Genomic DNA, 72,089 nt, shown 5'->3' with positions numbered 1-72,089 from the left:
CATGCGCCTCGCGGCTCAACCACAGAAGAAGACGAAGAGGGCGGCAGCGGGGGCATGCGCGTGAGCACGCAATAAAGAAAAGAGAACCAGGAGGAGGTGTTCGAATTGGTAACGCGGGTGTCGGTCTCTTCGCTGTCGCAACATTTCTGGTGCCGTAAAACCCGGGAGACGGCCAGCATCCATCGCACCGATACGTTACCGAGCATGGAGAAGCTGCGCAGGCAGCGAGGCATCCTTCGTGGTTCTACCACCCGACTTCTGACCGTGGCCAGCGATATTTTGCGGGAAGACACTCAACCGTCATTGGGCGACCTCCAGGAAATTATCGACGGGCTTCGCTCTAAAGAGTCCGCGCTCGCTGAGATGGACAGCCAGATCGCCGACTCCCTTGACGGTGAGGCGTTTGATGAAGAAGTCGCGGGTGCTATAGATTACCGTGAGAAGATCATCAACGCGATGAGCAGGCTTCGTTTCGCCATGAACGCGCGCGCTACGGCTGGTGCTCCTATCAGTGAAGGCCAGCTACAGAGGCTTGCGGGGACTAGCAACGAGTCCAGCAACGCCATCGGAGCTGCTCACACGGAGCTCATCAGCGAAAATACCGCTGCTCACGCTATACCACGAGCACAGGGTCTGCGCGTGAATTTGCCAAAGCTTCAAATACCCGTCTTTGCCGGTGAGACCCGTGAATGCCCCGCACGGGGCACCTTGAGCAATCTTGGTGACGGTACTGGCGATACCGCGGATCCCGAGCCCCCAATATAAACTGTAACCTACCGTGGTGATGTGTTTAAAGGTGAAGGGTAGAAGCCTCAAACGGTGGCCGTTGGAGCCCAGGTCAAGCTCCGGCGGATGGGCTCCCTGTCTGTTTACCAGGCAGGGAGCTCCGGGACCTCTCAGGCTATCAGGGTAAGGTTTGAGAAGAAAGTACCCCCGTCCCCTGCTTCTTTTACATGCCATATGGTAAATCGTAAATCCCCCCCCCCCCCGAACATGATCGGCCCCTGAAAAGGGGCCGCACCGAAGGTTCATTTCCGCCACTCCCAACCCACAGTCTTCCAAAGCCCGATAACTACCCCCGTTTTTTGGTGTTGGAATCCAGTGACCAAGAAAAGCCTCTTGCATCACAGTCCGTGTTCCTAATATCGAAATTTCTGGAGGGCATCATTGGTGACAAATATAAGGCCAAAAAACAAAGAACTGGAGAAATCCTGGTTGAAGTACACAACCAACAGCATGCAAAGATCCTCCTTGAACAAACTCACATAGCCAATCTTGAAATCAGGGTGACACCCCACCGGAGCCTGAACAGTACTCAAGGTGTCATCTCTGAAGTAGACCTGATGAATGAGACATGCTGACCTGCTGGAGGGCCTGAGAAATCAGGGCGTGACAGCTGTGAGGCGCATAACTATGAGGAGGGATGACAAAGTAGTTTCGACCAAGCACATTATCCTTACTTTTGACCGGTCCGCACTCCCAGAGTACGTCAATGCAGGTTTTGTACATTGTAATGTCCGGCCCTACATTCCAAACCCGCGCCGCTGCTTTAAGTGCCAGCGGTTCGGGCACGGAACCAACTCCTGCCGTGGTCGTCTGACCTGCGCAAAATGCGCTCAGCATGATCATCCATGTGATAATTGTCCATCGTCAACCCTCACCTGCGCCAACTGCCAGGGACCCCATGCCGCCTACTCTCGAACGTGCGAGAAGTTTAAGCAGAAGGCGATTATTAATGTGAAGGTAACTGAGAACATCACCTTCCCAGAGGCGCGAAAGAGGTTCGCCTCTTTCCCCCTGGGGAGGTACGCCGACGCGGCTCGCCGGGGGGCGGAGCGGCGTCTGGTTTCGGCGGGGACCCAGTACCGCGAGTCGGACTTGGTCCCGCCCCCGCCCCCCCCCCAGGGTTGCCCCAGGCAGCCCAACCAGCCTCTGCACCGCTCGCTCACCCAGCAGCGGCTGTGGTGGCAACATCTGTTGGGGATGCCGCTGCATCCACTGCTTCCTCTCCACCGGCCCAAAGCACATGCAAGGGCACGGAGATGGAGACGGAGGCAGTCGCAGCGACCCCCTCCGCCGCCTCACTGCCTTTGCCGTCTGTCGTGCTCCCCACGCCTTCGGCACTGGCAGCGCAGGCAAAGAACACCCGAAAGGGTACCACGCCAAGGGGGCCCAGTCCGCTGGGCACCCCCTTGCCTTCAGATGACGACATGGACGTCGAGCCCTTCCGGCTTTCATCGCAGCGGAAGGAACGGGCTGCGACGTCCAGGTCAGTAGAGGTCAGAAAACCCCTCCCAAGAGTCCAAGCCCCGAAAGACCCTACATAAACAGTCACACTCCAGTAGCTCTGAAAACATAATAATGGGAAGAGAAAACATAGTTCAATGGAACTGCAGAGGCCTTCTGAATAATCTTGACGACGTTTATGAGATTCTGCATGCCAATCAGCCAAGTATAATGTGTGTCCAGGAAACACATCTGAATTCCAAACACACAAATTTCTTGAATAGTTACATGGTATACAGGAAAGACAGGGATGGCTGCACACACTCTTCTGGCGGTGTTGCCATAATTACCCACTAATCCTTAGCATGCCTCCCTGTCACCTTGAACACTGTCCTCGAGGCTGTAGCCGTCCGCACAATAATATTTAATAGATTGATAACGGTATGCTCCATATACATTCCTCCTGATGTTGCACTTACGAGCACCGACTTCGAGGCGCTGGTTGACCAGCTGCCCGAACCATACATACTTACAGGCGACCTTAATGCTCACAACTCTCTTTGGGGCTCTTCCAGAACGGATGCCCGAGGTCGCCTGATAGAGAAATTCCTTACATCTTCTGGAGCATGCCTTTTCAACAATAAACAGCCTACATACCATAACATAGACACAATACATATTCAAATCTTGACTTGGCTATTGGTTCGGCAATTCTCTTTCCATTTCTTGAGTGGGGAGTGGGCACTGACCCATATGGCAGTGACCACTTCCCCACTTCACTAACATATAGGTAACGGCCCAAGCAGTTCTTCCCATAATAGGTTCAATGAAGCACGAGCTAACTGGAACACATTTACAGAGACATCGAAACTACACCACACATCCATAGGACACCTACACGTTGAAGAAGCCACCCAACTCCTCACGGCGCACATCCTCGACGCCGCCGAAAAGTCCATTCCCCACGCCTCTGGTGCCCCGCGTAACCAGCGGAGGCCGTGGTGGAATGAGGACTGCAGGCGGGCGCGAGAGGCCCAGAACAAGGCGTGGGGTATCCTTCGTCGGTACCCCACGTCGGGTAACCTCATTTTGTTCAAACGGGCTAAGGCGTTAGGAAAACGTGTGCGCCGTGAGGCGAAACGAGAGAGTTGGCACACCTTCTTGACATCCATTAATTCATACACAGACACACACAGTCTGGACACGTATACGCAAGCTCAAAGGACAACAGACACACAGCCTGCCCCTGGTTAGCATAACAGGGGACACACTTGAAGACCAGGCTAACACGCTTGCACAACACTTCGAACACGTGTCCAGTTCAGCACACTACACGAACACTTTCATGAAACACAAAACATCTGCAGAAAAAAAGCCCTTACACGACAAAGACAGATTAAAAACTTCTTACAACTCTGAATTCACTCTCTATGATTTGAGGGCTGCCCTGAGCTCGTGCAAACCTTCAGCTCCAGGCGCAGATAAGATTACATACACCATGATACAGCACCTACACCCAGACACTCTTGAAACACTCTTACACCTATACAATAAAATATGGCTTTCGGGGCACATTCCACGCTCTTGGAGGGAGGCCATAGTAGTGGCTTTCCTAAAGGAAGGGAAGGCCCCTTCCTCTCCCGCCAGTTATCGTCCCATTGCCCTGACAAGCTGCCTGTGTAAGCTCTTCGAGAAGATGATAAACATGAGACTTGTGTACTTGTTAGAGTACAATGGCCTTCTCGAGAGCTGCCAGGCGGGCTTCAGGGCGGGGCGATCTACCAACGATCAACTCGTTGCATTAGAGTCTTATATCAAAGATGCTTTCCTCCACAAGCAGTACTGTATGACAGTCTTCTTTGATCTTGAAAAGGCGTACGATACTGCTTGGCGGTACGGCATCCTTAGCGACTTGAAGTCCTTTGGCATGTCGGGTAACATGATAAACACGCTTTCCAGTTACATGTCCGAAAGGACGTTTCGCGTGCGACTTGGAACTGCACTCTCTAGGGTGCATGTGCAGGAAAATGGAGTGCCACAAGGTGGAGTTTTAAGTTGCACGCTTTTTATTGTGAAAATGAATTCCCTGAGGAAGGCATTGCCACCGTCGATTTCCTGCTCAATTTATGTAGACGACGTACAATTATCCTTTAAGTCTTGTAACCTGTCTGTCTGCGAGCGCCAAGTCCAGCTTGGTGTTAACAAGCTAGCTGGTTGGGCAGACAGCAACGGTTTTAAATTTAATCCAGGAAAGTGCACTTGTGTCTTGTTTTCCAAGAGGCGTGGCATCCGGCCGGATCCAGACATTCAACTCCACGGTGTCTCGATTCCTGTCAAAAAGGAACACAAGTTTTTAGGTATTATCTTTGACGAAAAGCTCACATTCATCCCACACATAAAACAACTAAAACATAAATGCTTAAAAACAATGAATATCCTGAAGGTTCTCTCGCACATCTCTTTTGGTGCTGACAAACAGCTTCTGTTGCGTGTTTTTACCAGCTTGATAGGCTCACGATTGGACTATGGCAGCGTTGTCTATGGGTCAGCCACTAAAACATCCCTCAGAATGCTGGACCCTGTGCTTCATCTAGGGCTCCGCTTGTCCTGTGGTGCCTTTCGGACTAGTCCAGTCGAAAGCCTGTATGTAGAGTGCAACAAATGGAACCTACAGTGTCAGCGAGCATACACAGACCTTCTTTATGGGTTTAAAATTTCATCCATGCCTCACCATCCTTTTAAATCAGTTTTTCATGGTACCTCCATGACTGAACTCCTTTTAAATCGACCATCTTTCTCTGCGCCCTTCTCTTACAGAGTTAGAGAGGAAGCGTCAGAGGCACCCGCCGCGGTGGCTCAGTGGCTAAGGCGTTGCGCTGCTGAGCACGAGGTCGCGGGTTCGATTCCCGGCCGCGGCGGCCGCTTTTCTGATGGAGGCGAAAAGCAAAAACGCCCGTGTGTACGAGATTTCGGCGCACGATAAAGATCCCCAGGTGGTCAAAATTAATCCGGAGCCCTCCACTCCGGCGCGCCTCATCGCCTGCGTTGCGTCGGCGCGTTAAACCCCAGAATCAATCAATCAATCAATCAGGAAGCGTCAGAGCTTGTTGTCTCCTTTTTAGATACCATCCAAAGTTCTGTAACAGATCTCATAGCACCATGGCATCTCCGCCCTGTCTCATGCGACACATCATTCACACATTTAGATAAAAACCGAGCTCCCAGATGTGCAATTCTGCAGCATTTCTTGTATTTGCAGCAGAAGTATGAGTGCTCTGAATTTTATACGGATGCCTCTAAGACTTCCACCTCTGTGTCCTGCGCGGCGCATGGGCCCGGCCTTCGTGTCACCAAAACTCTGAATAGTCATACTAGTATATTTACGGCAGAGGCTTACGGTGTACTTCTTGTTGTCAATCATATACTTCAAAGTCACATCCCACAATCAATTATATATACAGACTCCCTCAGTGTCGTGCGGGCGTTGTCGTCAACAAAGTCTTCGAAAAATCACGTTGTAAATCTAATAGTCAAGGGTATTATGTCGGTGTATGTACGCAAGTTTGAACTGGTTCTTTGCTGGGTCCCTGGCCACAGTGGTATAGCCGGGAACGAAGCAGCGGACCGAATGGCTGCTGCTGCTACACTCTCGAATACAGTAGACATAACCACATTACCCTATACCGACGTGAAACCACACATCAGACAACAACTTCGCAAAACATGGCAAACGCACTGGAGTGAACAAACAGACAACAAGTTACACGTAATAAAACCACACTTGGGACCATACACCACCGACACACGTAATAGATACACTGAAGTCGCCTTGGCTAGATTACGGATAGGGCACACTCATGCAACGCACTCGCACCTTCTCACGGGGTCTCCAAGACCTCTGTGCAGCAGGTGCGGAGAGGCCCTATCCGTGATCCACATCCTCATACAATGTAAGGCACTCGACATTACACGACGAAAACACTTCCCACAACTACACACACGACATATTCCACCACACCCGTCATACTTCTTAGGAGATGAAGCCATGTTCTCTGTTCAGCGAACCTTAAGGTTCCTATCTGAAGTTCATTTCTTACAACTCATCTCTTATCACCCATAGTTTTACCCCTGGTCCTATACACCAGCCACCGTATTTATCTTTTAACCACTCACGTTCTTCACCCTGGCCCTTTACACCAGCCGTGCTCATTGTTTTCAACTGATTTTATTTCGTGTTCTCTCCTATCAAATCACTTTGTGTTTGGCTTTCTTTGCCCATGTCGGCCTTGCGCCAATAAAATCAATCCATCATCATCGAGACCCGTGAATGGCAGGGCTTTTGGGAGCACTATGAGGCCACCATACACGCTCACCCCGATCTCGCCGACATTGAGAAGTTCCAGTATTTGAAGTCTTACCTGACCGGCGCTGCAAAGCGGGCAATCGAAGGTATACGCCTGACTGGTGCAAATTATAAGATTGCCGTCAAGGTGCTCACTGAACGCTATGGCCGAAAGGATGTCCTCATCGATAACCACATAGACAGCCTGCTTTCCATCGAGCCAATCGAGTCATCGTCTCAAGTTTCACGTCTGCGAGACCTCTATGAGCAGATCCAATTCCGGACCGGCTGTTTGGATAGCCTTGGCATGCCGTCTGCAGAGTACGCGGTTGTTCTACACCGGGTGCTGATGCGCTCATTGCCAGAGGATCTGGCAATCCTGTACCGCAAGCGCACGAAGACCGACATGGCCGGAGCGGACGCTGCAGCGGAATCACGAGAACAGCAAATCAAGGCCATCCTGAAGTTCCTGCAAGTGGAGGTTGAAAGCAGAGAGGAGAGTCGAGTGTCACGTGAGAAACCCACTTCAAGGAGGTTGTCAGCTAACCGCAACGTGACACCACCTCGAATACCATCCGCCCTAGCACTGGCAGCACGGTCCGCATCGCCAGGTGCCTATCCGTCCATGGCTTCGCAGACTAAGTGCTCCCTTTGCGACGTTCCAGAACACGCGACACATAGGTGCCAGGCCACACTGTCAGCGGAGGAAAAGTGCCGACGGCTGTCCAGGAAGCATTGCTGTTTCAAGTGTGGGAAAAGGGGCCACACTGCCCGTAATTGCCGAGCCGCAGCAGGGCTCAGGTGCGACCACTGCTCAGGGCGACATATTTCTACACTATGCGGCATTTGGGGAAGAGCAGCAACGGGCACTCCATGACCACCTACTCCTATCGGAGCTGAAAACCGAGAGGTGGAAACACAACGAGGAAGGAAGGTGACAACAGCTCCTGCAAGCAGCACGTCCTCGTCACACGTATTGCTCCAAACCGCTACGGTGTGGGCGTCCGGAAACCGCGACCGCGTGCCGGTACGGATACTGCTTGATACCGGAAGCCAACGGTCCTTCGTCCGTCAAGACGTGTCGCAGTGACTATCTCTACCCAGCACTGGAACTGAGGATCTGGCAGTGTTCACATTCGGCAAGTGCAACCGCCCACGCCACTACAAATGCCGAAGAGTGAACATAACTCTCTGTGGCCGCTTTGAATCAAATGAGCTGACCCTCCAAGCTCTGGAAGTGCCAGAGGTCTGTACAGTGCGGGGCCCGGCCATAGAGAGCACCGTTATTGCAATGCTGCGTGACCGGAATTTACCCTTAGCCGACGATCCCCAAGACGATAAACCTCAGGACTCCGTGATAAGCGTGTTGATCGGCTCTGACAATTACTGGAGGGTTGTAACCGGACGTGTCGAGCGCTTCACCGACACCCTGTGCGCCGTGGAAACAATATTCGGTTGGGTCGTTCAAGGAACCTACACTGACGTCTGCCATCGTCTGACACCACGTACCACCAGTGCAACTGCATTATTCCTGGCTTGTATTGACGATTGGCGCATGGAGTTCCGACCGGGAGACCCGTCGGAGATGTGGCGGTTGGACGCCATCGGTATAAGCGATGCAGGTGAGGAGCACGACGTCAACAAACACTCGGCGCTCCTACAGTTTAGTAGCGCAGTACACAACAGCGATGGTCGCTACGTAGTACCGCTCATGATTAAGACACCTGGGCTCACGTCATCTACGAACCGAAGTGTAGCCGAATGCAGGCTGAAAAGGCAACTTCAGTGGTTTGAACATCAGCCAGGGCAGCTGCAGAAAGAGGAAGAGGAAAAGGAGAAGCGCAAGTCGCTGGAAGGGGAGGATTCCCAGGCCCAGACGGCTAGGAAGCTCAAAGCCAGATGCATTTATTCGGATGACGAAGATTATGACACTTCCGACCGAGATGACGAAGAGGACAAGGCTGGTGGCGACGCGTCAGAACGGCGCCATTCTTCCTCATCTTCGTCCTCATCATTGGAAGATGAGGAGGAGGCCAAGCCACAAATTGTCGCCACGAAGGAAGAAGTCAGCAAGATCCAAGAAGTCAGCAAGGCCAAAGTGTACACCCTGGGACGGTCCCGAACCAACAAGGGCCTGAGGCTGAAGCATGGCAACCAGGAGGAGGTGTTCGAACTGGTAACGCGGGTGTCGGTCTCTTCGCTGTCGCAACATTTCTGGGAGGATGTTGAGTTTCCCGCGGGAAGCAGTGGCTGGAAGCGCCATGCGCCTCGCGGCTCAACCACAGAAGAAGACGAAGAGGGCGGCAGCGGGGGCATGCGCGTGAGCACGCAATAAAGAAAGAAGAGAACCAGGAGGAGGTGTTCGAATTGGTAACGCGGATGTCGGTCTCTTCGCTGTCGCAACAATATGGCATTCTGCGGTTGGTAACACCAACGCACTACGGAAGTTAATTTTTCTAATTTGACTGAGCACTTTAGGCACTAAGTGGCTCTGAGTTGTAAGGTCCACTTTAGTGGAAGAATTGCAACATTAATTCACAGCACGCACCATTTCTAATATTTACCGAAATCTCCACAAACGGGCGTTTACCGTAATTATAAATTGGGTACGAGAAGGGTAAGGCAGGGGTAAAAGTAAAGGGTAAGGCTGTAAGAGAAGTGAATGTAAAGCAATCAGTACTTGTTTGACTTCAAGAGGTAGCTTTTGAAAGCTTTTCTCTAGTCTGTTCGTAGTAGAGTACAGACTGCTGAAAAACTGGCCATGTTTGGGTTCATTACACCTGAGGGCACTTTGTATGAAGTGGTATAAATGTTATGAGCATGAATGGTTTCGATGAAATAAGGGCAGGTTACGTATGAAATCAGTTTGGCCTACACAGTAGGTAAAGGCAAAATGTTCGGAGGCTTGGCTGAGCTGGCATGCCATGACGAGAAAACAGTGCTAACTGACAAATACATGACAATTATAGACGCGAACAATGTGCTGTTTATAACGCCCACACAGTGGGTATATTGCATGCAAGTTTCCTGTGGTGGAAAAATATATTTCTAAAGCTCTGAACTGTGGAGATACCACTGACGGTTCGCAAGTCTCAAAAAACCTTCCCCCGGAAAAGAGTGTCCAATTCTGGGTGACTTGAAAAATAAATGAACTATAGAAGTCCCTGAGTTAGTTTCATACCTTGGCAGGCATGAACTGCATGGTCCTTATTACCCCAAAAATAACTTGGCTACTAAAACTTCTAAAAAGGCTGTGTAGCTGGAAACTATATAACTACTGGCCTAACTCAGGGATCAGCAGCAATTTTTGTGAGAAATTGAGACTATAGCTATGAACCCCACCATGTAATCTTCTCTACTCTGGGCCATATTTTGGATCAATGAACAGGAAATACTGAATAATGAAGGATTTTTTCAGTATAGGTACTATAACACAAAAACGTCACAGAAAGTATGCAATGCATAGGATGTTTACAACGTAGTCCAACAGTTCATGGAGCAACCGACGTGTTTCCCGACTAGACAAGTCACATGACAATGCAATAGCTGGATGCACACAAGCAAAGACAAAATAACACTTCAAAACAGATGAGGTACAAACCAAGAACAAGGGCCAGGATGTTTTTCTGATCACTGAGAGCCTCCTTTGCTCCTTTGGAGCCTGCCCAGCTGCTCCTTTTGGCCAGGCCATTACTAATGAGGGTAGATAACACTGCCCTTGTAGCCGCCTTCTCACCAGCACCTCCAATCTGGCGTAGGTAGTCCGCCTGGAAATGAAAAAAGAAGCACTTGTATATTTCAAAGGCAATACTGATCATCTTGTGATGAAAAACATGGATAGATACAATTTGAAAGCTTTTAATGTCTGCACATGTGACTTTATTAAAAGCAGCAGAAACTATCTTATTGTTACCCATGCACAAGTCAGCTATGACGTGTAAGTTAAATGTCCTTGTATATAATATTACCTTCATACACTACAATATTATGCCTCAATCCCAACAATATGTCCCCCGCACGGGGCACCTTGAGTATTCATGGTGACGGTGTTGGCGACACTGCGGACACCGAGCCCCCAACATAAACTGTAACCTACCGTGGTGATGTGTTTAAAGGTGAAGGGTAGAAGCCTCAAACGGTGGCCGTAGGAGCCCAGGTCAAGCTCCGGTGGATGGGCTCCCTGTCTGTTTACCAGGCAGGGAGCTCCGGGACCTCTCAGGCTATCAGGGTAAGGTTTGAGAAGAAAGTACCCCCGTCCCCTGCTTTTTTCTATGCTGTATGGAAAATTCAAAACCCCCCTCCAAACGTGATCGGTCCCTGAAAAGGGGCCGCACCGAAGTATCTTTCCCTCCACTTCCAAGCATGAGCTTCCCAAAGCCAGACAAATGCTCTCGTTTCCTTGTTATCGAATCTCTTGACTCAGCTCGCCCTCTTGCTTCACAATCAGTATTTTTAATTACAAAATACCTTGATGGAATAATTGGGAAAACCTACAATGCCAAAAAACAACGCACAGGTGAAGTCCTTGTTGAAGTAAAAAACCAGCAGCAGGCAACCACACTTCTTGGTCAGACGAAAATGGTCGATCTGGACATCAGGGTCACACCCCACCGCAGCCTGAATAGCTCGCAGGGTGTGATCTCTGAGGCAGATCTTCTTAATGAGACAGATGCCGACATTCTTGAAGGTCTAAAGGATCAGGGTGTCACAGCCGTGCGCCGCATCACGATGCGTAGAGATGATAAGGTAATCCCCACGAAACACATTATCCTGACCTTTGTGGTAATCCGGCAATAGTGGCGGGGGACAGTCCCACGGGATGGACATGTGCCGGCTGAGGATGAAGAGGTGGCGCGGGACGAGCTAAGGCGGGACATGGCGGACTGGGCTGGGCGACGTGTGTGCAGCCGGATCGGCTGAGCGGTGTACCTTGGCGTAGCGGGACTCCAAGTAAAGGTGTGCTCGAGGGGGCTCAGTGTCTTCCTGGGGAACCGCGGCCGGGTGCAAGAACCCCGGTACCACATTTGGCGCCCTGAACGTGGGGCCGGCCGTGGTTCCTGGGAAGGGCATTGTGGTCTTCCTCGTTTTGGTGTTCCGCGGCAAATGTGACCGACAGCTTGCTGAAGATGCGGTAAGACACGATCGACCTGGCGGACCAGTCTCTGGTGGTGGACATCTCGGATGCCCTCAGCGAGAGGGACAAGGTCAAGTTCACTGTCCACACCAAGACGACGCTGTCGGACTTCCAGAAGCCGGAGTTCTCTGTGCTTCGGCAGCACGAGGAGTTCATCTGGCTCCATGACGCCCTGGAGGAGAGCGAGGACTACGCCGGGATGATCATTCCCCCGGCCCCTCCGCGGCCGGACTTCGACGCCTCGCGGGAGAAGCTCCAGAAGCTCGGCGAGGGCGATGGCTCCATGACCAAGGAGGAGTTCGCCAAGATGAAGCGGGAGCTCGAGGCGGACAGCTGCTGACGACTGCGTCGGACACCACCCCCGCGGAGCAAGGCCCGCGGACAGGACCTTGCCACATTTGGACCTTCTGCAAGGACCCCCGGGTCTTAGGAGGCCACCTGTGGCACCGGTCTACTGCCATCCGGGCTGAGCCGTGGGAGTCCCTCGAGAGTGCCGACGCGACCCGCGGAGCAAGGCCCGCGGACAGGACCTTGCCACGTTTGGACCTTCTGCAAGGACCCCCGGGTCTTAGGAGGCCACCTGTGGCACCGGTCTACTGCCATCCGGGCTGAGCTGTGGGAGTCCCTCGAGAGTGCCGACGACTGCAGCCGAGGGCAGCCAGCGTCGGCCTTTTCTTCGGAGGGGGGGAGAGTGTGGTAATCCGGCAATAGTGGCGGGGGACAATCCCACGGGATGGACATGTGCCGGCTGAGGATGAAGAGGTGGCGCGGGACGAGCTAAGGCGGGACATGGCGGACTGGGCTGGCGGCGACGTGTGTGCAGCCGGATCGGCTGAGCGGTGTACCTTGGCGTAGCGGGACTCCAAGTAAAGGTGTGCTCGAGGGGGCTCAGTGTCTTCCTGGGGAACCGCGGCCGGGTGCAAGAACCCCGGTACCACACCTTCAACTGCTCCTCACTTCCTGACCATATAAACGCAGGGTTCATCCGATGCTCCATTCGTCCTTACATTCCAAACCCGCGCCGCTGCTTTAAGTGCCAGCGGTTCGGGCACGGAACCAACTCCTGCCGTGGTCGTCTGACCTGCGCAAAGTGCGCTCAGCATGATCATCCTTCCGATAATTGTCCATCGTCAACCCTCACCTGCGCCAACTGCCAGGGACCCCATGCCGCCTACTCTCGAACGTGCCAGAAGTTTAAGCAGGAGAAGGCGATCATTAATGTGAAGGTAACTGAGAACATCACCTTCCCAGAGGCGCGAAAGAGGTTCGCCTCTTTCCCCCTGGGGAGGTACGCCGACGCGGCTCGCCGGGGGGCGGAGTGGCGTCTGGTCTCCACAGGGACCCAGTTCAGCGAGTCTGACCTGGTCCCTCCTCCACCCCCCCCCCTGGGGTGCCTCAGGCAGCCCAATCCGTTGCCACGCCGCTTGCTGAGGCAGCAGCGGTTGTGGTGACAACCTCTTCTGTGGGGACCGGTGCCGCTCCCGTCTCTGCCTCCCCGTCCTCCAGTGCGTTGGAGGTTGCCGACCGGATGGACACCGGGGGCCCCACATCGGCTCCCGCCGCCACCGCCCCTCCCGTGCCACCTCTGGTGCCCCGGACGCCCTCGGCGGTGGCGGCTCAAACGAAGGGATTCCGAAAGGGGGCCAAGTCCGGGGGGCCTGGTCCGCCGGGCACCCCTGGCATCCGACGAGGAGATGGATGTCATGCCGTTCCTGCCTGCTACGCAGCGCAAGGAGCGGCCTCCGATGTCCAAGCAGGCAGAAAAGCCTAAAAATCCTAGAATAACAGCCCCGAAAGACGACACATGAACAAACACACACACACACTCCAGTTATTCTTAAACTTAAATAATGGGAACAGAAAACATCATCCAATGGAACTGCCGAGGCCTCCCTTAAAAATCTTGACGATGTGTATGAGATTCTGCATGCCAGTCAGCCAAGTATCATGTGTCTCCAGGAAACCCACCTCAATTCTAAACAAACAAATTTCTTAAATAGGTACATGGTATTCAGAAAGGACAGGGTTGGCTGCACACACTCTTCAGGAGGTGTGGCAATTGTGGCCCGGAAATCCTTAGCCTGCCACCCTGTCACTCTGAACACTGTCCTTGAGGCTGTAGCAATCCGTACGATAATATTTAATTGGTTAATAACGGTATGCTCCATTTACATCTCTCCTGATTTTGCACTTCTGAGCTCTGACTTCGAAGCGCTGGTCGACCAGCTGCCCGAACCATACATCATAACAGGCGACCTTAACGCGCACAACTCTCTTTGGGGCTCCTCTAGAACGGATGCCCGAGGTCGCCTGATAGAGAAGTTTCTTACATCCTCCGGAGCATGCCTTTTCAACAAAAAACAGCCTACATACCATAACTTAGGACACAATACATACTCGCATCTTGACTTGACTATTGGTTCCGCAGTTCTCTTGCCATGTCTGGAGTGGGGTGTGGGCACGGACCCATATGGTAGTGACCATTTCCCCACTTCATCAACGTATATAGGTATAGGCCCGAGCAGTCCATCTTCCCATGAAAGGTTTAATGAATCAAAAGCAAACTGGAGCACATTCACACAAACATCTCAACTACACCACACATCCATAAAACACCTACACGTGGAGGAAGCCGCCCAACTCGTCACGGCGCACATCCTCGACGCTGCCGAAAAGTCCATTCCCCAGGCCTCCAGTGGGTCCCGCACCCCGAGGAGGCCCTGGTGGAACGAGGACTGCAGGCGGGCGCGAGAGGCCCAGAACAAGGCCGGTACCCCACGTCACATAACCTCATTTCTTTTAAACGGGCAACGGCTTTTGGGAAGCGAGTGCGTCGTGAGGCGAAAAGGGAGAGTTGGCGCACCTTCCTCACTTCCATCAACTCATACACTGACACACACAAAGTCTGGACACGAATACGAAAACTAAAAGGACAACAGACACACAGCCTGCCCCTGGTTAGTACAACAGGGGACACACTGGAAGACCAGGCTAACACACGTTCACAACACTTCGAACACGTGTCCAGTTCAGCACACTACACCAACACTTTCATTAAACACAAAGCATCATGTGAGAAGAAGTCCTTGCGAGACACTAATAAGTCGAACTCATCCTATAACACCCCCTTTTCACTTCATGAGCTGAAGGTCGCACTCGGTACTTGTAAACCTTCAGCTCCAGGTGCAGACAGGATTTCATACACAATGATACAACACTTACATGCAGACACACTTGAAACACTTCTTCACCTCTGCAATAAAATATTTCTTTCGGGGCACTTCCCACGCTCTTGGAGGGAGGCCATAGTAGTGGCTTTCCTAAAGGAAGGGAAGGACCCTTCCTCTCCCGCCAGTTATCGCCCCATTGCCCTGACAAGCTGCCTGTGTAAGCTCTTCGAGAAGATGATAAACAGGAGACTCGTGTACTTCTTAGAGTACAACGGTCTTCTCGAGAGCTGTCAGGCAGGCTTTAGGGCGGGGCGATCTACGAATGATCAACTCGTTGCGTTAGAGTCATATATTAAAGATGCTTACCTCCATAAGCAGTACTGTATGACAGTATTCTTTGATCTTGAAAAGGCGCACGACACTGCTTGGCGGTACGGCATCCTCAGCGATTTGAAGTCCTTTGGTATGTCGGGTAACATGTGGAACACGCTTTCCAGTTACCTCTCTGAAAGAACGTTTCGCGTGCGAGTTGGAACTGCACTCTCTAGAGTTCATGTGCAGGAAAACGGTGTTCCGCAAGGTGGAGTTTTGAGTTGCACGTTGTTTATTGTAAAAATGAACTCTCTTCGGAAGGCTCTGCCACCAACCATTTCCTGCTCAATCTATGTAGACGACGTGCAATTATCCTTTAAGTCTTGTAACCTGTCTATCTGCGAGCGCCAAGTCCAGCTTGGTGTTAACAAGCTAGCTGGCTGGGCAGATAGCAATGGTTTTAAATTTAATCCAGTGAAGTGTACTTGTGTTTTGTTTTCGAAAAGGCGCGGCATTCGGCCGGATCCAGACATCAAACTCAATGGTGTCTCAATTCCAGTCAGAAATGAACACAAGTTTTTAGGTGTAGTCCTTGACGAAAAGCTCTCGTTCATTCCACACATAAAACAACTTAAACATAAATGCTTAAAGGCCATGAATATACTCAAGGTTCTCTCCCACTCTTCATATGGGGCTGACAAACAACTTCTTTTACGTGTTTTTACCAGCCTGATAGGTTCACGATTAGACTATGGAAGCGTTGTTTATGGGTCAGCAAGTAAGACATCCCTCAAAATGCTGGACCCAGTGCTTCATCTGGGACTCCGGTTGGCATGTGGCGCCTTCCGGACTAGCCCGGTCGAAAGCCTCTATGTGGAGTGTAATAAGTGGAACCTACAACGTCAGCGAGCATACACAGATCTTCTTTTTGCTTTTAAAATTTCATCTATGCCACACCATCCTTTTAAATCGCCTTTTTATGATACGTCTCAGACTGCACTACTCCTAAACCGACCATCGTTCTCTGCGCCCTTCTCTTACAGAGTTAGAGAGGAAGCGTCAGAGCTTTCTGTCTCCTTTTTAGACACCATACAAAGTTCTCAAACAGATTTTATAGCACCATGGCATCTCCGCCCTGTATCATGCGACACATCATCACACATGTAGATAAAAACCGATCTCCCACATGTGCAATTCTGCAGCACTTCTTGTATTTGCAGCAGAAGTATCAATTTTCTGAATTTTATACGGACGCCTCTAAAACTGCCACCTCTGTGTCCTGCGCGGCGTATGGGCCCGGCCTTAATGTCACTAGAACTCTTTACAGTAATACCAGTATCTTTACGGCAGAGGCTTATGGTGTACTTCTTGTTGTTAATCATATCCTTCAAAGTCACATCCCACAATCCATTATATATACAGACTCCCTCAGTGTCGTGCGGGCGTTGTCGTCAACAAAGTCTTCAAAAAATCACGTTGTAAATCTAATAGTGAAGGCTATTATGTCGGTGTATGTACGCAAATTTGAACTGGTTCTTTGCTGGGTCCCTGGCCACAGTGGTATAGCCGGGAACGAAGCAGCGGACCGAATGGCTGCTGCTGCTACACTCTCGAATACAGTAGACATAACCACATTACCCTACACCGACGTGAAACCACACATCAGACAACAACTTCGCAAAACATGGCAAACACTGGAGTGAACAAACAGACAACAAGTTATACGTAATAAAACCACACTTGGGACCATACACCACCGACACACGTAATAGATACACTGAAGTCGCCTTGGCTAGATTACGGATAGGGCACACTCATACAACGCACTCGCACCTTCTCACGGGGTCTCCAAGACCTCTGTGCAGCAGGTGCGGAGAGGCCCTATCCGTGATCCACATCCTCATACAATGTAAGGCACTCGACATTACACGACGAAAACACTTCCCACAACTACACACACGACATATTCCACCACACCCGTCATACTTCTTAGGAGATGAAGCCATGTTCTCTGTTCAGCGAACCTTAAGGTTCCTATCTGAAGTTCATTTCTTACAACTCATCTCTTATCACCCATAGTTTTACCCCTGGTCCTATACACCAGCCACCGTATTTATCTCTTAACCACTCACGTTCTTCACCCTGGCCCTTTACACCAGACGTGCTCATAGTATTTAACTGACTTTATCCGATTTCCCTCCTTATCAAATAACTTTGTATTTGGCGCTCTTTGCCCATGTCGGCCTTGCGCCATTAAACTTAAACCATCATCATCATCATCATCAACCAACATGTCCTTGTATATCATATTACCTTCATACACTACAATATTATGCATCAATACCAACAATAATCTGAAATTTTAGGTTGCGGTAGCCACTTTTCTGATGGAGGCAAAAAGCAAAAAAAGCTTGTGTCGAAATTTCGGGGTGTGCAAGAGATCCCCAGGTGGTTAAAATTAATGTTGAGCCTTCCATTATGGCACGCCGAAGCCCAGGTGTAGCCCTACAACCAGTCAACAATTCAATCAGTCGATTCAAAATTTCCATTGCCCACATGCCCTTGAAGGGTTTTGAGTTTTGGAAGCAACCTCTAAAATACCACCAACGTAACAAAATATCTGTATTTGAAGTTTTTTAAATGGACCCTCTGCAAAGCAATCCACTTTATTCATACCCCGCACGGGGCACCTTGAGCAATCTTGGTGACGGTACTGGCGATACCGCGGACCCCTAGCCCCCAAACATAAGCTGGATCCAACCGTGGCGATGTGTTTATAGGTGGAGGGTTAGAAACCACGAACGGTGGCCGTCGGAGCCCAGGTCAAGCTCCGGCGGATGGGCTCCCTGTCTGTTTATCAGGCAGGGAGCTCCGGGACCTCCTCAGCTATCAGGGTAAGGTTGTGGAAGAAAGTACCCCCGTCCCCTGCTTCTATACATACTGTATGGCATTTTCAAAACCCCCCCCAAACGTGATCGGTCCCTGAAAAGGGGCCGCACCGAAGTATCTTTTCCTTCATTGCCATCTTTGACATTTCCTGAACCAGATCATTACTCTCGATTTCTTGTCATGGAGTCCCTCAATCCAACCCACCCTCTTGCATCTCAGTCAGTCTTCTTGATCGCAAAATATCTTGAAGCCATAATAGGAAAATCATTTAAGTGCAAAAAACAAAGGTCTGGCGAACTCCTAATCGAAATAAATGACAAGCAGCAGTCCTCGAAGCTTCTAGCTCAGACTAGACTGGCTGATCTAGACATCCGGGTCACACCCCATCAGAGCCTCAACAGCTCGCAGGGTGTGATATCCGAGACGGATCTCTTGAACGAAACGGATGCGGATCTCCTTGCCGGCTTGAAGGATCAGGGCGTCACTGCCGTGAGACGCATCACCATCCGCAGAGACGACAAGGAGATTCCCACCAAACACATTATCTTGACTTTCGACCGCGCGATTCTTCCACAATACATAAATGCAGGTTTTATCCGTTGCTCCATCCGTCCGTACATCCCGAACCCGCGGCGCTGTTTTAAGTGCCAGCGGTTCGGGCATGGTACGAACTCTTGCCGTGGCCGAACGACGTGTGCAAAGTGCGCGGCGCACGATCATCCGAGCGAGAACTGCTCAGCCGAAACTCTCACTTGTGTAAACTGCGGGGGGCCGCATGCGGCATACTCCCGCAAGTGCGAAAAATTTCAACTAGAAAAGAAAATCATCAACATCAAAGTCACTGAAAACATCACCTTCCCAGAGGCGCGAAAGAGGTTCGCCTCTTTCCCCCTGGGGAGGTACGCCGACGCGGCTCGCCGGGGGGCGGAGCGGCGTCTCGTTTCCACAGGGACCCAGTTCAGCGAGTCTGACCTGGTCCCTCGCCCGCCCCCCCCCCCCTGGGTTGCCTCTGGCAGCCCAACCCGTCACCACGCCGCTTGCTGAGGCAGCAGCGGTTGTGGTGGCAACCTCTTCCGTCGGAACCGGTGCCGCTCCCGCCTCTGTCTCCCCGCCCTCCAGTGCGTTGGAGGGTACAGAGGTGATGGACACCACGGGCCCCGCACCGGTTCCCACCGCCACCGCACCGCCTGTGCCACCTCTGGCGCCCCGGACGCCCTCGGCGGTGGCGGCTCAAGCGAAGGGCTCCCGAGGGGGGGCCAAGTCCAGGGGGCCCGGTCCGTCGGGCACCCCTCGGACATCCGACGACGAGATGGATGTCGGGCCGTTCCTGCCTGCAACGCAGCGCAAGGAACGCGTCCCGACGCCAAAGTCTCCCGACAAGCCAAAAAAGGCGAGAGTCACAGCCCCGAAAGACGACACATAAACAAACACACACACTCCAGTAGCTCTCACACTAAATAATGGGAAGAGAAAACATAATTCAATAGAATTGTAGAGGCCTTCTTAAAAATCTTGACGATGTATACGAAATACTGCATGCTAATCAGCCAAGTGTGATGTGTCTTCAGGAGACGCATTTGAATTCCAAGCACACAAATTTCTTAAATAGGTACATGGTCTTCAGAAAGGACAGGGATGGCTGCACACACTCTTCGGGCGGTGTAGCCATAATAGCCCGGAAATCCCTAGCATGCCACCCTGTCGCTCTCAACCCCGCACGGGGCACCTTGAGCAATCTTGGTGACGGTACTGGCGATACCGCGGACCCCGAGCCCCCAAACATACGCTGGATCCAACCGTGGCAATGTGTTTATAGGTAGAGGGTTAGAAACCACGAACGGTGGCCGTCGGAGCCCAGGTCAAGCTCCGGCGGATGGGCTCCCTGTCTGTTCACCATGAAGGGAGCTCCGGGACCTCTTTGGCTACCAGGGTAAGGTCAAAGAAGAAAGTACCCCAGTCTCCCTGCTTTTATACTATGCTATATGGCATTTTCAAAACCCCCCCCCCAAACGTGATCGGTCCCTGAAAAGGGGCCGCATCGAAGTATCTTTTCCCCAATTGCCATCTTTAACATTTCCTGAACCGGATAATTTTTCTCGATTTCTTGTGATGGAATCGCTCAATCCAACCCACCCTCTAGCATCTCAGTCAGTCTTCTTGATCGCCAAGTATCTTGAAGCCATAGTAGGAAAATCATATAAGTGCAAAAAACAAAGGTCCGGTGAACTCCTCATCGAAATAAATGACAAGCAGCAGTCCACGAAGCTTCTAGCTCAGACTAGACTGGCTGATCTAGACATCAGGGTCACACCCCATCGGAGCCTCAACAGCTCCCAGGGTGTGATATCCGAGACAGATCTTTTGAACGAAACGGATGCGGATCTCCTTGCCGGCTTGAAGGATCAGGGCGTCACTGCTGTGAGACGCATCACTATCCGCAGAGACGACAAGGAGATTCCCACCAAGCACATTATCTTGACTTTCGACCGCGCAGTTCTTCCACAACACATCAATGCATGCTTTATCCGTTGCTCCATCCGTCCGTACATCCCGAATCCGCGGCGCTGTTTTAAGTGCCAGCGGTTCGGGCACGGTACAACCTCTTGCCGTGGCCGAACGACGTGTGCGAAATGCGCGGCGCACGATCATCCGACTGACAACTGTCCATCCGAAACCCTCACGTGTGTGAACTGCGGTGGTCCGCATGCAGCGTACTCCTGCAAGTGCGAAAAATTTCAAATGGAAAAAAAGATAATTAACATCAAGGTCACGGAGAACATCACCTTCCCAGAGGCGCGAAAGAGGTTCGCCTCTTTCCCCCTGGGGAGGTAGGCCGACTCGGCTCGCCGGGGGGCGGAGCGGCGTCTGGTGTCCACAGGGACCCAGTTCAGCGAGTCTGACCTGGTCCCTGCCCCGCCCCCCCCCCCCCTGGATTGCCTCTGGCAACCCAACCCGCCACCACGCCGCTTGCTGAGGCAGCAGCGGTTGTGGTGCAAACTTCTTCCGTCGGGACCGGTGCCGCTCCCGCCTCTGTCTCCCCGTCCTCCAGTGCGTTGGAGGGTACCGAGGTGATGGACACCACGGGCCCCGCACCGGTTCCCACCGCCACCGCACCGCCCGTGCCACCTCTGGCGCCCCGGACGCCCTCGGCGGTGGCGGCTCAAACGAAGGGCTCCCGAGGGGGGGCCAAGTCCGGGGGGCCCGGTCCGTCAGGCACCCCTCGGACATCCGACGACGACATGGATGTCGGGCCGTTCCTGCTTGCAACGCAGCGCAAGGAACGCGTCCCGACGCCAAAGCCTCCCGACAAGCCAAAAAAGGCGAGAGTCACAGCCCCGAAAGACGACACATAAACAAACACACACACTCCAGTAGCTCTCACACTAAACAATCTCCTGTTTAGTGCATGTGAATGATGTACAAATATATTTCAATCTTGGATCTGACGTTAACATAGGACGTTAACAAACATTTGACTTTAACGTCTGACGTTAACAAACCTTCTCAATTGGCAGACCAAAATGGTTTCAACCTTAATCGTGCAAAATTACCTGTGTGGTATTCTCAAAGAGACGTGAAATAAGGCCCGATGTTGACATAAAACTTAATGGCGACCCAATTCCTGTAAAAAAGTAACAGAAGTTTTTGGGGGTGGCGCTGGATGAAAGACTTACTTTCATCTCTCACATTAACCAAATAAAAATTGTCAAAACACTGAATATTCTCAACGTCCTATCTCACAAATCGTACGGTGCAGACAAACAACTACTGCTGCGGCTTTTAGGCTATGGAAGTGTTGGCTCTGGGTAAGTCACAAAAACATCAGTAAAAATGCTCCACCCAGTGAAGCACTTGGGGCTTCGTCTTTCATGTAGTGCTTCCCGTACAAGTCCAGTACAAAGCCTGTATATAGACTGCGACAAACGGTGCCTAGAGTACCAGGGAACTTGTCTTGATTAGGTTGCTATTATCTCGTCAATCGATAACCATCCATGTAAACCTGTTTTTATAGGTAGATCCTAATCACAGCCAATTTTAAAGAGCCCATCTATTTCTCTTGCCTTCTCACAAAGAGCAAGAGTGGAGGAAGCTATACACTATGTCTCTTTTTTAAACATCGTAAAATCATCTCCAATGGATTTGATAGCAGCTTGGCACTTTCGTACTGTTTCGTGTGACTTGTCTTTCTTCGAGCTCCACCTAAATAGGGTACCAATGAATGCGATTATGCAGAAATTCATGGCACCGCAGAAGAAGTACCAGCACGGGGCACCTTGAGCAATCTTGGTGACGGTACTGGCGATACCGCGGACCCCGAGCCCCCAAACATACGCTGGATCCAACCGTGGCAATGTGTTTATAGGTGAAGGGTTAGAAACCATGAACGGTGGCCGTCGGAGCCCAGGTCAAGCTCCGGCGGATGGGCTCCCTGTCTGTTCACCAGGCAGGGAGCTCCGGGACCTCTTTGGCTACCAGGGTAAGGTCAAAGGAGAAAGTACCCCCGTCTCCCTGCTTTCCAATGTGTCATATGGCATTTTCCAAACCCCCCCCCCAAACGTGATCGGCCCCCGAAAAGGGGCCGCACCGAAGTTTCCTTTCCTCCGTTGCCGTCGTTAACCTTTCCTGAACCGAACCATTTTTCTCGATTTCTTGTGATGGAATCCCTCAATTCAACCCATCCTCTTGCATCTCAGTCAGTCTTCTTGATCGCCAAGTATCTTGAAGCCATAGTAGGAAAATCGTATAAATGCAAAAAACAAAGGTCTGGTGAACTCCTCATTGAAATAAATGACAAGCAGCAGTCTGCAAAGCTTCTAGCTCAGACTAGACTGGCTGATCTTGACATCCGGGTCACACCCCATCGGAGCCTCAACAGCTCGCAGGGTGTGATATCCGAGACAGACCTCCTGAACGAAACCGATGCGGATCTCCTTGCCGGCTTGAAGGATCAGGGCGTCACTGCCGTGAGACGCATCACTATCCGTAGAGACGACAAGGAGATTCCCACCAAGCACATCATCTTGACCTTTGACCGCGCAGTTCTCCCACAACATATATATGCAGGTTTTATCCGGTGCTCAATACGTCCGTACATCCCGAACCCGCGGCGCTGTTTTAAGTGCCAGCGGTTCGGGCACGGTACGAACTCTTGCCGTGGCCGAACGACGTGTGCGAAATGCGCGGCGCACGACCATCCTAGTGACAACTGCCAATCCGATACCCTCACTTGTGTAAACTGCGGGGGACCGCATGCAGCGTACTCCCGCAAGTGCGAAAAGTTCCAACTCGAGAAAAAGATAATTAACATCAAGGTAACCGAGAACATCACCTTCCCGGAGGCGAGAAAGAGGTTCGCCTCTTTCCCTCTGGGGAGGTACGCTGACGCGGCTCGCCGGGGGGCGGAGCGGCGTCTGGTGTCCACAGGGACCCAGTTCAGCGAGTCTGACCTGGTCCCGCCCCCGCCCCCCGCTGGGTTGCCTCACGCAGCCCAACCCGGCACCACGCCGCTTGCTGAGGCAGCAGCGGTTGTGGTGCAAACCACTCCTGTCGGGACCGGTGCCGCTCCCGCCTCTGTCTCCCCGTCCTCCAGTGCGTTGGAGGGTACCGAGGTGATGGACACTACGGGCCCCGCACCGGCTCCCACCGCCACCGCACCGCCCGTGCCACCTCTGGCGCCCCCGACGGTGGCGGCTCAAACGAAGGGCTCCCGAAGGGGGGCCAAGTCCGGGGGGCCCGGTCCGTCGGGCACCCCTCGGACATCCGACGACGAGATGGATGTGGGGCCGTTCCTGCCTGCAACGCAGCGCAAGGAGCGGCCACCGACTTCCAAGCCTGCAGAAAGGCCCAAAAAGCCCAATCCAAGAGTAACAGCCCCGAAAGACGACACATGAACAAACACACACACACACTCCAGTTATTCTTAAACTTAAATAATGGGAACAGAAAACATCATCCAATGGAACTGCAGAGGCCTCCTTAAAAATCTTGACGATGTGTATGAAATTCTGCATGCCAGTCAGCCAAGTGTCATGTGTCTCCAGGAAACCCACCTCAATTCTAAACAAACAAATTTCTTAAATAGGTACATGGTTTTCAGAAAGGACAGGGTTGGCTGCACACACTCTTCAGGAGGTGTGGCAATTGTCGCCCGGAAATCCTTAGCCTGCCACCCTGTCACTCTGAACACTGTCCTTGAGGCTGTAGCAATCCGTACGATAATATTTAATAGGTTAATAACGGTATGCTCCATTTACATTTGTCCTGATTTTGCACTTCTGAGCTCTGATTTCGAGGCGCTGGTTGACCAGCTGCCCGAACCATACGTACTAACAGGCGACCTTAATGCGCACAACTCTCTTTGGGGCTCCTCCAGAACGGATGCCCGAGGTCGCCTGATAGAGAAGTTTCTTACATCTTCCGGAGCATGCCTTTTCAACAAAAAACAGCCCACATACCATAACTTAGGACACAATACATACTCTCATCTTGACTTGGCTATTGGTTCCGCAGTTCTCTTTCCATGTCTTGAGTGGGGTGTGGGCACGGACCCATATGGTAGTGACCATTTCCCCACTTCATTAACGTATATAGGTATAGGCCCGAGCAGTCCATCTTCCCATAACAGGTTTAATGAATCCAAAGCAAACTGGAGTACATTCACAGAAACATCTAAACTACACCACACAACCATAAAACACCTACACGTGGAGGAAGCCGCCCAACTCGTCACGGCACACATCCTCGACGCCGCCGAAAAGTCCATTCCCCAGGCCTCCAGTGGGTCCCGCAGCCCAAGGAGGCCCTGGTGGAACGAGGACTGCAGGCGGGCGCGAGAGGCCCAGAACAAGGCGTGGGGTGTCCTTCGCCGGTACCCCACGTCAGATAACCTCATTTCTTTTAAACGGGCAAAGGCTTTAGGGAAGCGAGTGCGTCGTGAGGCGAAAAGGGAGAGTTGGCGCACCTTCCTCACCTCCATCAACTCATACACTGATACACACATAGTCTGGACACGAATACGCAAGCTGAAAGGACAACAAAAAAACAGCCTGCCCCTGGTTAGCACAACAGGGGACACACTCGAAGACCAGGCCAACACACTTGCACAACACTTCGAACACGTGTCCAGCTCATCACACTACACAAACACTTTCATGAAGCACAAAACGTCTGCGGAAAAGAAGTCCCTGCGTGATAGCAAGAAGTCGCACACTTCTTACAATTCTCCTTTTTCAATTCATGAGCTGAAGGTTGCTCTGAGCACATGTAAGCCTTCAGCTCCAGGTGCAGACAAAATCACATACACCATGATACAACACCTACACCCAAACACTCTTGAAACACTCCTACATCTATACAACAACATATGGCTTTCGGGGCACATTCCTCGCTCTTGGAGGGAGGCCATAGTAGTGGCTTTCCTGAAGGAAGGAAAGGACCCTTCCTCTCCTGCTAGCTATCGGCCCATCGCCCTTACAAGCTGCCTTTGCAAGCTCTTCGAGAAGATGATAAACAGGAGACTTGTGTACTTCCTTGAGTACAACGGTCTTCTCGAGGGCTGCCAGGCAGGCTTCAGGGCGGGGCGATCTACAAATGACCAACTTGTCGCCCTTGAATCATACATAAAGGACGCTTTCATCCACAAACAGTTTTGCACAACGGTATTTTTTGACCTTGAGAAGGCCTATGACACCGCTTGGCGTTACGGGATCCTAAGTGACCTAAAGTCTTTCGGTGTTTCGGGCCATATGCTCAACACCCTTGCTAGTTATTTGTCCGAAAGAACGTTTCGCGTGAGAGTAGGTAGCGCACTCTCAAGAGTTCATGTGCAAGAAAACGGCGTTCCGCAAGGTGGAGTGCTAAGCTGCACTCTGTTCATAGTTAAAATGAACTCCCTTGGGAAGGCATTGCCACCTACAATTTCTTATTCAATGTATGTAGACGACATCCAGCTATCTTTTAAATCATGTAATATGTCCATCTGTGAGCGTCAAGTCCAGCTCGGTGTCAAAAAACTTGCCAGCTGGGCAGACAAGAACGGTTTTAAAGTTAACCCAGAAAAAAGCACCTGTGTTGTCTTTTCCAGGAGGCGTGGGATCCATCTGGACCCAGACATTATCCTTAATGGCGTATCGATTCCTGTGAGGAAGGAACACAAGTTTTTAGGTGTGGTGCTGGATGAAAGGCTTACGTTCATCCCTCACATTAAACAATTGAAACATAAATGTCTAAAGGCTCTCAACATTCTTAAAATCTTGTCCCACCAGTCGTATGGAACGGATAAGCAACTCCTGTTACGTATTTTCACAAGTCTAGTGGGGTCTAGATTGGACTATGGGAGTGTTGTGTATGGGTCAGCCACTAAAACAGCACTTAAAATGCTCGACCCAGTGCTTCACTTGGGGCTTCGCCTCTCTTGTGGCGCATTCCGTACGAGCCCTGTACAGAGTCTTTACGCAGAGTGTGACAAATGGTGCTTATCACACCAGCGAACCTATGTTGACTTGTTATATGCCTCTAAAATTTCATCAATGGACAACCATCCTTTTAAACCGGTTTTTAATGATACATCCACATCAAAACTCTTTTTAAATCGCCCGTCCATTCCTGTTCCCTTCTCGCTCAGAGTAAGGGACGAGGTCACTATTCATGAGGTCTCCTTTGTAGACACATTCAAGTCATCTATCACTGATCTTATAGCACCATGGCATCTTCGTCCTGTTGCATGTGACTTGTCTTTCTTAAAATACAATAAGAACAGGACACCGAAAAGTGGGATTCTGCAGCATTTCATGTATGTGCAGGATAAATACAAGGCTGCAGAGTTTTTCAGCGATGCATCGAAAACGTTCACTGCAGTGTCTTGTGCGGCGCATGGGCCGAATTTTGAAGCATATAGAACCATGAATGTAAAGACAAGTATTTTTACGGCAGAAGCATATGGCATTTTTCTTGTTGTAAGTCACATAGTTGAACATCATATTCCTAAATCCATCATCTATACAGATTCACTGAGTGTCGTCCGTACATTGTCATCCGGAGAGTCCTCGAAAAACCATGTAGTTAACCTTGTCTTGAAATCAATTGTGCTGGCATATTCTTCAAACCTTGAGGTGACTGTGTGTTGGGTGCCAGGCCACTCTGGCATCGGCGGAAATGAACTGGCGGATGAAATGGCCGCCAATGCTGCACTCCGAAACACAGTAGACATAATAACACTACCTTACACAGACCTCAAGCCACACATAAGACAACACTTGCGCAGAACATGGCAAACACACTGGAATGAACAGACAGACAACAAACTACATGTAATAAAGCCACACTTGGGACGGTACACATCTGACTCGCACAACAGACACACGGAAGTCGCCTTGGGTAGGCTGCGGATAGGGCACACCCATGCAACCCACTCGTATCTGCTGACGGGATCTCCTAGACCCCAGTGCGGCAGGTGCGGAGAGGCCCTATCCGTAGTGCACATACTAATCACATGCAAGGCACTTCACACAACACGACACAAACACTTCAGAGAACTCTACAGACAACATATTCCCCTACATCCATCTTTTTTCCTAGGTGACGATGCCATTGTTTCCGTCAAACGTGTGTTTGAGTATTTGTCAGAAGTCAAGTTTTTAAACCTCATTTCCTATCACGCATCATGAAATCTGGCCCTTTACACCAGCCATCCTCACTGTCTTTTATTGATTTTACTTGTGTTCTTGCTTATTGATTTCAGTGTCTAAGTTCTCACCTCTCATATTTAACCACTGTTTTGGCGCTCTTTGCCCTAGTTGGCCTTGCGCCATTAACATCCAACCATCATCATCAGAAGAAGTACCAGTGTACAGAAGTTTATAGAGGCTCATCCAAAACTGTCTCCACCGTGTCATTAGCCGCGCACGTTCAGAATTTTAATATTTCTGAGATCATGAATGGAAATTGCAGCATTTTCACAGCAGAGGCATATGGAATTATTTTGCTGTGAATCACATTGGAACATGTCATCATCCAAATTCAATCATTTACACTGCCTCAATATGTATTTTGCGCGAACAATCATCCCGAAAGAAGTAAAAAAACCACATCAAGACTCTTGTTCTTAGGCGATTATATCAGCATAGGGCTTAAATGTTGAGGTGACTGTTTGTCGGGTGCCAGACCACCCAGGAATAGCAGAAAACGAGATTGCAGGGGAAACGGCAGCTCCTGCTGCTCTCACAAACACACAGCACCTAATAACTGTTCCCTACACCGACCTCAAGTCAAACATAAAACAACTACGTAAAACATCGGAAAAACATTGGAGTGAACAGGCCCACAACAAATTAGGTCGTAAAACCACACTTGGGACGATACGCAACCGACTGATACAACAGACACACAGAGGTTCCCCTAGCTAGGCTACGGTTGGGCCACACACGCGTGACGCACTCATACTTGCTCACTAGCTCATCCAGATCAGTGTGTAGAGGGAGTGGGGGGCCTATTCGCTGTCCACATCCTAACCACATGTAAGGCACTCGACAAAACACCACACAAACACTTTCCTGACTCCACAGACTTCACATTACACTCCAGACAGCCTACGTTTTAGGGGACAGTCGTATGGTTTCTCTCAAAAGTGTCTTCAATTTTTTATCAGAAATTAAATTTTGACACCTCAAATCGTATCACACATCATCAAAACCTGGCCCTTTACACGAGCCATCCTCATTGTGATTTATTGATTTTACTCCATTTTGTTAAACAGTTTTGCTAGTAACTGATTTATCTAAGTTATGGGGTTACTTGGAGCTGTTTGCCCGACTTGGCCTTGCGCCATTAACACCCGAAAATCATCATAATTAGACAGCCATGCTTCCTTTTTTGTTGCACCTGACCGGAAATAGACCGCCCACGTTGCAGAGAAAGGTGAAAACTCCCCGGCCCGCGTTATATCGAAGCCCGCCGAAGAGAACGCCACTAGCCCCCCCCCTCCCATCTCCGGTAGAGAGAGAAAGAAAAACACTTTATTGGCGAGACACCGGGTTCAGGTTGGGGGTGGCCTCAGCCCAAATGGCTGAAGTGACCTGTAGTACCCGTTGTGTGAGGGTCCATTCCACTAGGCAAGAGCTACCCAAGGCCTGCTCCCAGTGGGTGGGGAAAGGGGGTAGGGGTCCGCGGGGTGCTCGCACAAGGAGTGGTATAGCGTGTAGAGGTTGCGGCATATCGGACACTCTGTGGAGAGGAAGAGGTGTTGGTAGAAGTGCTGTAATTTCGTGCAAAGAGGGAAGGAGTGCGTTGTTGAGTCAAGAGTGGGCAACATCTGTCCTTCCTCTATCGTAAATTCGGTGTTAGCCGGGGGTACGGTCCTGTGGGTCAGGCGGTAATAATGTTGTGGAATTTCACGGTATGTGGTGAGGGCGTACACAGTGACCTGCAGTAGTACGTGCGCAAGACCAAGAGAAGTGCTCGCCCGGGCTATTAACGCTCGGGCCTACTGATTATCCACCTCGTTGGTTCCCACGCTAGTGTGAGCCGGTGTCCACAGAAACATCACGGGCAGGTCGGGAGGTTTTTTTAGAAGAATTTTCGCTAGGTGGCGCAGCAGAGTCTCGCAAGGTGGCGCATGGAGAAACACCAGGTCCACATGAACTCCACAAAAAGTGGTTAGTGCGGCCGAAATGTCGGTGTGTGGTTTGACTAGAACATATGGAGGTTGCACCGGAACATCAAAGAGACACGTGCATGCCAACGTCAAGGCAAGTGCACCGGTATTTTGGCCATTATAGCCGCTCTTCATTTCGACCACGCCGACCACCAGGATAAGCCTAACCAGCGGGGCGCGAAGCCGCGCCGCCCGCGGCGTGCGAGCGTTCGAATGCCACCCGAAGTCACCGCGGGCGACTGAATTGACGTCGTACAGGTGGAAGGAACAAAAATAACACCGGAAGAATTTAATGCCACTTAGTGGCTTACGCAAATTTACTGAAGGCGGAAGGCGCTGTGGCGCGAACACTGGACATGGATGGCGGCAACGGCGACGCTGCAGCTGGAGAGACCGGCCGACGCAACAAAAGTGGAGACGGTGACTGCACCGAGGAATGCGCTGCTCAAATAAAGGAAGGGAGGCGACTTGCGTGACAGTCGATCATTATAAGACCCAGAGATGGCTTCAACTTGAGCAAAGTGCCTATGTCGAAGCTTTTTGAGTCGATAACAGCCGCACAGATCGATAGCCTGGCAAGCATAGGATTCGACCAACTAATTGTGAATGCAAAACAGAACACCATCTTCTTTAGCACGGCAAACAAAGAACGAACAGGGCTGCTCCTTAAGGTCAAGCACCTGCACATAAATGGGACACAACCACAAGGTCTCGGCTTATGCAGCGCCGCATGAAACCTGTGGACGAGGCCTAGTTCACGGCCTCGCTCCGACCCACACCAAAGAGGACCTCGACAGATACTTCAAGGACCTAAGAATCCCGCAGATCATAAACGTGCGGCAAATGGGCCAGACGGTGTCCGTCATCATGTCTTTCGATTAAGAGAAGGTCCCGATGTGGGTTTTTACAAGTGCGTGCTGTACAAAAAGCGGTACGAGGTGGGCTACACATGTGATGAACTTGGTCACCAATCAGACGTGCATGCAAACCAGGACAAAAGTTGTCGGAACTGCGGGACAATCAACCCACCCGAAAATCATCCGTGTGATTTGAACTGCCGACTGTGGGGTAAGGGGCACCAAGCAGGAGATAAAAGGTGCAAGGAAACCTTCTGCAACTGTACATTGACAAAACACGACGCTGGGAAGCCAAGCAACGCGAAGAAGAAAAGAAAGGGAATCAACGCCAGAGCCGGGTGGAGCAGCACCAGCAAGAACACCGCCAGCGCAGTGGCTGCAACTCCAGCTCGAGCTCCTTCCTGAGGCTACCTTCGCTCGGCGGGACTCGGGCCGAAACCCGATCCAGATCGAGATACAAGTCCAGGGCCAAGGATGACAGGGGCAAGGGCCGTAGCCTACTGCAAGACGGGAAGAGACCAGGAAACAACGTGAGCCGGGTTCACAGAGCATCTCAAAATCGCGACAGAAACAAGAGATGGACGAATTGAAAGAGATTGGGAAAAGGCTAGCTGGAAAAGTTAAGGATCGTACGACAGATAAAGAACAGCTAATGATGGAAATTAAACAGCTTAAGAGCGGCCTCCAGCAAACACCTGCGCCGCCAGTGCCGCGGACGTCAGAGCAGAAGGCACATAGCCCGTATAAGAGCACGGTTGCCACAGTACCCCCATCTCCTGAAAGGGGGCTGCAGAGACTCTGGAGCGAACATTTGTGCAGGTAACAAACACACAGGAAGCCCTGTTTGCCCGCATTGACAAGCTTGAGTGTAATAACGTGAAACTCGAAGAAAACATTCAAAAATCCCTGCGGCAGTTCACGACGCGACTCAATGCCAACCTTGAAAGCATGGGGAAGGCCACGAACGACAAAATTCAGGAGTGCGAGATTTATGCAAGTGGAAGCTAGAATTCAGCTGATAGAGAAACACATTAATAACTACCCCTTTCCAATCTAACTTCTCCAGAACCACTGTGTGGAAATCGAATTGCCGGGGATTAAGCCGCAAAAGGCCAGTGCTTCAGCAGCTCCTCGTTAACAAGGGTCGTCCCGAGATTATCGCATCGCAAGAAGCTGGTCCTAAATCAAAACTATCAGGCTACTGAACGCATACGAAAGAAGGCTCTAACACGCATACAGTAACTCTAATCAAACGAATTGTAACTGCCATGCTGCACGAGACTGGCATTGACTGCATTGATCATGTTCTCGTCGAGATGGTGTCACGTAAGAAAAAATAACGCAGCCTTTTTTGCACTCAATGTGTATAGTTCTCCGAAGCCGCGCAAAGTCACGTTCAGAGTATTATTCATGAAGGCTCTGGATATAGCGCAAATAAATCCCCTCGTTTTTGTAGGAGACTTCAATGCACACCACCCAGCGTGGGGATAAAGGAAAGAAACAATTAAGGGACGTTCTCTATGGCAATATATACAGCAGCAGAAACTCACCCTCCTTACTGACTCGTACTCACCAACCAGGCGCGGAAACGGCGTATCAGTCGACATGACACCGGACTTATCTCTGGTAAGCGAGGGTGTAGAAACCACGTGGTGCAATACCTAGGAGGACTTGGGAAGCGACCATAACATTATAGAAATGGTCGTAGAAAATGGACCCATTAGATACAGGTAGCAAAAACACATGCTAACGACCTGGGACGCTTTCCGATAAAACAGAAGGGAGCCACGTAAGATCTTAGATATAAGTTTCTGGTGCAAGGAGCTCTTACAAGACGCAGTATACGAAACTGAAGAGACCCTGGATGAAGTGGAGAATCAATTTTTAATAAGCGGCTACTAAATCTTTGGAAACGAAAAAAAGATCTGGAAGACGCAATCGCACGCTTCCCACAGGACAGATCGCTTAGAAAAAAGCGCGCATTACTCAATAGAGACAGAGCAACATGCGTTAATCTCAGAAGCAGAACAGGGAGGTCATTAGCAATCACATGGAGGGAAGGCTAGGGATAGCGAAAACCTGGCACCTGCTGCGACACCTCCTAAACCCGGAAAGTAGCAAAGCAGCCAACAGACAGCAAATAGAACATCTGATGCACAAATGTGAAGGCACAGAAGAACAACTGCTAGAGGAGCTGAAAGAATGCTACATCGGAGAAGCGGAGACAGAGTTTCTGCCGCCATATCAGGGCCTTCATGGCTCACTCCCCGACACCCCAATAACAATAGCCGAAACAAGAGCTGCAATCCGTACGCCAAAAACGGGATCGGCGGCTGGACCGGACAGAGTTGCCAACAATATGCTCAGAAACTTGAATGATCGGTCGGTGAAAAATCTCGCAACATATATGCAGGAATGCTGGAACACAGGCAGCGTTCCTGAAGAATGGAAACAGGCTCAGAAAATCCTTATCCAAAAACCGTGTAAGAAATTAAGCCTTGAGAATCTGAGACCTATCTTGCTCACATCATGCGTAGGAAAGCTGATGGAGCAGGTGATGCAAAGAAGACTGGCAAACTACATGGATGATCACAATCTCTATCGAAACACTACGATAAGCTTCCGTCGACACTTGTCAACGTGTGATATTATACTCCAACTAAATCATGATAATTTGAAAAAACAAGACAAGCGATACCAGAGTGATCGTTGAACTTGACGTTGCGAAGGCCTTTGACACCGTTAAACACGCTGCTTTACTGAACAACCTCCAATGCCTTGACGTGGGGGAAAAGATGTACAACTACATCAGGAATTGTCTCACTGACAGGAAACCAAATACTTCCGTTGGACAAAGCTCACTTGATGGCATAAGCCTTGGCAATAGAGGTACTCCTCAAGGGTCAGTTCTGTCACCCATTCTATTTAACATCGCCATGATTGGACTCCCTGAACATCTTGAGAAAATTGAAAATCGGAATCACAGCATATAAGCGGGTGACGTGAACCGCTGGATAGCAAGGGGTAACGACGGCCAAATGGAAAAAGCTTTGCAAACGGAAGATGACGCAATTGAAGGCTATCTCTCGGCAAATGGCCTGAAATGTTCAGCAGAAAATTGTGAACTTTTTGTCCTTTGCACGCCAGGTTGAAGGTTTACTGACGGGAAGCCGACTATCCTTATCAAAGCGCGCGCAAAAGAACTACAAAAAGTGCAAACCATCCGCATACTGTGCCTGTGGCCTAAAGCCAGCGGGAGGAATAACGAGATAACTCTTCTAGACTGCAGTTCACAACAAACTAGTGGGGTCATTTGCAGAATTGCAAACGAGAACGTAGGCATGACAGAAGACAACCTCCTCCGACTAGTTCGAGCATTCCTGATCAGCAGAATCACGCATGCAGTACCATATCTAAAGCTATATCAAGGACGAGAAGGGCAACCTAGACGCGCTCATCAAAAAAAGCACCAAAGCTGCCCTAGGACTTCCCATATGGGGCTCCACGGACCAGCACATGAAGCTAGGTGTCTCCAACGATATAGAGGAGCTGACCGACGCGGCAAGAATTGCACAGCACCAAAGACTGTTGTCCACCAAGGCAGGCACACATATCTCGAGCAAACTCGGTATCCCACTTGAAGCCACAGCCGACCCGCAAAACGATATTTCTCCGGACATCAGAAACGATATGCAAATCCCTCCCCTTCCAAAGAACATGAACCCAGCGTTTCATGAGGATAAGCGACAGAGCAGGGCAGAAGCACTACAGAGAAAGTACGCAGGAAGGTGCGATGTATTATACACTGATGCTGCGGAATACCATCGCAGAAGAGGCAAAATTGGCGTTGCTTCCTATGAGAACGTGGTCATACGCGCATGCTGCAGGATCAGAAATACGTCTGTCACAACGGCGGAAGAACTGGCGATAGCGCTTGCAGCTACGTCCAAATTACCAAAGTAATTATCTGCGACTCCAAAAATGCCATAAACAAGTATAACAGAGGACGAATGTCAGCTAAGGCAGTCAGAATCTTTGCGAGAAACCCAATGGACCATCAGGTTTTACTAATCTGGGCCCTGGCGCTTCAGGCTGTCAGAGGCAACGAAGGAGCAAACGAGCTCACCCGAGGACTCACTTTCCAGACAGGCTTTCGAGACTCACTTTCCAGACAAAACACATATTGTCTGAAAAATGCAGGATGTTCACCCACAGAGAAATAACGCAATGCTACAACGCGACAAAAAAAGAATACCCAGATGCAGATCGAAAACTCAGCAAGAAGGAGGAGGCAGTCTGGCAAAAAGCACAGGTTGGAACTTACCCAAATCCCCTACTGCTTAGAAGACCACTACCCAGGTCATTTGAACCCAAATGCAAACATTGCGAAATCCTGGCAAGCTAGGTCCACATGATATGGACGCGCCCACAGATATCACACGGCACACACACCATAGACACAAGGGAGGCTCTGATGCTCAGCTCAAACCTAGAAGACAACATGAAAATCATCAATAAAGCTGAGGCAGCCGCCATGTCCTAAGGGATACTGACCGACTCCTAGCAAGTGTAAAAAAAACCATTGATTGATACTACATAAAAGTTTTTCATCAACCTCAGTGCAGAGGCGGAGATGTTGGCCTTCTCATAGTTGCTAAGCGTCTGCTGTGAATCCGATAGGAGGAAGGTCGTTGTTGGCGTCTTGGTTATGGCGAGAGCCAGGACTGTTTCTTCTGCAGTGGTGGGGTTTGCTGTGCAGATGGAGGCTCGGATTGCTGGTTGCGGTTCTGTGGCGGAGGGGATGCCTGCGATTTCGAAGGCTGCTCTGTTGGGGTACGGTGCCGCATCCACATGCACGGTGTGTTTGTCTGATGGATAGAACTGCGAGTGGTACTGCGTGCGTGCCTCTCTTCTTCCCGCTTGAAAGGTCGGGTGCATCTTTCTGGGGATGGGTTTTACCTTAATTAGGTCTTGGACGTGTCTTGGTATTCTGGCCGCAGCGTAGTCGGTATTGGGCGGTTGTATTTGGATCCGCTGTTGTATGGACCTTCCTGTCGTGGTCTGCGCCAGCCTGTGTGTCGGTGCCGTGCGAATAGCATCTATTATCTCGTCTAGAGTGTTGTGGATGCCCAGTTTCGCAAATATGGTTGTTGAAGCGGAGTGGGGAATGTGCAAGGCCGTGCGATGGGCTCTCCGAAGTAGCATGTCGAGCGAGTATTTGGTAGATTGGTTTAGATTTACAGAAAGAAGGTGATAACTGAACGTTCTGACTACGAAGCCTTGCACGATCCTTAGCCTCTCTTCCTCTGTGAGGTCATGTACCCTTGAGGGGAATATTCTTAGCAGGGAAATTTTTTGTAGCCTATCTTAGCACGTGTACTCTCTCGGCTGTCCCTCTATTGGTCGGTATTCTCAGTCCTAGTGTTTTTAAGCTCGAGACGGTGGGTATGCTTTGCCCTCCGATGTCGACTTTGATGGGCGGTTGGGTGGCCGGTTTCGCCCTGGGGGGATGAAGGATCATTAGTTCGGATTTGGTAGTCCAGTACACGTGGCCCGCTTTGGTTGCGTGTTCCGTAGTTATGTCAGCGCCTTTCCTTAGCGTTAGTTCGATGACGGCGTCGCTGCCCCGGCGACCCGGAGGGTGATATCGTCTGCGTATATCGTTGATCGTAGTTTTGGGATGCTGTAAAGTGCGCTGGCCATCGGTCGAATTGCGAGGTTGAGGAGTAATGGCGACATTACAGCTCCCTGGGGTGTCCCCTTATCTGGATGGAAGCATGAAGATTTTGTTGGGGACGTTCCTGGTTTCATCTTGGCTGTCCGGCCAGTAAGGAAGGATTTAACATTGGCGAATATTCTTGCTCCAAGCCCGAGCGTCCACATTTCGGTTAGTAGTGCCTTGTGCGATACGTTATCAAAGGCTTTGTGGAGGTCAATGGCTAAAATAGCCGCGTTGCCTTTTAGATGCAACGCATCTCATGCTCGCCCCTCTGCCCTTCCTTCGTCTGTCCAGCGTTGTCCTTACAGCTGCGCCTCTCCTCCTCCCCTCTGTCCGATAGCGAATACTCTCTCCCAAACAGCTGCGGGTTGGCGCAGCGCGCTCTCACTCCGCATCTAGGCGCCGGTGGGCGGCGCTGCGCGCCCTGCGCATGTGTAGTACTCTCTCTCTCCGCGCTCTTCTCTCCTTCGGGCGCTGTGAATATAAAGCGGCATGCCGCGCTCCGACGGTCTCAGTCGACGGTCGTCCGCATTACGTTTGCACTCTCTCGCAGTACTCGACGATTGCTTGATGCAATCGTGGAGCCCCTAACTGTTCACTTTACGAACCACAAGGCAGTTATTCTCGTCAGCAATAAAGACCGTACCTGAGCATACGTGTACTGCATGTGTATTGCATGGTGAAAATGGAAAATTACGCCCACTTCCCCTTCGCGTGAGAGTCCCTGCTATAAGCGTAATCAATACGATGGAAAACGCCAATGGAACCCCCTAGGAGATGCGTTGCATCACACCAGGGTTCCCGCGAGGGGAGGTGGGCGTAATTTTTTTGCTGGGTGGTTCAGTAAATCGGGTATCTCTATCTCTACTGCCATTTGTCCCGACGGGCAGGTGCGAAGAAGCACCAAGCCGTTACTAGCCACTCGGACGTTCGCCAGATGAAGGCCCAGACACTGAATCATTTTCGCGGGCCCGGTATCACGGCGGACACGAAAGAGTTTGTCTCTTCGCGCGATATTTGGAAAGGAACTTCTTCCAAGAGAATTCCGCAGGCGCAGTTACGCAAGCCCTCTATAGACACGGGGTAAATATGAAGAATGCGAATTCAAGGAGTAGATTTTTATGGAGTAGGAGTAGATTTTTATGACCGAGTGGAACCCTGGCGTCGTGTACTGTATACTTGAACATTGTATTCATTGTTTCCCTGTCGTACTGTACGCGAAGCTTGTACTTATTTTGTCACTCTGGCTGCACAGTAATTTATTGTGTCTTCACGTACTAGTTGCGTCATGCGTGAACTTTTCGATCACTTTGGTGCAGTGACTTTTCTGTGTATTGTTGGCATACTAGTTGCGACATTCGTGAACTTTCCGGTTGCATCTTATTGTACTGGTTATATTGTTGTGAACAGCATATTATGTTCATTATGAGTTTCATTGCTCCAGTGCATTGTATGTATTTCTGGGTACTAAATCACGTGCTTTGTGTGTGAGCCTACTAGTCTTCGGAACTAGATTACACTCTTTAAGAAATTAAGAAGAAGAAATGGACGTGGGCAGAGCATGTAATGCGAAGGCAAGATAACCGCTGGTCCTTAAGGGTAACAGAGTGGATCCCTAGAGAAGGCAAGAGTTGCAGGGGGCGGTCGAAAGTTAGATGGGCAGATGAGATCAAGAAGTTTGCGGGGATAAATTGGTCACAGTTGGCACAGGACCGAGGTAATTGGAGAATAATGGGAGAGGCCTTTGCCCTGCAGTGGGCGTAGATAGGCTGGTGATGATGATGATGATGATGTTGATGACACTCTTTATTTTCACGAGTTTCGCACTTGTAATTAATGACTACTGTCCAGACGTTTATTATGGTCACTAGTTTCTTTTGAGTACTAGAACTGTATTGTTTTTAAACTTATCAGTTGTCCCTAGGATGTGTATTTGTTGAGGAATTTGTGGCAACCCCTTGGACTGTACGCGAGATATGTACGTGTCAGTATTGTTATTTAAGATATTGTACTGTACTAGATTTTGTGTTTGTATGAACTGCAACTTTGTTGGCTAAGTGTGAACGACGCGTACGCACGACGTATTGAGTTTTGGGTATATTATTGCATAATATTCTGAAACTGCGTGTGTCACAAACGCGAGCGTACGACGCCTAAAAGTACCGTATAAATTTTTTTTTTGTACAGCGCCTAATTCCTGTTACAGTCATTCGATTCATTCAGCTCCGTTCTATTCGCCCCGAGAAAAGAGTGGAACTCTCTCGAACAAAGCGGCGGTAACGCGACTACTCGCGGGCTCGCCGGCAAGAAAATACCAAAATAAAAGCTCCGCCGATCAGCTTTCACCGAAGCTTCGAGTTCTTTCGAGGGGCGAGTGTAGGTTTGCCAGTGCTAAGGAGCTCGATGATTCCAGAAGTGAGAAAGAGGGAAGTTGTGAGCTCGACAGCGGCGGGCGCGTTCTGTGTTGTGCCCTCTCTCTCCACGCCGGCGCAATTAAAAAAAGGTAATCCGCGCCGACGACAATCAGCTACGTTTGGATGTCGTGATGTGACAATGGCTACTGCCAGTTTGTGCACCACACCATCGGCGACCCGCGCCCTGGAGGACTCTAACGTACTCCCGGGTGTCGAATCACCGTGATCGTCTCGGACGGCCTGGCCTACGACGAAGACAGGCTTCCCAGGTAGCCGAATCGCCTCCGACAGCGGTGCATCGTCCGGCCCGGTCGGTGAATATTGTGGGACTCTGTCTCTCATATGAATCGGACTGTTCGTTTTCTTTTTAGTTGACTGCTCTAATTCGTAATATCTATTTGTTAACGCTCCTGATTGTATCATTTTGTCTAATGTGAACTGTTTCCCGCATTTGTATTCGATATAAGTTGTCTCTCGTTAACATTAAATGTCCTTGTTCTTGTGCAGTGTTTTGCCTGATTAAATATAAGTCTTTCTGTTGTTCATTCTAGGCTCTGACTCATTCTTACCGTTCTGGTCGGCGATAGCCGCACATCAGACGGCCACCCCCTTCGTCACCTGTGCCCTGTAGATTCGGTAGGGTTGTTTGCTCGCTTGAGTCGACTCCCCACCCCTTCTAGCAGCGCACGCAATTCAGGAAACGGTGACAGGCACTCACAAGAAGTACTTAATAGCAAGCAAGCAACAGCGCAAGTTAGAAGAAAACGCATATATACATTTCAAACAGCCTAAGACATGCCACGTAAAAATACTGCATTATTACAATAATTAAGGAAAAGACACTAACAATTACTTTACACAAGCGGGAATAGAAGAGAGAGAGAGAGAGAGAGAGAGAGAGAGAGAGAGAGAGAGAGAGAGAGAGAGAGAAAGCTCTTTATTAGAACAAAGCAGATAGTTCTGCAGGCATGTATTCGCCTACATGCTACTCTGCTGGGATGGGGTGTAGGCAGTGAAGGTCCTAAAGGAAGTAGGGCGAAAGAGAGGGGAAAAAAGGAAGAGGTAGAAAAGAAGGCAACATGGAGTGTTCCGTGGGTCACGTAAAAGTCCAGATGGTCTCGTAGGATGAAGATGTGGAGTTCTACAGTGTGTCTGCGATGCCGATGTCGTGTAAATAATCAAACAGTGAATCTAACACTTTTAGCTGGGATGATGGAGATGACCATGGTCCAAGAAGAGCTTTTAATGATAAAAGTCCATTGTTGAGGCACTCGATCTTCTTGGCGAGGTGGTTCCTTTGCTGGTTGTACGCCGGACACTCTAATAAAACGTGTTCAAGAGTTTCTGGCAAACCACAGTTATCACAGTAAGTGTCTGTGGTTTGACCAAGCAGATTTTGGTAGGAGTTTGTAAGTGCTGCGTTGAGGCGCAGGCGACGGTAGAGCGTCTCAAGTCGACGTGGGATTCGCTCAGGGAGCCTCATTCTCAGGTCAGGGTATATATGATACAGAAAAGGGTGGTGACTTTCGGGAAAGGACCAGAGGTGGTTTCGTTCCTCTAAGGCAAGCTGCTTCGCTTGTGCTGCAGCCTCGTGCTTTGTAAAGAAAATCTTATTTACATTGCGGAGTTGTAGCACTCGGCGAGCTGCCTCATCTGCTGTCTCGTTGCCCAAAATGCCACAATGTGTGAGTATCCATTGCAAGATCACACGATGGACAGCGACGTAGGCTAGATGGTGCAGGTAGGTGATGTCGCGGGATACATGGTCGTGAAGGCTGAAGCAACTGGCGTGCCGTAGGGTTTGCAGCGTTGTCTTAGAATCCGTGAATATAGCCCATTCTGCTGATGGCTGACGAAGAATATATCGGAGGGCTTGCTTAATTGCATGAAGCTCGGCCGACGTGGATGACATTGCACGTTCAAGGCGGTAGGACAGCGCTTGGCCGGTAGACGAAACGTAGACGCCCGATGCACTACTGTGAGGTGTAGATGAACCGTCTATAAAAATGTGGGCCATATGTGAATAACAGCCACTGATGTGCGCGAGCACGAGTTGAAGGAGGCAGAATTGCGGGAGTGTTTGCTTTGAGGTGACACCAGGTATGTTGAGTTTTATGCACACCGGTGACAGAGTCCAGGGGGGGGGGGGTTATCAGACTGCATGGTTGGTCGCGCTTGGGATGGTAGAGATATGTTAATATGGTTTATCATCTCTGCAAAGCTGGCGCTTTCGTTGCGTTGTACAACACGGTTCAAAAGATTCGTTGATGTGTGCAATCGATGCCGCAGGTACATTCGGAACGTATCCTGTAGCCTAAGAACATCTAATGGCAAGCAGCCAGCCTCCGCAACGGTACCAATGCAGGAAGAGCCCCTAGGAAAGCCAAGGCAAGTGCGGAGACAATTATTTCTTGCCCTATCAAGCTGCTTTTTGCGTGTGGTCTACAGCCGCTGCAAAACAGGCAGGCTATAACCAGAGTCCTTCAATGCTTTTCTGGTCACGAAACTCCGGCCGAAGTTTCATTCAGGGACAAAAGCTGCCGCTAGGATCGCTATTGTTAACGTGAAGGCTTCGCCGGCGGTCGACGACGCTTGCTGGCCGGCTGTTTCTCTGTCGGCGCGCGCCTACTTTCATCTGGTCTTCATTTCCACCAGTAAAAATGCGAGCGAAGGTTTTGAGTCAGTCAGTTGTTTTTTAGTCAGTTGTCCCGTAGCTCAGCTGTGAAACTGAGGCAAGACCACGGGTGTTACTGAGGCGCATATGTTGTAGTGTTCGTTCGTTCGGGCAAGCACCGCTACGTTCTCGCTTAGAAAAGGCGGACATCTGGCGTTTTCAATTTTTGACTAGCCTTTGCAGCCGCCTGCATGATTTGAGTGAACTACCGCCAGAATTAAATCTGTATTGAGCCGTGGGCGCGACATGCTGCGCTGAGCAAATAGGTGTGCAAACGTACAGCACGTTGGGTTAGCGCTGTGTTTGCGCTATTTTATAGCGCGCTAATAATGTAAAACAATAATCTAGATACGGAAAGTTAGCGTGGACAACAGGGAAAAAATTCACAGCATATCCACGGGGTGAATGATGATGAGTGGGCGAAGCTCCTGAGGGGAAATCATCGTTAAAACCGTGACTCTTCAGTGAAAGTTCGCCCACTACATCTGTGTCCGAACGTAACGTCTAGAAAGTCTCGCTTAAACCGCGCGTCGGCACCTTGGGGCTGAGCTCGCCTGATGCGTTTTGCAGACGCCTCACGAGCTCTCACTGCATCTGGGTCTGCCTGCCGATACGCGCGCTTTCTCGCCGCTTCCCGTTCTCTGACGTTTTGGAGATCCTCTTCGCGCCGCAGCCGTGCCGCTTCGCGTACGGAAGGGTCCTCGCGCCGTTGCCGTGACGCTTGGGCCTCTCGTTCTCGAACGCTGGGATCTTGGCGGCGTCGTCGCGCAGCCAGACGACACGCTTCGGCCTCCCGCTCTCGTACGGCAGGATCTTGGCGGCGGCGTCGCGCAGCTTCACGGAGCGCTTCTGCCTCGCGGGGTCGCACATCTGCCGCCTTATCGATCGGGCGACTCCGAGCGTGCGCCAACAGCGAACGGATTTTATTACAACGCTCCCCGCCATCTAGTAAACAATCCAAGAACTAAACTAGAGGTAGCCACGCCATCTAGTAAACAATCCAAGCGCATCTTTTCATCATATACAAGAACCGCCATCTAGTAAACAATCCAAGAACTAAACTAGAGGTAGCCACGACTTCTAGTAAACAATCCAAGAACTAAACTAGAGGTGGCTACATACATACGTCGAGGATGGACAGACCCACGCCCTAAGGAGCTTCGCCCCTAAAAAACGCTCACGAAATGGAAGCAGAACAATGGGCGCGCGGAGGGGCCTGGGTAGGAGTAAATGATACCGTTTTGAGCTACTTTCTCGGCTGTTCTCATAGGCATAGGGTGTCAACAAATAAAAACTCGCCCGCTCAGTGCCTGTCACACCCCTCCCACCCAAACGGCAAGTTAAAAAACATTGATTGATTGATAATGGTGTTTAACGTGCCGAGCTACACAGGCAATGGGGTGCGCGCCATAGTGTAGCCCTCCGGATTAATTTTTGTGCAGTTTGTGCACCAGCCGCTAGGTGGGTAGCCAAGTCCGTGGTCAAGTCCGGTAATCCCCGCACCCCGAGTGTGGTGGTTGGACGCGGGCTGGGTTGGCCCGGCGCGCCTAACATTTGGAAACTCTTTTTTCCACCACACGGTCCGCACCCCTTTAGCCGCCGGGCTCGTAAGCCCAACGTTGCCCGTGGGACACCACATGGAGGCGGGTGCGGACAAGGGGGGAGAGTACGCCAACTCCTACTAACCCCCCCCCCCCCCCCCCGGAGCAGATGGTCGATGCTCAGGTATCTTTAACTTGCGCCGAAATCTCCAACACACAAGCGTTTTCTCTTTTCCCCTCCATCAGAAAAGCGGCTGGGAACCCGCGTCCTTGGGCTTATCAGCACGATGCCTTAGCCCCTGGGCAAGCGCGGCGGGCAAGTAAAAAAAAAATATATGCAGGCAAAGATAGCCATGCTCCGCTTTCCAAATTCAAAATATCTCGTTGGATAACCAACATCACGTAGCTGCAGTCCGATCTTTGTGCGGCGACGAAACGCGACGACGTTTAGCAGACGGATTTTCTCGTTGTGAGCGCGATCGTGGCTTGGGCTTCGTCAGATACGCCGGCAGGATTTCAAATATCCGGGGCGACGCGGAGCTTGAACTTCTCGCGCTGCAGAAGCACAGGTTGTCCACTTATTTTGAACTCATCGGCTCGAATAATGTCCGTGGGGTCGAAATATTTCCCGAACACACGAACAGCCGTCGACTCGAAGCTGAAAGCGTCCGTCTTCTGTCGTGGAATGGCTCGCTTCCACCTGTCGCGTTGTTCGCGGTCGCTTGGGAGGCAGAACAACGAAGCCTTTTCCGTTGTATTCCGATATCCAGAGCGGCAACCAGGTACACAGCACGTCGGAGGCATGGTAGTTCACATAATTTGCCCTTCGTGATGAGTTCAGAACGCTATATCACACAACAAACACCAGCAAGCTCGCGCTCCAACGCGCTGCAAATACGGCCGCCGCCATCCAAGCCGCCTGCACCAGACTCGTAGCGCCACCGCGCGGGAACGTTGGTGCCCATATGAAGCTCTCCCATAGCGTTACGGAGACGTTTCGTGACCAGAAAAAGCATTGAAGGACTCTGCTATAACGCAGGAAGCCATCAACATAAGCCTTGGACAGAAGCACCACCGATCGACTGTCACTGCCCCATTGACTTCCGGCAAGGCATCCAATGACTTGCGCCGCCGCGGAAATGCAAGTACGTAGTCTCCGAACTTCAGGGGCCCAGAAGAGGTTTCGATCCATGGTTATCCCGAGGTATCTTTGAGTGCGTACATAAGGCCGGCAACGGCGCCCAAGGATTAATGGGTACTGAGTCATCCGCATGCGGGTGAATGCCATGACAACGCTCTTCTCAGGTGAGAGGCGGAGGCCCTTCGGTTCAAGGTATTCAGAGATGTTTAAAGAGCTTTCTGGAGCCTCTGTTGTGTATTTAGACGTGACCTTGCTGCAGTCCAAATGCACATGTCGTCGGCGTAAAGTGTGACTTTTACGCGAGGAGGGTTAAATAACAGAGGACTCAAAACCGCTCCATGAGGTACCCCTTTTTTATACTGTAACATGACGTAGGACCTTCTGGTGTGCTCATAAAAAGCTCTCGTCCTTCCAAGTAGCAGGAAATCCATGCATACAGCCTCCCACCAAGTCCAAGATCAGCAAGGGAATGTAGAATGGCTGTATGAAAGACCGAATCAAATGACAATTTTATGTCTAGATAAACCACTGTTGGTATATTTTCGTAGTGTAATCCTTCTAAGGACGCGACGAGAGCAAGAATGTTGTCAATAGCAGACCGGTTTTCTCGAAACCCATTCATTTCCGGTGGATAAAGATTCCTGTTTTCCATGTACCACGTCATTCTTTTCAAGATCATGTTTTTCCGCGATTTCGCCAATGCCGCTAAGTAGAGCTATGGGACGGAAAGAGTCGTACCATGTTGGTTGCTTTCGAAGTTTTAGAATTGCTGTAATTTTGGCTCGTTTCCATTCTGCAGGCACAGTACTCCGCAGCCACGTCGAGTTATAATACTCCAGAAGGCGTAAGCGGGAATGATGAGAGAAGTGGGAAATCGCCTCGTATGTTATGCCGTCGCAAGCTGGAGAAGAGCGTTTCTTGATGTTTGATATTGCCGCATTCAGCTCGCCTATCAAAAATGGAAGGTCCAAGGCAGGTATGGAGGTCGGTGGCACTGTGTCAGAAACACGTAGAGAGGACACTGGAGGCAGAGAAATCGTAGACAGGAGTCCACAATACTCTTCAGCCGCTTCTTTTTGGGGGATTCCCTCGTGTAATGACAGTGCTCCGAATGGATTGAGCTGTTGGTTGTTGTTACGCATGCCTTTACGACTCGCCATAGAAAGAGGCTGACGGCCATCCAGTTTAGTACAAAAGTCACGCCACCGTTGGCGATGCAACTTTTCCAAATAGCGTCTCACGTGCTTTGAGCTTTACGGGCCTTCCTCAAATCCTCTAAACCTTTAGTACGGCGAGCCTTCCATTCAGCGCGCCTACAAATAGCACCAAGCTTTTCGTATTCTGCGTCAGTTTTCATAGCGAGGCGCTCCCATACGACTCTCGGGGACTCTTATACTCCGAGCCATGATTGGCATTGGGTCGTCGTCGGAAGTGGTTGCGGTTATCTCCACGTCGACACGGTTTTTGGAGGGTGCCCAGTCTGTGCACCTGAATTTGGTTTCGCGCCGTGACGCAGACACATCTCGGTATGATATTACAATTGGGAAGTGATCACTGCCTCTCGTCTCAAGGTCAGTACACCAAGTAAACTTTTGGATCAAGTTGTTTGAAACAAACTAAAGGTCGATGCAGCTGCTGACAGTTGGATGTTTTAGGTAAGTAATGCTGCCATAATTCAATGGTTCAATACCACGTTTTATGAGCAGTTCGGCAAGCCTTTCTCTGCGATGATTGGTGTGTGCACTTCCCCAAATTTCGTTGTGTACGTTGAAGTCTCCTCAAATTATGTGGGGTGGGGATGTGCTACCGATTACATTTTCAAGCCTGGTAACATTGAAGGTAGATCCTGGTTCTAGGTAGGCGCCAATAAACGTAAACCGCTGAGTTCCAATCACAGTGTTGGCACACACATATTCCTCATTGTCATGAGGAGGAACGGGAACTGCTGCAGCCTGTATATCTGTGCGAAAACCAATCAAAAGCCGACTGACTCCGGTAAGGCGGTGTGAATGAAGAAAATAATAATTTTTCAGACGAAAGTGGTCGTTAACGCGGGACTCGGAGATTACGATGAACGAGAATTTATATGTCTGTACGAGTTGGCGAAAATCAGCAAGTTTTGAGCGTGAGCCGTGGGCGTTCCATTGAAGTATTGCGCAGTTCTTGAAATTGGAGTTTAAATTCACTGTTGGAAGGGGGGTCGCCAAATTAGTCATCATTGTTGTACCTCACAATAGAGAGTTTTAGCTGACCATTTTTGACGCTCCGCTATGCTTTCGACGTGCCGCTCAGCACAACCCGAGCGTCAGCAGCCGAAAGGCTTTTAGCTAAGCGATAACCGTATCTCCCTCGACGGGGAATAATTCGCGTGACTGGTCGTTTCGCGCGCGCGTGTAAACTGAAACTTCATGCTAAAGGAAACATAAGAATTTGTATTTGGTCGCCCAGACAAAGCAAAATACCGTGTTTCTTGGCCTCATTTACCCTTTTTTTGTATAATGTAGTCGCTGACATCGTATAATTTTTCTAAATATCAATAAACAAGCCGATAAACTTTGGAATAGCCAAGCCAAGGCTGTCTTTGCCGGCGCTGGGCGCTGCACAGAAGCAGCCCCGCGCTTCGGTCGACGTTTTTCGCTTTCGTTCTAAAGATCTTTGAGGTGTGTGGCACCATTGCCTTTTCGGAAGCGCTTTCGCGGCTTCGTCGGTCGTGTTTCAACTGAAGAAACCAAGTTCGCCGTAGCGCGCTGGCATCGCAGGGGCAGCCATGTTGTTTTTTCGCACGGTAGCGTAAGCTGCCGCGGCGGTCTGCTAAGAGGCCCCGGTTAGCGGAGCGGGGGCCCGCTCCGGTATCGCCGGTAGCGCGCTAGCGTGCCACGCATGCGCAATGGCGCTCCCGCTTGCTATCGGAGCGGAGCGGACCGTCAGAAACGGTCAGCTAAAACTCTCTAATCATGAAGCGATGCCTTGAAGGATGAGGAAACCAGAGGCTCGAAAGCCAAGACGGCCGCGTCTTCAGGATAACTTTTAGGGGAGGGGTTGGCTCGCAGCAGGGGTTTGATAGCCGCGAAGAGCATAGGAATGAGAAAGCTCACAACATCTGGGTGGGCGGGCTGGTGGGCCGTCCTATGGTCCTTACAAGTACGTCGCTGCTGCGTAGAGGTTGTTCCTTTAGGAGCATCTGACGTATTTGGAGAACTTGTACATGGGGTCCGTTCTTGTGCGGCTTGTCCGGTAGCAAACTGTGAAGCGGTGGGTCATTTGATAAGGACGTCACCGGTGTAAACACAACCTCAGGGGTTGGCGGCGGTTCACGTCAGCTGAGAGCTTTTCCCTGGATTTGCTCGGCGCTGCGAGCAAGAGTAGCAGCCTGTTTCTTGGGACAAGCTCCATACGACGCGGGATGAGCACCTCCGCAGTTCGCGCAGTGACGTTGGGTCTTAGAGGTGCAATCCTTGCGCCAATGAGATCCAGCGCATATATTACAACGCACTGGTCCTCGGCAATTCTTGGCGATATGTCCATGTCTCTGACATTTAAAACATTGCGTTGCTGATCCCATGTATTCCGTCACCGGGAAGCTGCAAAAGCCGAGAAACACTCGTTCTGGCAGTGGTGAGTCAGATTTGAACTGTAGAATCATAGATCATCGGCGCGATTCAGTCACAACACTGTCGTCATTACGGGCATAGGAAACTTGCCTGCGGGCAGATATTACACCCTGACTGCTGAGGTAGCGTCCAAGGTCTTCGTCCGTGTACTCGAAGGGCACACCTTGGATTCTCCCGTAAGTCGCCATGTAGGAGTGAGGTACACGAGCTTCAGTGGTTATACCGGCAAGGCTGGAAGTCTGGAGAAGACGGTTCGCAGCAGCAGGAGTTGATACGGTGACCATAAGGCGGCCGTCTTGGTTCAACTGATGAGTTAGAAGGATTAAATAACCACATAACAATAGAAAGGGGATCTAACATTTTCGATAGCCCTCAGACACGCCACGTGAAAAGACAGCATTGCTACGGCAATCGAAAAACAGTGCGTGTTGTGAGGCTGCAAAAATGCAATTCTTATATTACAAGAAGCAAGTACAGAATAGTGAATGCACTTGACAAGTCATTTGAGGAAACAGCAAAACTTGCGCTGTAGCAAACACAAGACAATGATAGTTTAGGCCTTTGACGGACGTAACTGTAAACAGGAACGTGTTACTAGAATGGTGTACAAACACTGAAAAAGGTAATCTGTTCCACTGACGAATGGTGTTAGGGAAAAACGAGTCAAGGAATGCAGTAGATTTATCTCACAAACTTTAGAATACGGTCTATGCAGTGGATGTGTAATGAGGCGGGAAAATATACGATTCGCACGGCATACCATTCTGTGAAAAATAAACTTCATAATACAATTGTAAGCGAAATACAGTTCTACGATATTGAAGTGCTTGGCAATTGAGTAAGTTCAAGCGGGTATTTCTACTCAACTTTGTCCCTTTTGCCTGTTTTCGTAACACATACCTGGTTGCGAGGGTTCGAACGTTTTTCAATTTAGCGTTATCAAGAAGGGTTGGCGGGTTCCATACTGTGCAAGCATATTCGAGTATAGGCCGTACGTTAGTTTTGTACAGTAGGTAAAAATTAATCAGCCCTCCACTACGGCGCGCCTCATCGCCTGCGTTGCGTCGGTGCGTTAAACTCCACAATCAATCAATCAGTTTTGTACAGTAGTTCTCTGGAAGTTTGCGGGAAGGTGCTTGGGTTGCGGTGCAGAAAACCCAATGTCCTTGAAGCCTTACGAATAATATAATCAATGTGTCTCTATCTTAATCAATGATAATCAATCTACAACCACAGTGAAGATGTAAATAAACTCCCAAGTATTTCAATTCCCTTACAAACTTTAATGAGCAATCTCTTATTTTATGAATTGGGTAGTAAGCATTTTTTTTTCTGGTAAACCTAATAGAGACAGTTTTTTCGAGGTTAAAATACATCCCCCATTTTTCGCACCAAGTATTAATCATGTTCAGATCATTTTGAATTACTTGGGTATCACTTTAACAACAAATGTTTCTATACAGCACAATCCTCAGCGAAAAGCCTCATGAATGATGTAATGTTATCACTGATATCGTGTATATATAGCTGAAACAACAAAGGCCGCAAGACCGATCCCTGGGGCACCCCTGACGTCACGACTGAGGTATGAGAGGCTGCACTATTGATGATTACATATTGTTGTCTACCAGTAAGCTACGCTGAAAGCCACGACAAAGTCCTAGGGATGATACCATAGAAGGATAGTTTTTTTCAATAACAGCGTATGTGGTACTACATCAAACGCTTTTCTAAATGTAAGAAAATGCAGTCAACAGATTCACGACCGTGAAGTGTCAGTGCGTTATCATGCGTGAACTGTATTACTTGAGTGACGCAAGATAAACCTTTGCAAAGTCCGTGATGCGACAGGTTAAACAGGGCGTTATTTTCAATGTGTCTTAATTGTTGCTATACAAAATATGTTCCAAGCCCTTGCAACACACACTAAATTAGAGAGATAGGGCGGTAATTTGACATTGCAGAACGTGGGCTGGTCTTACGAATTGGAGTAACGCTTGCTATTTTCCATTCAGGTGGAAGGAGGCCCTCTTGGAAAGATTTTTCAAAAATTATTCGTAAATATGGAGGAACAGAAGACGCGCAAGGCTTTAGCCATGCATTTGGTAATTGGTCTGGGCCAGCTGCTTTTGAAACATTTAAGTTCTCCAGAGGTTTTTCAATTCCGCGTGTGTCAAAAAGTATTTCCATGGATTTTTGGAGAACAATGGTACATATGCTATGTTGATCAGTTGTTGATAACGCCGAGCAAAATACAGAACTAAAATAGCGATTGAAACATTCCGCTTTCTCGAAAGCTTCCTCCGTAATACCTCAACCTTGAATACTTTCACCTTGAACACTTTCACCTTGAGGTGTAATTGAGGTACTGTCTTTTTTTACTACTTTTAATATATTTCCAAAGCACTTTTGGGTTCTGTTTAAATCGATATTCAAAACAATCGAAAAATCGGGACTTGGCTTCTGTTGTGGCTGATTTGACGTGGTTAGGTATTCTTTTAAGCTTGTCTGCATTTTCTGTGCATGGACTGTGCCTAAAAAGCTTATAAATCTTCTTGTGGCGGATCTTTGACGGATCTGCTGCCAGTAGGGCTTTAGCAACTCCGTGGGGTCTACTGCTGATCCCTCCACGGAAATTTCTATTCTGGGGGAAATTGCCTCGCGCCCGTTGGGCCTGGCGGAGCAGCCTGGCATGTGCTCATGGGGCGCGAGGAGGACCCGGCATGCAAGTTTTCGTAAACGTGGCGGGAGTAGGAGAGCAGGAACTCTCCTCGGGGGAACACTTGTTTGGGTTAGCGCAGCGGCGTGGCAGGGTCTTGTGCTTGCTCGTTACTGGCGCGAGGAATATTGGTAAACACTCACTCCAAGAGGTCTTGGTACGCCGCTGAACGTGAACTGTCCCTCTGGTATCATCTGTTGGTGGCTGGGTCCGCCTTTTTCGGTTTAGTGGTCCTTCCCAGACGGAGCCGACGTGGTGAGGGTCTGGCCGGGAGGCATCGCGCAGCTTTCGTCTCAATGACCGCGGTCGAGTTGAGAGGAAACGATTATGCGCGCTTTCTCATTTAGCGTAGTTTCGATGATAGTGAACGAATTTTCATAATTTTTGTGGGAGGAGATTGCTGGGACAATAGACTTTACCTTAAAATACATTCCTATTGGTCGATTGTAAGTGCTGCAGGGTCCCTTTAAGGCTAACAGAACAGTAAATTGAAAAGCAGTAGAGGTCAGTAAAATAAGGTTAGTCTGTTCAAGGGAAAAGAGCAGAGAATGAGCTGGGAAGCCATTCGAACAAAGATGTCAGGCTAGCACCAAAATACCGTAAAGGCTTTTCTTTTTTTAATGGCGAGGTGATTGTACAGTTGCGTCACGACTAAGGTCGCTCTGCAACGCAAGCCCGTTACAAAGGGGAAGCCGCTAAGCATCATCATCATCACCTTTCCCACTCGTTCATAGATGGCGCCACCCGAAACTGATGATTATGATTGGCAGCAGGGCAGCGCGGGAGTTCTAAATTTTCCGCGCACGTCCCAGCATGCATCGCGCGAGGTCGTTGATGATGACTGCTGTTACGGTGATGAAGCTACATCACAGCTACGTCACGGTGTCACGTGGTTCACCGGACGTAGAATGCTCCCCCGCTTAAAGGGGTCCTGAAATACCTTCCGCCGATGCGTTGATGTACATGTAACCAAATAAAGCAATGTATTAGCAATATCCTCCCGCAAGAATTTTGTTCAAGCGATGAGTATTAGCTGAGAAATCGTAAATCAAAAACCGCGCATTATCGTCGCGCCGCGTTTCCTCCTCCTTTCAACTTACTCTCCGCTGTTGACGGCGAGCAAGCCTTCCCTCCCATGATGCTGCGCTCCTCCGCGGTGACGTACTTCCGCTATTGCGCTGCTCACACAGCCGTCTGTTACGGGCAAGATTTGTTGACACCGTGAATCCCGCACTCAGCTCAAGCGAACGAAAAATCTGGCCCATGTGTGCGGCGGCCTGGCCTTGCCCTTTCGCGGTGTACGTGGCTGCAGAGCTTTGCTATCGGCGGTACGCGACTTTTTATCGGCGGCGAACTCGCAGCCGCACGGGGAGGATCCTGCGCTCGCTCCCTTGGATGCACAGCGCACTGTTTATCCAAAAAGCGCTGTATCAGATGTGGCCCCGCTGGTGCCAGGTCTTATTTTGTGGCGGTGGTAATTCCTGCCGGCGGCATGTGAAAAAGACATTTTAAACCGATTCGGAACCCGTGCACAAAACACCAGTTCAGCTTGGGGCGACGCGTGGTGGAGAGCGGCAACGTTGGCAAAACATGCTCCGGCCTCTGAGCTTTCTAGCGCTGGAGCGAGCACCATTTCTTCGACAATATCAAACATCGGTTGCCCTGGCAACAAGGCACAAACCGCTCTAGAAGTCAGTTACGGTTGCGTGATCCCGGTTCAGCTTGGGGCCCCACCTCGCGGCATATGGGCACTGCAGGCATACTACTCAGTCCCATTTGGAAGTGCGAGATGCGTTTGGCATTACAAGAGGCGATGGTGTGTGTGTTGTGGAGGAGGCGATGGTTGTGGACGCCTTTGTTTCGCGATGAAATGCGACGTTGTGCTTCTGCGGGTGGATAGTGCTTCCCATGGTCTGGATTATCTTTCTCGAGCGGCGTACGGCTCAACCTCGCATGGGGTATGTGCAGTGTGCGTGGCTAAAAGACATCTCGGCTTGTCCGCCAGAGTTAAGTGACTTGCTGTTCGTCCGCGCAAACCGCGCGCGAGGTGAGTGCCGAATTTACGAGGGGCAGGAGGAGGCAACCCATCGTCTGTCAGTCGCGGTTCGGACTTGCAACGCATGTTGTGACGTTGTGTTCGTTCGAAACACATCTCTGGATTGTTTGGAAGTTGAATAAAATGTATGCGTCAAACCCGGGCATTCGGCTCAGGGCGTTCTCTGCGATTGCAAGAAAGAAGTGCCACGGGGCTTCAACGCTTTCTTTATGGAACGTACTCAAGTAAGACAATATCCATGTCGTGTTATGGCCGTGTCGCATTCAATACAAACGGTTAAGCGTTTGTTTACACTTGTTTCGTTTGTTGTAAAATGTCCAAGCACTCCGGCACTCCACTGGTAGAGCAGCCGGCGAGCCGCCGCTGAGCAGACGACTTATCTCGTTGCCGGAAGTGCGTGAAAAAGCCGCCCAATAGCAGGACGTCTAGCTCATGACGAACATCTGGGAATCGATGATGTAGACATGTGAAGATGGCGGCGTCCAAAAACACGAAGGAAAGGGTGAGAAAAAAACGACAAACTTTGCAACAAAAGTGTGAGCTTTCCGCTGCGCGTAAAAGAGTAATACTTGGCACAGATGATGTTGACGACCCAATCTAACGATTGCGCTAGTCAATTCATTGTGCTCAAAACGCCTTTCAGGGCCCCTTTAACACTCACTACTACAGGCGCTACCAGCGAAACCATTTCTGTCTAAAGTGTCTATGTGGTGTCGTTTAATTCGAGATAAAAACATATTCGATGAAAATTGGTTGTCTGTCTCTTTAAAGGGGCCATGCAGACAAAATACAAGTTTGTTTTATTCGAGGGATTTGGTTTATAGTGCCCCAGCGCTTTTCCAGAAGCAAACGATGCTCTATTCAACTGAGAAATTAATCAATTTAACTTAACATTTTTATTATCCCAAAAATTGTGTGGTGTTTTTGCAGCGTCTGCAATGGTAGCACGAGAACCCCCCTGTAGCCGATTGCGGAGCCTTGCTTACTGTTAGTGAACCTAGATGGCGCCACCATACCACGAAGGGCCGTGTTCTGCGTTTGCTTTGATTTTGACCGAATTTGTACCTCACCCGTTTTTCCGGCTCAGCAAGTACCGTCACGTAAGACACCGTCGCTTAACGCAGTCGGCCAGCGTAGTCAGAGACAACCTCAAAGCGCCGGAGTGCTGTGCAGCTAAAACAAACATAGTGCGCGCAGTACCAACAGTAGTACGCATCGGTACTTTTGTGTTTACGTGTACTTTCTTAACTTTCACTGTGTACCCTGCCATTCTTACTGCAACTGCACTCAAGCGGTACAGTTTGTGTTATAGTGGCGCACGGTTGCTGAAGCAATGTGAGCGCTACTATGAGGCCGGGGGAGTTGCGAGCCCCTATAACCGCAGCTAGGAAGGGGCCTATAAACACGAACCGATCTGCTCGCCGAGGGAGGTGACGAGCCCTTGTAACCCAAGTCATAGGGGTATATGCGGTACAGTTCTTTTTATCGTGCCATGCTGAAGCATGGGTACACTCAATGAGGCCGGGGGTGTAGCGAACCTGTGTAACCGGAGCATGGAAGGGGCCTTTAATGCGAGCTGGTCTGCTGACCGATGGAACTCGATGAGCCCTTGTAACCATCAGTCTTGGGGGCGAGAGTGTGGAGCTACTGGGAGTTCCTGAGAGGATCCCGTGTATTTTGAAAGATGGTATTTGTGGAGCAACTATGACTCTCTTGGCTAGGGGAAGTAGCGAGCCCCTGTAATCCAGTGTGGGAGAAGGCCAAAGGCTGGGGGTGGTAACGCGCCCCTGTTATCCAGCGTGAGAGGAAGTCAGCGGGTCAATGTTGCGAAGTAATCACTGCGCTCAAGCGGTACAGTTCGCACGTAGTGTTGGCGTACCATTGCTGAAGCAATGGGTAAACCACTACCGAGCCGGGGGCGTGCACACCCCTGTAACCATAGCTTGGGGCTCGTTCGGTTAAACTTGCGAGCTGGTCTGCAGGCTGGGGGTTGTGACAAACCTTGTAACCTAATGTCATAGGGGCCAGAGCGTGGAAGTACGGTTATTCCACAGAACCTCCTCGAGGTATCGGGGAGGCCGCACAACCCCTGCCCGGGGAGCGTGCAAAACGGCCGCCACTGCGGAGGTTCCTGGTCAACTGGAATCACGTCCTACGCGGAGGTCGGGCGGTCGGGTGTCAACCCGGCACTTAGCAATGCGGTTGAAGTAGGAAGGTGTGTCGAGATCGATCAACTATGACTTTCTTTGGCCGGGGGAATTAACGCACTCCGGTAATCCAGCGTGAGCGGAGGCCGGCGAGTCAAGTTGCGAAGTAGCAAGTGATGCCAGCGTACAGTCGTTTGTAGTTGGCAGTACCGATTGATAGTCGTGAAACCACTACGGGCCGGGGGACTGGCGACCCTTGTAACCGCAAGCTTGGCGGGGCCAGCGACCTGATCGCAACAAGTCGGGGGGAGTGACATACCCCTGTAACCTAACGTCAATGGGGGCTAAATGTTGTACAGTCCGTATGGGGCCGGACTGTACCTTGCTGCGAGGGGCCTATAGACTGATCTTCTCTAGGTGAGGCGTAGGCGAACCTCTTCACCCAAGCCGCAGAGACGTACTACCACGAGCTACTTGGTGTTCCGCACGGGAAAACGAGGAAAGGTGAGGTTAGTACACCGACCGCGGAAACTCTCCTGGCTTAGTAACGGCTAGTGGGCCCGGACAAATCTCCTCTGCCGAGCCTGTCGGCAAAGCCCGAAGATTCTTGTTCCATTGAGCGAAAGAGTAGGCAAAGAGGAGGACATAAGAATAGGCCCTATCCTGCCGAAGGGACCTTGCGAACGGGCCGTTGATGTACCGTGCTCATACAAACTTCTGGTGTCCGGAGACCGTGAAAAGCAGGTGTTGCAAATACCCGTATATAGTGGAAAGCTTCACTGGTGATTCGTTAGTACCTGGTGCGGGGTCATCGATCGAGGATGTTAGTACGCATCGGCCGCGGAGCTGGGGGTCGGGGGGGGAGGAGGGGGGGGGGGCGGCCGTCGCCACCAAATAGGGTGCTTCCTGTCTCCGACGGTTAGGGCCCGGTTATCGGACCCTATGGGTGAGCGGTTACCCGTGGCAGGGACCGCATATTTAGAAATTGGCACTGTCTGATGCCCTCGCTGAGCAATAAGTTTCAAAAAAGAGTCAGACAACTGGATCGGAGCAAAATTGCTCCCCCCATTCCCATCCTTTTTGCCATAACCCATCCCAACGCCCAAGTTCCCGTTCCCAACAACCCACCCCATCCGGCTTCTTCCTAGGGGGGACAAGGGGGGTCCCCCCTGGCCCGGCCCCCTGTCGGTGGGTCGCAGGATAGCTTTTCCCGTTAATTTCTCTCCACCTTCGCTTGGAGAAAATTCGCTTCGCCGGTTGGCCCATTTTTGTACTGTTGCTATTGGGTATAACCGGTTGTACTACGGTGGTACCGGGGGGCTATTTAAAGCTCCATTTACTCGATGCTACAAGAAGACTGTGCCCTTACTTTAAGCACAAGTAGCTCCTTCGATAAGCTTGTAAGCCCTGTCTAATTTGCGTTTGCTTTTGACGGCCTCAGCCAATCGCAGAGGTGCTGCGTCTTGCCTCATAGGTTCTGTTGCGGGAAATGAGCTTGTGGGACGCATGGCCATTTCCTTTTTTCCTAATTATATAGCCTAATTGAGCGATGTTTATGTTAAAAGCGGAGTCGATATCATTTTAATGAGGCAGTCCTTCGAATGAATGAAAATTTTGTTTTTTCTGCATGGCCCCTTTAAACAAAGTGGTGCGCACGTATTTGCCTACGCCAAACGACACGGAAGCAGACAACGCACACGAGCGAGCGCTATTAATGTATATTTAATAACAGTAACAACATTGATCAGAAATATACATTTCGGAGCCGCAATAGAGAATTAAAATGTGGCTTGCACTGCAGGGAAATTTTGTGGCTGTATTGCCACGCGTTGAAATTAAAGGGTATTGGCGCAACCAGTTTTAATTTAAAACAAGATGGTGTTTTTGGAAGCTATTTATTTTGGTGCCTTTGTTTTTCCTAATGAGGTAGTTGTAAAAATATGTAAGCAGTAATTGTAGGAAACTTCGTAAGTAGTAGGGCTCCGGTTTTCAATCCATAACACGTTCCCAAGGACTGTCGTTTGTATTAGCGAGCCGTACTAAACTCGAGATGTCGTCTCATTCTAGGACCTCGCGGACAGTGCTTGGCCCATTCGTGATGAGGGCATCCAGCCCAAGCCTGGAAAATTGAGAAAAATTGTGGTAAACACACGTACTGCCATTCGCCGGAAGCTAGAAACAGCGCATTGCGATTTACATCCTAGCGACTTGCAAGTATAATATGGTAACTGTAACAGCATTATCTGCTAAAAATGGGCACCCGCACAAAATTCCTCCGCATGAACGGTATTCAAAAATGGTGCGAATTCACATTCTCTAAGAGAGACGCTCCTGACGGTAGAACTAGCCTTGGATACCTTGGTAAGCCTGTGGCATTACGCAGTATTATCCGACGTCTGGATGATTTCACGTGTGACCACCTTTCTCAGGTGCTTACACATTCCATATTTAAAAATTCTTACGGAGCCTAAGTCTTCTTACGCGCCTGGACAGCAAACGCCTAGCGCTTATCAGACTTCTTCACCTCTACGTCGTGTTTCCGTCTTTCATTTCGTCCCATTTTAACGCGAATTACTCAGGTTGGCAGATAGGTCGCCATCCACGCGGTAGCTTCCATACAGTGAGTTATCCTCCGCCTCCACCTGTTTTCACGTGCTGTGACGTGAAAACAGGGGGACGCTTCATGCTAATTTTGAATACGACAGTCTTTCTTGATGATGATAATAGTTGGTGTTTAATGGCGCAAGGCCGACGAGGGCAAAGAGAGCCAGAGAAGTTATTTAATGAAAAGAAGTGATTACCACAAAAGGTAGGTATAAAATCTGTAAACTGGACATAGTAAAATCAATAAAGATAATGGTGATGGCTGGTGTATAGGGCCAGATTTGATTATGCATGATAGGAAATGAGGTTTAAAAACTTAACATCTGACAAATATTTAAAAACGCGTTTCACAGAAACCATGGCATCGTCACCTAGAAACAGGGATGGGTGTAGGGGAATATGTTGTCTGTAGAATTCTTTGAAGTGTTTGTGTCGTGTTGTGTCAAGTGCCTTGCATTGTATGAGTATGTGGACCACGGATAGGCCCTCCCCACACCTGCTACACAGGGGTCTTGGAGATCCCGTGAGCAGGTGCGAGTGCGTCACATGTGTATGGCCTATCCGTAATCTGGCTAAGGTAACTTCAATGTGCCTGTTGTGTGAGTCAGTAGTGTATTTTCCCAAGTGTGGTTTTATTACGTGTAGTTTGTTGTCTGTCTGTTCGCTCCAGTCTGGTTGCCAAGTTTTACGGAGTTGTTGTCTAATGTGTGGCTTGAGGTCTGTGTAAGGTAGTGTTGCCATGTCTACTGTGTTTCGGAGTGCAGCATTGGCGGCCATTTCATCCGCCAATTCATTACCGCCAATGCCAGAGTGGCCTGGCACCCAACACACAGTCACCCCAAGGTTTGAGGAATAAGCTACCATAATTGTTTTGAAGACAAGATTAATGACATGGTTTTTTGATGATTTTCCGGATGATAATGCACGGACGACGCTCAACGAATCTGTATAAATGACGGATGTAGGAATACGATATTCAACTATGTGACTTACAACAAGAAATATGCCATATCCTTCTGCCGTAAAAATACTTGTATTAACATTCATTGTTCTACATGCATCAAAATTGGGCCCATGCGCTGCACAAGACACCGCAGTGGACGTTTTAGATGCATCGCTGAAAAACTCTGCAGCCTTGTATTTATCCTGTATATACATGAAATGCTGCAAAATCCCACTTTTTGGTGTCCTGTTCTTATTGTATTTTAAGAAAGACAAGTCACATGCAACAGGACGAAGATGCCATGGTGCTACAAGATCGGTGATAGATGACTTGAATGTGTCTACAAAGGAGACCTCATGAATAGTGACCTCGTCCCTTACTTTGAGCGAGAAGAGAACAGGAATGGATGGGCGATTTAAAAACAGCTTTGATGTGGATGTATCATTAAAAACCGGTTTAAAAGGATGTTTGTCCATTGATGAACTTTTAGAGGCATATAACAAGTCAAAATAGGTTCGCTGGTGTAATAAGCACCATTTGTCACACTCTGCGTAAAGACTCTGTACAGGGCTCGTACGGAATGCGCCACAAGAGAGGCGAAGCCCCAAGTGAAGCACTGGGTCGAGCATTTTAAGTGCTGTTTTAGTGGCTGACCCATACACAACACTCCCATAGTCCAATCTAGACCCCACTAGGCTTCTGAAAATACGTAGCAGGAGTTGCTTATCCGTTCCATACGACTGGTGGACAAGATTTTAAGAATGTTGAGATCCTTTAGACATTTATGTTTCAATTGTTTAATGTGAGGGATGAACGTAAGCCTTTCATCCAACACCACACCTAAAAACTTGTGTTCCTTCCTCACAGGAATCGATACGCCATTAAGGATAATGTCTGGGTCCGGATGGATCCCACGCCTCCTGGAGAAGACAACACAGGTGCTTTTTTCTGGGTTAAGTTTAAAACCGTTCTTGTCTGCCCAGCTGGCAAGTTTTTTGACACCGAGCTGGACTTGACGCTCACAGATGGACATATTACATGATTTAAAAGATACCTGGATGTCATCTACATACATTGAATAAGAAATTGTAGGTGGCAGTGCCTTCCCAAGGGAGTTCATCTTAACTATGAACAGAGTGCAGCTTAGCACTCCACCTTGCGGAACGCCGTTTTCTTGCACATGAACTCTTGAGAGTGCGCTACCTACTCTCACGCGAAACGTTCTTTCGGACAAATAACTAGCAAGGGTGTTGAGCATATGGCCCGAAACACCGAAAGACTTTAGGTCAATGAGGATCCCGTAACGCCAAGCGGTGTCATAGGCCTTCTCAAGGTCAAAAAACACCGTTGTGCAAAACTGTTTGTGAATGAAGGCGTCCTTTATATAGGACTCGAGCGCGACGAGTTGGTCGTTGGTGGACCGCCCCGCCCTGATGCCTGCCTGGCAGCTCTCGAGAAGACCATTGTACTCAAGAAAGTACACGAGTCTCCTGTTTATCATCTTCTCGAGGAGCTTGCACAGGCAGCTTGTGAGGGCGATGGGCCGATAGCTAGCGGGAGAGGAAGGGTCTTTTCCTTCCTTCAGGAAAGCCACTACTATGGCCTCTCTCCAAGAGCGAGGAATGTGCCCCGAAAGCCATATGTTGTTGTATAGATGTAGGAGTGTTTCAATAGTGTCTGGGTGTAGGTATTGTATCATGATGTATGTGATTTTGTCTGCACCTGAAGCTGAAGGCTTACATGCGTTCAGAGCAACCTTCAGCTCATGAATTGAAAAAGGAGAATTGTAAGAAGTGTGCGACTTGTTGTTATCACGCAGGGACTTCTTTTCTACAGATGTCTTGTGTTTCATGAAAGTGTTTGTGTAGTGTGCTGAACTGGACACGTGTTCGAAGTGTTGTGCAAGTGTGTTAGCCTGGTCTTCCAGTGTGTCCCCTGTTGTACTAACCAGGGGCAGGCTGTTATGGTATGGGCAGTTATGGTATGTAGGCTGTTTTTTGTTGAAAAGGCATGCGCCGGAGGATGTAAGAAACTTCTCTATCAGGCGACCACGGGCATCCGTTCTGGAGGAGCCCCAAAGAGAGTTGTGCGCATTAAGGTCGCCTGTTAGGATGTACGGTTCGGGCAGCTGGTCGACCAGTGCCTCGAAATCAGAGCGCAGAAGTGCAAAATCAGGAGGAATGTGAATGGAGCATACCGTTATCAACCCATTAAATATTATCGTACGGATTGCTACAGCCTCGAGGACAGTGTTCAGAGTGACAGGGTGGCAGGCTAAGGATTTCCGGGCGATTAAGGCCAGACCGTCAGAAGAGTCTGTGCAGCCATCCCTGTCCTTTCTGAAGACCATGTAACTATTCAAGAAATTTGTGTGCTTGGAATTCGAATGTGTTTCCTGAACACACATTACACTTGGCTGATTAGCATGCAGTAGTTCGTATACATCGCCAAGATTTTTAAGAAGGCCTCTACAGTTCCATTGAATTATGTTTTCTCTTCCCATTATTTAGTGTGAGAGCTACTGGAATGTGTGTGTTTGTTTATGTGTCGTCTTTCGGGGCTGTGACCCTCGCCTTTTTTGGCTTTTCGGGAGGCTTTGGCGTCGGGACGCGTTCCTTGCGCTGCGTTGCAGTCAGGAACGGCCCGACATCCATGTCGTCGTCGGATGTCCGAGGGGTGCCCGACGGACCGGGCCCCCCGGACTTGGCCCCCCTCGGGAGCCCTTCGTTTGAGCCGCCACCGCTGAGGGCGTCCGTTGCGCCAGAGGTGGCACGGGCGGTGCGGTGGCGGTGGGAACCAGTGCGGGGCCCGTGGTGTCCATCACCTCGGTACCCTCCAACGCACTGGAGGATGGGGAGACAGAGGCGGGAGCGGCACCGGTCCCGACGGAAGACGTTGCCACCACAACCGCTGCTGCCTCAGCAAGCGGCGTGATGGCGGGTAGGGCTGCCAGAGGCAACCCAGGGGAGGGGGGGGGGGGCGGGCGAGGGACCAGATCAGACTCGCTGAACTGGGTCCCTGTGGAAACGAGACGCCGCTCCGCCCCCCGGCGAGCTGCGTCGGCGTACCTCCCCAGGGGGAAAGAGGCGAACCTCTTTCGCGCCTCTGGGAAGGTAAGGTTCTCAGTGACTTTCACCTTGATGATCTCCTTCTCCTGTTTGAATTTCTCGCATGTTCTAGAGTAGGCGCCGTGGGGCCCCTGGCAGTTAGCACACATGAGGGTTTGCGATGGGCAGTTGTCTGATGGATGATCGTGTTGTGCGCATTTGGCGCATGTTAGTCGACCACGGCAGGCGGTAGTGCCATGCCCAACCCGCTGGCATTTAAAACACCGGCGGGGGTTGGGGATGTATGGTTTGACGGGGCAATGAATGAAACCTGCATTTACTGATTCAGGAACTGTGGAATTGTCAAAAGTCAATATTACATGTTTTGTTAGGATTTCCTTGTTGTCTCTACGAATCATGATACGCCTCACTGCTGTCACACCTTGGTCCTTAAGGCCTTCCAACAGATCGGTGTCAGTTTCATTCATTAGATCTGACTCAGAGATCACACCCTGGGAGCTATTAAGGCTGCGGTGGGGTGTGACCCTGATGTCGAGATCTGCGATGCGAGTTTGAGTCAAGAGATTTGTAGCTTGTTGCTTGTTATTCACTTCTACAAGAACTTCTCCTGTTCTGAGTTTTTTGGCTTTGTAGGACTGACCAACAATGCCCTCAAGAAATTTGGAGATCAGGAAGACAGACTTTGTGGCAAGGGGGTTCGACGCATCAACAGATTCGATTACCAAAAACCTAGCATAGTTGTCCGGCTTTGGAAAACTCGTCGTTGGCAACGGAGGAAAGGATACTTCGGTGCGGCCCCTTTTAGGGGGCCGATCTTTGGATTTGGAAAATTTGGAAGCCATATATCATAGTATAAAAGCAGGGAGACGGGGGTACTTTCTCCTTTGACCTTACCCAGGTAGTCAAAGAGGTCCCGGAGCTCCCTGCCTGGTAGACAGGCAGGGAGCCCATCGGCCGGAGCTTGACCAAGGCTCCGACGGCCACCATTAGAGGTTTCTACCCTTCACCTTAAAAACACATCACCACGGTAGGGCACAGCTTATGTTGGGGGGCTCGGGGTCCGCGGTATCGCCAGTACCGTCACCAAGATTACTCAAGGTGCCCCGTGCGGGGGACAATCTTTCTTGGGCTACTTGAATGCAGAAATTTTGGCCAGTCTGTCTGTCTGTCTGTCTGTCTGTCTGTCTGTCCGTCCGTCCGTCCGCCTGTCAGTCCGTCCGCCTGTCTGTCTGTCTGTCCCTTGATTCAGCCAGCCGAGAAAGTGAAACAGAAGGTCACAATAGATTTACATACCTACAGCAAAATACAAACGTCTAAGTACGGTGGCAACTTTCAAACTTGCCAACATTGTTGAACAAGAACAAAATATTACGCAAATATAACGCGGAAAGTCAATACATAAATGATATTTGGAGTGTACATCCATAAAAAACATTATGGATGCTCGATTTTTACCATAGCAAATGAAATACTGCATCCACTACAGTAAAAATTCACTACGTCGCTTGATGTCGCCGCGCCACTATAGCTTCTTGTGTCATTTTAAAAAATCAAAGGGCCACAGAACAGAAAGGTTCAACTAGATGGGTTCAACATTCCGATTCGAACGCACGTGGAACAGGGCAACGTGATGTTGGAGTAGGATGCCCGGATTCACGCGCGTCTCCGCCGTACGGCAGCGCTGGAATCTAGGCACCCGGCCTGAACAGTGGAACGCGGTAAATTGAAATTGACTTGAGCAAAACTGTCGTGTGTTTATCTTGGGAAGAGCGAGACGGGAGAGGAACACCATGAGAGGTTAACGGAAAAGACAAGGGAGGCCGGTCGACTATCGTCTTTCTTCGACAGTTGCATCGAAACAAGCAGATACGCTGCCATTTTTTTTCTTCCACTTTGCCGTGGTGCCAGGTTAGCTCTGTGGTGAGCGGTTAGCGGGTTAGCCCACTTGCCGCCTGCTCTGGCGAATTGGTTTCAAATCCCCCATGCTTACAGTGCGTAGAAATGTATAGCGATACTTAAAAAACTACCACTTCTGTTTTTTATGCCGCTGACGGCCCGAATTTTAGTGCCTGCAGCTCTATGAACTCGAGTAGCAGCATTTTCAAGGCAGAAGGCTGCGGCATTTGTTTTTGTGAACAACGTTTTCGAACACGAAACTCCTTAGCGAATCTTATACACACAACCGTTGAGTGTCGCATACGCCTTATCATATCAACAGCCATGTAAAAAACCATGTCACCCATCTTCTTTTCAATGCTATTATGTCCGCACATGTACAAAAACTCAAACTAAGAAGGTGCTCGGTTCTTGGACCCTCTGGCGTCGCCTGGAATGAGGTGGGGGATGAAACGGCCGCTGTTGCAGCTATCAGGAATACAGTACACATTGCAACAGTACTCTACGCAGACCTCAAGTCATACATCAGGCAACACCTTCGTAAACATGGCAACCAGACTAGCTTCAACAAACAGACAACTACGCCTAATAAAACTACACTTGGGATGATGCACCACTGACACACCCAACAGATACATGGAAGCCACCTTAGCCAGGTTACGCATAGGCCACACTCGTGCTACACGCTCGCATCTACTCACGGTCGCGTAATACCCCTGTGTATCCGGTGGGGAGAGGGCCTATCTGTAATCTACGTTCTAAGTCAGTGCAAAGCACTGGACACAATGCGACGCCAACACTTTCAATGACCATTCTGATACATTCGTCATTGTTTTCATCTGAGAGGGTTTTTAGGTATCTACCTTAGAACGAATTTTTCACGTCATTTATTATCACGCCTAGCCAGAATATGGCCCTTCTTTACACCAGCAATTTGCGTGTCCTCTGATTATTTTTAATATTATTGTCGACAGATTTTACTATACAGATTTACAGGACTCTTATTAAATGGCTTTTTCTGGCACTTTTTGCCAGTAGTCGGGCTTGCATCATAAAAACAATCAGCATTATTAAATTCCCCAGGGACACAAACGTTTTTTCGTTTATCTATATTCTCATTAGAGCACCGGCCTCTTTGGTACCGTCCGTGTGCACGATCGATAACTATGGTGCATTTCCAGTTCGGTGAGGCATCTTACACTCGCTGTCGAGTTGGGTGATGCTGGGCGCCATCGCACAAGCCTATTTGTTGGTTTTGGTGGGTTCATTTTAAAGTGGAGCTGTTGTACAAACTGTAAGTTCAGTGTTGCAGGAAAAAATACGAAGTAAATGGCAAGCACTCATCAGCGCGTGCCTCGCGGCGACCGCCGAGCGTTCCCGACACGCGCAGGGGCTTTAGCAAAAAAAAAAAAAAAAACTCGACCAACCACGTGGAGCCAGAAAATGCTGAGCGCTGATGAGGGAGTGCCTAGCGGCGGCCGCGGAGTCCTCGGCTCGCGCAGTGGCTTTAGAAATAAAAATTCCCCCGCATTTCCCCGAGGGGGAGAATGTGAAAGTGCGAATGCACGGTTGTCGGCCCGCTTGCGGCGCTTGCGCTCGGCCCCCGCAGCCCACCGCCTCGCCGCCTTCTCTTCCATCTCTTCCATCGGGTTTGTAGTATCACGTGTACACCACGCAGTTATCAAGCCGCTATAACGCCGCTGAGTCGCCAACGCACGCCGCTGACGACGTAGTTTGAATGCGTTAAAGATATAAGGCGCGCTCTGACACCGATATCAGCGTCGCGTCCGTGGCGTATTCGGTAGAGTGTCGGGCTGCGGCCCGCAAAGTCCTCGGATCGAAACCTGGCGCCGGATGCTGTTTCTTTCTTAAATATAGAGGAGCACTGCGGACGCCGCCGCCGCCGCCGCCGGCGGTGGAAGGTTTGGGGTCGCTTATAAAGTGATTCGCACTTTCGCCAAACTTTACCGCGCATGTAATCCTTGACATGAGGAACACGAGGATATAGCGATGACTAGTTCTAGCACATTGCAAAGCAACAACATGCGATGTGAATAAACAACTTCAAATTTGTACATGTGTGCGGGGATGTTACGATCAGGGCTCCCCTATAAAGAAATTCTGCAGCTCTGCTATGCTTCAAGTTTTGCGCGAATTAGTGCAAGCTTCTACAGCTGAGCTGGTGGAAGTCTACAATGCTGATGATGACATTGCACCCATCCACTCGCTGCGAAGACGACGACCTCTTGGATGCATATGACGACAACTACTAACACCGCAAATATGCAAATAAACAACGATACTGAGCAACGTTAAATGATACTGAAACCTAAATATGTGTCCGACAATGATCACCTGAACAGCTTCGTCATTCAAGTATTGCGCGTGAGTGCAAGCTTCCCTGAGTTTTTTCTGTTCGTCTGTGTAATCTTTATGATAACAAAATTAGTAATTTTATTATTATCTCAGTCTCCCACCCCAATAAGACCGCACAATGTTTACACCTGAGTGAATGAATGAATGAATGAATGAATGAATGAATGAATGAATGAATGAATGAATGAATGAATGAATGAATGTAACCTTTATTTACAACAACTGGTGCAGTTCTTAGAGCACCCGCCGGGTGGAACTCGGATGCGTTTTTGTCATGTAAGAGAAGTTTTATACTCAGTGCTCTGAAGAAGCAGTAATTTCTCACAAACATCTCACCGATGGCCCCCGGTTGTGTCTCTCAGAAATATTTTATTAGAGTTTTCATTAAAAGTCAATGTGTGCCGTTTAAAACTGCATACAAGAGAACTGCATGCAACTGCATACAAGGTACAGATGTTTTTCTAAATGAAGGCTCACCTGATCTCTCTTGCGATGTTCTGCTTTCTGTCCAGATTATATGCATAGCCCTTGTCAACATTGCAACCAGGAATGTGACCTTCGCGGCAGTCTACAATATCCTGCAAACGTTTGTATCGGCCGGGCTTGTATGCCTCGCAACTGAAGGTGCCGCTTCCGAGCCATCGGTGCCCGGTGATATTCAGCTTGGCAAAGGCCTCCCCTATAGTTTTAAATGATTCCATGCCGCCGATATCAAACCCTGCAAGAAGATTGACAAGATGCACGCAAATTGTTTTGCAAGTACACGTCAGACCTTGATAATCAACGCCTCCTTATTCAAAGTTTGCACCGTTCTGCCACGTTTTCAGGTTGTGCGTAACCGTATGTATATAGGGTAGAACAACATGCTTGAAACGCTATAGTGCCGGTGGTGTTTTCTGCTCCGCAGAAACTGGGCCGCATCTGTGCACGAATTTCCGTCAAGCCCATACAAAAGCAGTGGGAAAAGACGCATGCCAAGCGCTTTGTGCCCTGTGACGTCGGGGTAGTATAGTAGATACCGCTTTCATGCGAGGAGGCCTATATCGGCCAGACGGGCAGATGTGGGAATGATCGGGTACGCGAGCACAGGTATTTCCTTAACAATAATACGCGCGTGCATTTGCCGGCGCATTGCGAATATTTCAAGCCTGTCAGTTCTTTGGAAAAATGCAGACCTTTGTTTGAGCGGATTCGAATTCTAGGAAGGAGTGATAGTAAATTATCGACGGATTTCTTGGAAGCTTTTTATATTAAGTAAAAGGCAACAAGTGCGTCAGCGATACATCAGTGCTTTTGCGTGCCATGGAGTTTGAATTTTAGGAAACCTCACTTTGGTTGTGTTTATTATCTGTTTGGTGCTTTCCATTTAGTGTGTTCCAGTGCGCATTCTCCCAGTGATACATGTATAAATAGCACACGATGTTTCAATAAATGTTAGTTGAAAGTGGGTGCTTGTCCCGTCGTTCTTCATTTGTGTCGTTGTCCAAGTCGCGCTCAAGATTTCAATCGGAAATACAAAAGCACGCGAAAGTACAGACGCACAAATCCCGTGTGGAAGAGGCCGCTCCGTAACCAGTGCCCCGAGGATTGAAGAAATTTCATATTACTTCGCGCAATTTTAAGCGAGCCATCGTTAAGTTTAAGGAGGAGTAGCTCGCACCTGTTTTCTCTTCTATCAGAGCGACGCAAAAAAATTTTCCTGTTTATATTGCTACAAAAATTGAATGTAGCTCCTGCCGATCACAACGTTGATTCATTTATCAATTCCTCTGATGAAACCCAACGTTTTCTCAACCAGTTTGCGCAAAGATCGCATATGCGTTTCAGATCGACGATACCATCCATCTTCACAGGGTATGAACAGGATGGCGTTGAGTAAGTCACGCTGAGAGAGCTCGAGGAGGCGTTGCGTCGAGCCACCTACGGAGGTCTGGGACCTGATGACATTAGAGTCGACATACCGAAACTTCTGTTCAGCGAGTTTCCCGCGTCTCTACTACACGTCGTCAACCACCCCTTATGGCATTCCCGTGTACAACCTGTGTGGCGGCTGGTAATATTGTTCCGCTCCTCAAAAAATAAGGTTTTGAATTTGAATGTTTGAATTCAAGTTTCAATTTATACGACGTCGAGTATAGTAAAATTCTAAGGAATAATTTCACTAAATCGAATTAAAATTATTCTGTAATGCGAGAATATCTTGAACCCAAAACAGAGAAGTTTCCGGCTGGGTGGTCCAATCTGGTCTGGCCACTTTGACTGGGAAAGCCGCATTCAGTTGGCGCGCTCACCAAAAGAAGTAGCCGTGCTAGACACCCTAGATGTCGCCCAAAGATCAGAACCGCGTAGAGTACCAAAATATTTTGAAACCACTAAAATATTACCATTTTTCGACATACGTCACATCATGAACCAGTAATTTTCTATCTAGTAGAAACGTTTTAGGGGCGAAGCTCCTAAAGCCATGGGTCTGTCCATCCCTTGTGTCTCGTGGTACGTGACCGCCGCATGCTTTCGGAGATGTCGCAAAGTGGGCCGCGTTGCACGCGCAAGAACCGGCTGCAACCGGCCGCGCAAACTCCGCACCGGGAGCGCGAGCTTGTCTGTGTTCGCCAACGGAGGCGCGAGCGCACGTGCAATGCGAGGGGGAGATCACGCAAGAGATCACGCCACGAACGCAGGCAGTCGTTCTCGGAGATCGAACGAGACGCAAGGACCTTTGCTCGTTTCCTCTCGTCTTGTTCGGGCACAAGTTCGCCCTAAATAAAAGTTCTTTCTTTACCGTTGTGTCCCATCCTACGTGACAAATTGTGGTGAAGGTGCGGGGTAGTCCTCGATGGCGCGGGGTCTTTCACCAGGTCTGGGCCTGGGAGCATTGACTCCGAAAATAAAAGTTGATTTGTACAATGTACGCACACAGTCTTACGTCTTTCTTAATGATGTAATGGGCGAACGTTCCCGGGAGAGTTACGGTTACCGATGATCTCCCCCTCTCGAGCTTCGCCCCACTTATCATCATTCATTCCGTGGATATGGCGTGATTTTGTTTTGTTTCTGGAGGCCTCAGAAAGCCTATTTTGTAAAATTACTTAAAGACTACTCTGAAACATCCTGTATACGAATTACTAACATTACAGATCGGGCTGTCTCTCTCTTCAGTCGCCTAAGTCACAGAGATTGCGTGTGGGCCGTGGCGCCTTATTATTGATTTATGGAATGTACGTCTGGCCAATCCTAAAATTTAGATCCGTGTCTTATTCAGGAAGCCTTCAGTGCAATCTTTGGCCGGTAGTTTTTTGGAACGGCAAGCCAAGAGTTTACCTGGGTCGTCCTCGATATCTGCAAACAAACGCTTTATACGCGAAACACATAATTCCCGCACTAGTCTGCCATATGCATGCCGTCACTGTTGACATATTCAGAAGAGCAATGCGTCACCCATGATAAAACGCCAATCTGCCTTCGTAACAAGCCTTCGTTGTTCTTCAGCATGCATGGCCCCTGTTAAAACGCCCACAAGTGATGTTTTTTTGCCTTCACTATTCTCTTAGACATGTGACTCTCCTCTCTATCTTCATACGTAATCATTCACTCTCACCCTTAGATGTAGCTAAATGTACGCTAAATTACTCCCATCGAATCTGTTTCGCAGGACCACCTTATTGGTTTCTCCATTGTATGTCATCATTGTAACCAATGCCTCCGTTAGGAACGAGAACACAGGTGTGGCTATTTTCTAGCCGGTTTAGATTAAACATTTGTCCTGCTATAACCTCACTTTACTGCTCCTTTTCATGCAAAACATTCAGCAAATATCAGGGCCTTGGGAAAGGTAGCTTTTTGTAGCAACACGCAATGGTGCTTATTCAATCTGTTTGTGTTGTCACAGCTCTTTGGCCCCCAAAACATCTCAAGTCGAGTCCTTATTATAATTTATTGCGTCCATACTTTAACTTCGTTCCGTGTGAGTACCTGCACACGCAGCATCTCGCTTAAGGAATCAGAAACACTCTGGCGGACATTGCATTGGATGGTTCCGGGGCCGAGGTCCTACCACCTAAAAATTTTCTCACTTCGGCAGGTTTTCGGAGGTGAAGCTACCTACAATGAGTAGCTGAACCTGCGTGCGTAGGATCAGTGTTGGAGCACCTGCGGCACTCAGTCACGGAATTTTCAAGTTACCCTTCTAGCTCCCGTTATGGCGTACCAAATTTAAATTATTATTTTCACCGCTGTGATCGGATCCCTTCACCAATCTGTGCATGTTGTAACAAAGTAGAAAGCAAAATATTCTTCCTCTTGTAGCGACTATTGTGCTTTATACGAAAATTATACTTCGAAAACAGGTTTAATCAGTTGGTCCAAACACTATACCCGTAATCTTATCCTTCGGGGTGAAGATACTAGGTTTTTGCCGCGGGGACCTCTCGTGCGCCAAGCACTTATTGATTTTGAATCTGGCCGTCTCCAGCCCTAGCCGCAAGATGGCTGTACCGGGCTTCCCTATAAAAACTTTTGCCGTCTTTGCTTACCGCCTTCCCACTCACTGCCTCTTCTGCACCACATTCTGTTCATGTTTTATTTATTGGTATGCCTTTCACAGCTCTCTTTTCTTCAGTCCTTTTTTATAAGTTTGAATTGTGTAGTCGTTGTCACACCTTCTCGTGCTATATCTCATTTTAGGGCAGTTTATTTTTTATTTCATTTTATAATATTTTTTTCTAAACACCTATTTTGAATCCATTTCTTCCTTTAAATTTTGAGCATGGCATCTCTCCCTGAGCATCCCTGTTCTTACCAATCCCCCTGAGTGAGTGTGCGTCATTCGTCGGGCACGACGACGACCACCATCATCTACGGGCCGCTTTACCATTTCCACGTCCCTCGTCAGGCACCTAACCTTACTGCAAACTCATCTCGTAACAATGTTTATCAACAGTCTTTATACTGGGAGCCCCTTTGACTACACTCCAGACACTCTTGGTTATATTAGCGGCGCTTCGGCATAATCACCACACTACCATTAGTGCTCTCACGAATGACCTTGTCATCATAATCTCCTGTACATGATGACGTTCACCGGTTAGTGGTTCCTTCGCCCGAGCGCCCGCATAAACGGTCACGCCAAACGTCGTCTCTCAAGTGGTGGCGGGGCCGTCTCAATCCAGTGATCTACGTCGCCAACCCCACTCCTGGAGCTCCACTCTGGTCGCCTGCTAATGCTGGAGACCGTGCCCATGACGCTGATTCCTGCCAGGATTGCCAGGTTTGGCTATTTGTAGCCGAACTGGCAACTGTTATAGGCTCGTGGCGACTGAATTGTAAGTGTGCCGACTTAGCTATTTTGTGGCTTCTTTCAGCGCTGGTGATTATTTATATATTGGCGGTGAGCGCGACCACGGGTGGCGCTGCGAAGCGCGCCTCCGTGACGTCGGCTTAGGGATTCTCGCATTTGTCATCTGCTTCACTCGGGCTCGCTCTCCCTGCTGTTTCTTTGCGCTCGGTTGACGTCTGATGCTTGCCCACGCGAGATTTTGCATCTCGCGTGGTACAGTACAGACCCCTGCGGTGTTCCCCTCGCCCCCAGTTCGAGTTCGTTCGATTCAATGCTGCCGATTTTTATTTTTGCCGTTCTGTCAGAGAGGAAATCCCTCACGTAATTGTACGCCGTAGACCCGATTCCTAGCATCCCGAGGTTTTCCAGGATGGCACTGTGGCGCACGTTATCGAATGCCTTCGTCAGGTCTAGACCTAGGATGGCTTTTGTGTCTCTCGATGATGTGCCATTTCCGACTACGATCTGATGTTTGAGCTGTAATAGGACGTCTTGAGTTGATAACTTTGGCCTTAAGCCGATCATAGTGTGCGGGTATAAATCCTTGTCTTCCATGTATTTATTGAGTCTTCTGAGTACGACGTGCTCCATAAGCTTTCCCAAGCACGAAGTCAGTGAAATGGCTCTTAGGTTCTCTAGCTCTAACTTTTTTCCTGGCTTGGGAATCATGATGATGGTGGCCGTTTTCCATTGCTTCGGGATGCTTCCCATTTGCCATCTTAGATTAAAATACTGTGCTAGTGCTTCTACGGAATCGTCATCGAGATTTCTTATAATTTTGTTTGTAATCCCATCCTGGCCCGGTGCAGATTTTGTACGAAGGTCCTGGATGGCTTCCCAGACCTCCGCTGTTGTAATGGGGCGGTCGAGTTCGGGGTTTGGAGTTCCCTCGTACGGTTTGAGGTTCTCCTTCGGGTTTGATCCTATGTATCTGTTTCTGATTTCTTCTAAGAGGTCCTTGTCCGATCTTGGATAATCATGTATGATCTTGCTCAGGTTGTGTATCTGGGTGGTCTTGCATTCCTGGGAATCTATCAGGTAGCGAAGTATATTCCAGGTTTTCCCAAGTCCCATTTCCGAGTCCATTCTATTGCATGTGCTGTACCAATTCTGGCGCGTCAGTTCGTTTGCATACTCTTCTATTTTCCTATTAAAATACGCTATTCGCCTTCGTAGGTTGCGGTTTAGCTTCTGTTTGCTTAACCGCCTCTGAAGGCTTTTTTTCGCCTCCCACATATGCAAGAGTTTGGTGTCGGCTTGCTGGA

The sequence above is a fragment of the Haemaphysalis longicornis genome, unplaced genomic scaffold, assembly GCF_048455015.1.
Source record: "Haemaphysalis longicornis isolate Haplotype H1 unplaced genomic scaffold, Haemaphysalis longicornis Haplotype H1 scaffold_5, whole genome shotgun sequence".
NCBI lineage: Eukaryota > Metazoa > Arthropoda > Arachnida > Ixodida > Ixodidae > Haemaphysalis > Haemaphysalis longicornis.
This window is presented reverse-complemented; position numbering follows the sequence as displayed.